Raw genomic sequence first — 72,089 nt, forward strand, 5'->3', positions numbered from 1 at the left:
ATATCAGAGGAGAGAGAGAGGACTGGAATAGAATTAGGAAAGGTGGGACCCGTAAGGGATTTGAGAGAGAGAGAGAGAATTGAAATTGAAGGGATAGAGAGATAGAGAGATAGAGAGATAGAGAGATAGAGAGATAGCGAGATAGAACCGTAGTAGATGAGAGAGAGATATTAGGGAGGAGAGAGAATTTAATCTAAATTATCAATTTGATCAAAATTCTCTTTTTGAGAATATCTTTACATCCTGACCCCGGATGGACCCAATCCGAGAATTAAAGTTGCTCCAATTAATATTCTGGATGATATGAGCCCAATATCGGATATCTTCTGAAAATTTTCCAATATTATAAAATTACGATTATGCCATTGGATCTTCAGTGAAACTTCTTCCCATCTCGCCCTTAATCACATGTGAGTCGATCCATGGGCAGACTGGTGCCTAGATTGTATCAAATCCTTCCTTGGTTCTAGGCTCGAGCTTGCATTTTAACTCACTTTTTTACTCAAAAAGAATAATCACATGTATGGGCTTCAAAACTGATGCGTACTTTTAATGCAACACGTCCATCTTGCTCAAAATTCAACCCTCTTCGCAATCATGAAAAGAAACTGGACCACTTTACGTGTAAATTAGAATATAAGATGCCCAATAGTCCAAAATAGTATGAAATCGCATAAAATACCCATGTACCCTGAAAAAGATAGAAAATACTTAAGGTAGCTCCATTCTAAGCAGATAAAAATGTATAATTAAATGAAATAATTTCACACATAAATGTGCTCATCACCTGGCAATGAGCATTGGGATGCTCTGACAAGGCTCATGAGATACCTTAAGGGTACTCTATGATATTTTTTACACTATACTGGACATCCTCTAATTTTGGAAGGATATTCTGATGCATCATTGTACTCAGATTTGGGAGACGGTAAATCTACCAGTGGATATGTCTTTACACTGGGTGGAGTAACTGTTGCATGAAAATCCAAGAGACAGACTTGTAATGCTCTGTCATCTATAGAATCGAAATTTGTTGATCTAGCTTTCATAGGAGATGAAGCAAAGTGGATCAAAGATCTGATTATGGATATTCTATTGAGAAGTTTGAAGTTAAACTCTCTATCTATATTCTGTGATAATCAAGCTACGAAAAGGATAGTTAATAATTCACTATTTAATGGAAAGAGGAGGCATATCAGGCTGAAATAGGTCATGCTGAATTATCTGACAGAACATAGAATCATCACTTTAATCGATGTGTGATCGAAGGATAATATGGCAGATGCTTTTACAAAGGGACTGAACAAAGATCGAACATTCAAAACTGCAGGGGAAATGGATCAGGGGGAAGCATCAAAAATGGAAGTAGATGACGAAGGGGACAGCGATTACTACTGATGATCGCCATGAGGAGCATACAGAAGTAAAATGAATATGGTCAGAGAGAAAGGTCAGTCGATCAAGGATGAGCTCCATTAGTTCTGGTAGAAGCTCGGACCAACCAATTGTAGAAGCCATATATAACACAACAGCTCTAAGGAACTCAATGGAAGGAAACAATTAAGAGAGAAAGGGAAGAAAAATAAAGACGGATATGATATGATCAGAGATGGGCCCTGGGGAGAGATATATAATTAAGGAGAGGACGATATAGGATTTTGAGTTTCAAAAGGAGAGGATTATAGGATTTTAGAGTTTAAATTAGTAGTTAGAGAGAAACTAAGAAAGCGACCCATGATGGGTTAGTAAACCAGAAATACAGAGTTCGTGTTATAATGAGCTCAGCAACTCTATTCCTTGATATACCTAAATCTAGTAACCAAATGGCATCACGCCACATCATCGGTCAATAACGACCTCGTACGGCCAATGGCTCATCGGGTCATACCAGTACCTGCTCTAGTAAGGAGTTCAACTACAAAACGCCGCAATCTGCTACGTAGGAATGGATCAATCCACCCTTGATAGTGACTCACTCCCACAAGGAAACTACAAGAGTAGCACCCATGGTTCCTATCATTTAAGGATCACATTCCTAAAAGGACTCCACAAATGATTCTCCAACCAGAAGGAGGAAACTTACAAAATGGGACTCTTGATTCTCCTATCTACAACCCACAATATATATATACAACTATAACCCTTCATAGAGGTATCTTGAATACTATTTATCTTAACTGTTGCTAAGAGAGATCTAACTTAGGCATTGGAGAGTCCCCCGCTGGAGCAAATCGGCTCTCTTGTACTTATTCTATTCTTCTGTGTAAGCCATCTTGCAGGAAGACCCCTCTTGGCGGTTACTTTACTCAATAGTTTGGCGTCATGGGAACGGTTGCCTAGCATCCAAACCCACTTGATTTCTCTACCAATGGCAGGATCAAACTGCACCATCATCAATGTGCGAAGGAGCTCTTCCCCACCTGAAACCTCACGCAAAGTAGAGGAGCGAGCACACAGGGGGGAGAAATAACCACCGCGTCATGGTGGCAGAAATACTCATGGGTGTCCTCGCCGACAGGGTCTACCACAGGACTAAAGTCAACAAGTACCAGAAGCCAACCTATCAACAACAGTGGTTTCAAACCCTCGTACTGAAGAAGGGATCCCTATAGAGCAACTACCACCATCGTCGCCTCTGTCACGATCTCTCGACCCTAATGCACCAGCTACTAATGCTTAAGTAAGGGATTTGCAGCTTCAGATGTTGCAAACTAATGAAATGCTCAAAGGGTTTATTAGGCAGCAGATGGCGACCACCATACATACCCCGCAGCTTGCAACCGCATAACAGCAGCTAGCGTTGGTGCCAGTCCAAAACCTACAAGTGATACTACCTCCACCTCCTGTACCTATTGAAGAAAGGGTTGAAAGTCGAGCGAGGTCATCCCATCCTCGATGCCATGGGTCGACGCTTATCCCAGTGGCCAGAACTAAAGACTTGCCCACTAGAGTTCAAAGGAGAACACATGGCAGCCAGGGGCCTACTCGAGTCCCTTCTAGGGGCGAGAGAACCCAACATACTGTTAGGCGTAGTGATATTTTGCCTGAAGCTAGTTGCACTCATCGCTTGGAAAGAAGTGTAGCGTAAACACAACATGGTCCCCACCAAACGGGTAATCATGTAGAAGATGTAAATCGGGTTCAACGATTCGTAGATAACAAGCTTCCTCCAAGGTCGATCGGGGATCGAGTTCGACGATCCGCCAATCGGGGTGGCCCCTAGGTCTAGGTTGGGGATCAGGTTTGACGATTACCCAACCCGGTAAAAGTAGGCCGAGCAGTGGAAAATGACCTAGATAAGAATTTGAGAGAGATCGACAAAAAGTTGAAAAGTTTGGATCTTCGATCGCTCACTATAACACAATCCTCATTGAGCAGTTATCCGTACTCAACAGCTATCACTAACGTTGATCTCCCTGCAGCATTAAGGCCACCAAGTTGTAAGAGGTACGATGGGAAGACAGACTCGCATGACCACATCAACTATGTCAATTTGGTTATGTCATTGTACGGAGGTTCAGAAGAAGTAATCTGCCAAGCATTCATAAGTTCTTTCCATGGGAGCGACCACTGCTTGGTTCTCGAGCCTCAAGCCTGGATCTATCAATAGTCTTGTAGAATTATGCATGGCATTTGTTACATGCCTCCAGAATAGCATTAAGCAAAAGAAGTCGACTGCTAATTTGCTAGCAATAAAGTAGAGGAGAGATGAATCAATCCGTGATATTCTCACACGGTTCACCCTTGTATGGCAGTATCACAAATGATGACCTGGTAAAGTCCATGGCACTGGATCCCCCAGGCAACATGAAGGAGTTAATGGACCAGTGTAACCAGTTTGCCAATATGAGGGATGTCCTAAAGGCCAAAAAAGTGGCCGAACCCAAGACCCAGGAGAAGAAGAGATCGTCTAATGACAAAGACGATCGGAAGGAGAAAGACAAGAAGCAAAAAACAAAGAAACAACAAGAGATAGATCCAAGCCCGGAATACACTCCTCTAAATACCACCTGGACGAACATCCTGACGCACATCCATGATCGTGGTCTTGTTTGTTGTCCAAGGCCAATGTTTTCCAAGCTAGAAGATCGAAACCAAAAGAAATACTGCAGGTTCCATAATGATACAAGGTATAACACAGAGGATTGCTACCAGTTGAAGAGAGAGATTAAGGACCTAATCAAAGATGGTTATCTGCACCGCTTCATGAAAGGTGAGTGAGGAGCAAACCAAAGGGAAGAACGCCCAGGGTGGAGAGAAGAGGACTAGCGCTGGAGGGATGACGCTAGGAGAGAAGAAAGACCACCTGCCCAGAATGATGATAGGCAGTAGCAAGATGAGCACTTAGTGGACCCCAAAAATAATCGAACGGCCAGAACTGCCATTCTGACAATATTTGGGGGACCCAATCAAGAATCAGGAAGGAAGGCCGAGGCCCACGCCTGGCTTGTTGCCATCGCTGAAGCAAGAGATAAGCAAGCCAATGTGACTCCTCCCATCTCCTTCTCCGACAAGGACATGGAAGATGAGTTGGCCCTAAGATGACACGAGTGTGATCAAAGCCATAGTGGGCGACCGGGAGTTACACAGAATCCTCGTTGACACTAGGGCATCAGTGGATATGCTATCCTATGATGCCTATAAACAGTTCGGGTTCCCAGATGTAAATTGCAATATGAAGGAACTTCCCTATACGGCTTCTCTGGGGTAGCAACGCCTATTGAAGGGTCGGTAAAGTTGGCTTCAATGGTAGGAAAGAGTCCATGCACAGCCACAGTATTGGTCAATTTCATGGTGGTGAAAGTAACATTTGTGTTCAATACCATTCTGGGCTGAACCAGCCTAAATGAGTTGGGCACTATAGTGTCCACAAAACACCTCACGATGAAGTTCCCTACAAAGAACGGAGTTAGGGAATGTCAAACGAAAAAGAGGAAATCATGCGAATGTCATGCCACCTTTGTCAAGCAAACAAGGGGCGACTGTAGAGGGATGACACTTGCAGTAGATGTTCCTGATAATAAGGACAAAACTAAATAGCGCAGGGGGGAAGCAGTTGAAGATTTGGTGAAAATCCCCCTCGATGAAAAAGACATCAGCCGAACGGTTCAGGTGGGAGCCCTACTAGACGAGGAGCAGAAGGAGAAAATATCCACCTTTTTGAGGAAAAATAAAGACGTGTTCGCCTGGTCGGTAGAAAATATGCCCAGGATCCCTAGACATATAGTTGAGCATGCCCTACATGTTGATCCAACGAGGCGGCCCATACAACAAAAGAGAAGGAACTTCACCCTTGACCAGCAAGAAGCAATCAAAAAGAGGAAGTGCAAAAGCTAAGCCATTCGGGCTTCATAAGGGAAGAAAGGTTTCCCACCTGGCTACCGAACATGATGATGGTTCCAAATTCGAACGACAAGTGGAGAATGTGTGTAGACTCCATAGACCTTAACAAGGCCTATCCCAAGGACGAGTACCCACCGCCTCATATTAACCTCCTGATAGATGCAACGGCAGGCCATGAGATGTTGAGTTTTATGGACATATATTCAGGCTACAACCAGATATTGATAAAGAAGGAAGATGAATCCTATATGGTGTTCAGGACCGATCAAGAGAACTATTGATACACAATGATGTCATTCGGGTTGAAGAGCTCAGGGGCCACTTACCAGAGAACGGTGAACAAGATGTTCAAGGGCCAAATAGGAAGAAACATGGAAGTCTACGTGGATGACATACTAGTCAAGAGCATCAAGGCCGAACACCACCTGGAAGATCTAAATGAAGTATTTGAAGTTCTTCGAGTGAACTAGATGAAGCTAAACCCATCAAAGTGTGCCTTTGGGTTTACCTCCAAAAAATTCTTCAGGTTCATGGTTTCAAAAAGAGGAATAGAAGCTAATCCATCAAAGATACAGGCAATCTGAGATATGGCTCTACCCCGCATGATAAGAGAAGTACAGATATTGAATGACAAAGTAGCTGCACTGACCAAGTTCATGTCTCATGCAAGAGACAAATGCCTGCCATTCTTCAAAATGCTGAAGAATATGAGGAATCCCAAGGACTTTGTCTGGACGGAGGAATGTCAACACATGTTCAAAGAATTGAAAATTTACTTAGAGAAATTGCCTCTCCTAGTGAGACCAGAGCCGAGCAATGAGCTGTTACTCTACCTAGTGGCATCCTCGGTGGCAGTCAATGCAGTCCTGCTGAAAGAGCACAATAAGCAGTAGAAGCCTATTTATTGTATCAATCACGTGCTACTTGACGCAGAGACCAGATACCCGAAGATCGAGAAGCTGGCATTCACCCTTGTAACCGCTGCCCGAAAGTTAAGGCCTTACTTCCAAGCATATGTTGTAACCATCCTGACTGAGCAACCTCTAAAGAAGGTACTCCACAAGCCAGATGTCTCCAGATGACTCGTGGCATGGGCAGTAGAACTCAATGAGTACAACATAGAGTTCAAACACCGAACAACTATCAAAGGTTAGGTGCTAGCATATTTCATTGTGTAGTGTACGCATTCAGAAAATATGCCAAACGACAACTAGGAAACATGGGGTTGCGATCGAGCCCCATGGACGATGTTCTTAGATGGATCGAGCTTTTTAGCATGAGGTGGGGCTAGGCTCATTCTGACCAACCCAGAAAGATTCAAAGTCCAATACACATTCAGGTTTAACTTCCCTACCTCGATCAATAAAGCAGAGTACGAGGCATTGTTGGCCAGCATACGAGTTTCCTGAGCAGTTCAGATTGAAAGAGGATCGTTGTTCGATGAGACTCAGCTAGTAGTGAACCAACTGAACGGAGAGTACGAGGTAAAAGACGAATGCATAGCAATATACCTCACTTAGGACAATGAGCTAATGAAGGGATTCACCAGCTTTGAAGTGTAGAGTACCATGCGCGGAGAATAAGGTAGTGGATACACTATCAAAGTTGTCCACGGCCGAGCTCTCACAATTAGACTGTGCAGTGTACCTCAAGACCTTGGACAAACCATCATACAAAGAAGAGATGGTAGCCCAGTTTGATAGATGGTGTGTTATATAAGAGGTCAGTCTCTGCCCCTCTACTAAGATGCCTTGGTCCTAAAGGAGCACAGTATGCATTGGCTGAGGCACACGAAGGAATCTGTGGAAGCCGCATGGGAGGAAGGGCACTAGCTTGTAAGGTGCTGCGACAAGGTTTTTATTGGCCCAGAATGCAAGAAGAGGCCATCAACTATGTTAAGACATGCGAATGCCAACTGTTCACCTCGATGCCCCATCAACTGGCAACACCACTAGTGTTAGTGCTCAGCCTCGTTCCTTTTGCAATGTGGGGGATGGACATCCTAGGGGATTTCGTGTCGACCTTAGGAAACAGAAAGTACGTAGTGGTAGCAATTGACTACTTCACCAAATGGGGAGAGGCTGAGCCCTTAGCGACTATAACAAAGAAACAGATGGAAAAGTTCTTCAGAGACAAGATCATCTATAGGTTTAGATTGCCACGCATCCTGGTCACAAACAACGACAAACAATTTGATAACCCTACCTTTGAAGAATTTTATAAAAAGTATCATATTGAGCACCGGATGGCAGCAGTGGCCTGCCCCCAGTCAAACGACCAAGTTGAAGTCACCAATAGAACCCTGCTCGGTGGTATAAAGAAAAGGCTCACAGAAGAAAAAGGAAGATGGGTATAAGAATTATTAAATGTTCTGTGGGCATACCGAAAGACCGTAAGAACACCGATAGGAGAAATCCCTTTCAGATTGGCGTACGGTACTGAAGCCCTAGCCCCAGTAGAAGTTATCGCATCATTGCACAGAGTACTCGCGTTTAATGAAAGGACCTATGAAGATGGTCTCAAGGCAAACTTATATGGACGAGGTGCGAGAAGATTCCCTTCTGTAGAACATCGCATATCAGCAACAAGCTGCTCAACACTACAACAAAAGGGTCAAAGAAAGGTTATTCCAATCGGGCGATTTAGTGCTCAAAAAGGCGAGCACCTCGCAACGATGAAAGAAGGCAAGCTTTCCCCAAACTAGAAAGGACCATACATAGTCTCCCAGTAAATTCACCCAAGGACGTATCACTTGAAGTCTCCAGGGGACAAACCATTTTTAATATCAAATACAAACCGTGTTTTATACTAGATATAAACTATACCAATTCGGTATGGTACCGGTATTGGAAATACCGTTTGTATTTAGTATGGTATATATAGTTTCGGCAACTGCTTTCTATCTTCTATACCGTATTGAATTCCCGATATTGTACCAACTGGCACCCTTAATTGCTTGCATACTGAAATCCAAACCTTACTTTAGAGAACTTTTCTATTAAAGCAAGGTTCTATTTAGTTGAACGTCTCGTAAGTTGGTTGCCTGGATCATCGTTTGTCGAGATTGTATAGAAAGGCTAATCAAGCTAGTTTTTCGTCAGTCGACTGGCCCTTTTTGTTAAGCCATAAACATGACTACTAATTTATATCTTGGGAGATTGTTTGACTACCTTTTTTTTTTGGATGGCTCATTATACATCTTAAATAACATCTACGTGACTGGAGTGATATAGAAGATTACAAATGATTATACAAGTAAAAGACTAATTCTATGGCACTTAAAAGCTTGATCTTGATTTCTTTATTCCATTAATCACCCCATTTAAAAGTTTATTTTTCTATACTTTTATTTCTCACTCAATCCACTTCACTTTGAACTATGTCTCATGAGATATTGCACCAAATGCGCCAATCAAAAGAGAAATCTGAGATCATGGAAATAAAGTTGGACCTCTCTAAAGCATATGATAAAGTACATAGAGTGGGTCTTCCTTGAACAAATTCTAAAACATATAGGTTTCGTTGATGTTTGGTTTGGTTAGATCATGGAATGTGTTTCGTCTATGACCTATCACATCAAATAAATGGCTAGATCATGGCCAAGTCTTACCCCCCATCATGGTCTTCAGATAGGTTGTCCCCTTAGTCCATATTTTTTATTATTTTCCAGGAAGCTTTTTCTACATACCTTGCCCAAGTGAAAGCATCTAATCAGATTCTTGGCATTAAAACTAGTAGGTATAGCCCCCGAGTCTCCCACCTCCTTTTCTTCGATGATTGTATGCTTTTTTCTAAAGCGGGTAAAAATGAGAGTGAAACTTTCATATCTCTCTTATAGGATTACTGTCATGCCTCTGGCCAAGAGGTCAACGTCTCAAAGTCTAGTGTCATTTTTAGCCCTAACAACCCTTCTCATATTAAGTCTGAGGTTTCTAATGCTACGTATTTCCCAATTGTAAATAATCATGGTAAATATATCGGCCTCCTAAGAGTTTGGATGCTCAAAAAGACATCTTTTTGCTAATATTATAGAACGTGTTTAAGAAAAACTTGAAGGTTGGAAGGACTCTCTTCTGTCAGCAGCTGGGAAAGGGATCCTAATAAAAGTTGTAGCGACTAGCATTCCCTCTTATGCTATACTCTTATGCTATGTCAGTGTTTCTTATCCCTTCGTCCACTACTCTTGATCTCACCAAGCTTCTTTGATGATTCTAGTGGAAGGACAATAGAGATAGGGGTATCTTTTGGCGCAAGTGGGAAGAACTTTGTATTAGTGAGCAACTAGGGGGTTTTGGAATTCAGGATCTTCAGAGTTTAAATCTTGCAATTTTGGCTCTTAAAGGATGGTGCATTATCTATAACCTAAACGCCCTTTGAGTTCAAGTCCTTAAGGGAAAATAATTTCCCCAAACTTCTTTCCTTTCAGTAGGTCCTCGTTCTAATTGTTCTTGGGATTGACATAGCATACTTTTTTTTTTTTTTTGGTAGAAGATAAATCTATTGATAATCACGGTTCAAACACAAGTCTTCTGTAACAATATCTACAGATAGACTAGGATCGGAATTGGGCCAAATAGTCCTACCCGTGACGGACTGAGCCCTCCTGGCCAGGGAGTCCGCTACAACATTAGCGTCCCTTGGAACAAAAGAAAACTATCAATCATCCAGATAAGAAGCCAAATGCCTAATATCCTCAATAATTGGGTGGATGGATATAGGCTAATGTTTAGAAACAACTTGCAAGTATAAAATAAGATCACGGTTATCACTTTCCACCAAAAGGTTGTAGGTCCCTTCCGAAATGGCTTGTAGGAGACCATCACGAATAGCAATTGCCTCTCCCTCCAGGATACTTGAGAACTTGTGTTGATCTGAGACTGCAAGTCGAGGCTACCCCAAGTGGTTACGCAAAAGGAAGCCCACACCCCCCCCCGGTCGCGACCTTGAACAAGACTTGCATCACAATTCAATTTGAAGTAGCCAATAGGAGGAGGAGTCCAAACTAGCTCGAGAAAGTTATGACATGCCATTCCAGAGTGGTGTCCTCCAGGTGGTGGTCCTTTACTTGAAAGAAATTCGTTGCAAGCCAGGCGAGCAGAAGTAATAATCTCAACAGGAGTGGGGATCTTCCTTCCAAAAAGCCTATCATTCCTCGCACACCAGATAGCCCAAGCAATGAAAGTGCATTGCGAAATCACCTCTCTAGATCTCTTTTTCCCAAGACTCGTCAGTGAGGACCAGTTCTGAATCTAGTGATGGATTTTTGTTATACCATCGGTTGGAATAAGACTCGCGAGGCTAGATCCAAACCAAACTGCCCTTGCAAAAGGGCAGTGGAGAAGGATATGCTCAACTGTTTCGGGTGTTGAACCGAAGCCAAGGCAGATATTATCCACTGGAATATGCCTAATGGTCAAGGCCGAAGCCGTGGCTAAACCATTCGAACATGCCCCCCAAAGAAGCTCTTCAGTTTAGGTATAGTGTCACAGCTCCAGATGGCTTTCCAAACCGATGTAGGAACCTTAGTCCAATGATTAGAAATCGGTTGAGTAGCTCTTCCCAGTTCTTTGATCGTCCATTGATTACAAAGAAAGTGGTAAGCACTTCTAACATAAAAAATGCCATATTTTGAAGGCCCCCAAACTTGCCGATCTGGGGTGGCAAAGAGACTAAGTTGGATTTTGTATATTGCCTGTCTATCTTCTGGGTAAAAATAGCGGTCAATAATGGTCATATTCTAGCAGCGGTTCTGTTGATCAATTAAATCAAAGACATGAGTAAAGGGGCAATCCTCCATCGGTTGGTGTTGTAGCTTATAGTTTGGGGAGCTAGGCAGCCAATTATCAGCCCAAATATTGATACTTTCCCACGTTCCAACCTTCCACAGCAAACCCTCCTTCAGGACTTGTCAACCTTCCATAATGCTCCTCCATGCCCATGATGGGTTTGAACCCATGTTAGCCTCCAGAAAATTACAGTTGGGAAAATAAATATCCTTCAAGAATTTAGCCCAAAAGGAGTTTGGTTCACTCCAAAGTTTCCATGCAACCTTTGACAATAAGGCCCTATTATGTAATGCAGGTTCACGGAAGCCAAGTCCACCCCATTCCTTGAATTGGCACAAGCGAAGCTATGAAATCCAATGAATCTTGTGCTTATCTGATCCGTCTCCCTAGAAGAAGTTTGAGGCTGCTCTTCTAATATGGCTATGACGTGATGCAGGTAATTTAAAATGTGGGGCAGCATAGTTGGCTAAAGAGAAACCCACTGATTTCAATAAGACTTCTTTGCCTGCATGTGATAAGAGTCTATTTTTCCACCCATTAAAGCGCTTCCCTGCCTTATCAGTAATATCCTGAAATAAATCAGCCTTAGAGGTGCCAAAGATTGTGCGTAAGCCAAGGTACTTACTAGGACCTCGTCCGGAGGGTACTTTAAGGATGCATGAGAACCAATACCTGAACTACAAATGAACATTTGGGCTGTAGGATAGTGATGACTTCTTCAGGTTAATAGCTTGTCCGCTGGCTTTACAATAAACCTCCAGACACTGCTTCAAGTGACAAACCTCCTCAAGTCTCAGCTGAGAGAATAACAAACAATCATCTACGAACAGCAGATGTGTAATCGGGGTAGTGCGCCTGCGAACCCGAATGCCTCTAATCAGGCCAGCCTCCTCTGAATGTGAGATTACACTGCTCAATGCTTGGGAACATAAACTAAATAGGGCAGGAGAGAGTGGGTCACCCTGTCGAATACCCCTTGAAGGAGTAACACTGCCACGAACAGCTCCATTGAGAACCAGCTTGTAGGTCACCGATCGCAGACAGGACATCACCATATGCAACCAATGAATGGAGAAACTGAATCGGAGTAGTAGCCTTTCCAGGAATTCCCACTCCACCCGATCGTGGACCTTCCACATGTCGAGCTTCAATGCCAGATACTTCTACTTTCCTTTCTTTTTTCGATTAATATAATTGAAGACTTCATGTGCCACAAAAATATTATCAGAAATTGAGCGTCCTGGAATGAACGTCGATTGGGCCTATGAGATCAAAGTCTCCAGGGCATCTTTCAATCTGTTTGCCATTATCTTAGTAATAATCTTAACTGCCACAGCGCACAGACTGGTTGGCCTATATTGATCTGCACTTTCTGGATTAGGGCATTTGGGAACAAGACACAAAAAAGTTTCATTGCAGTGTAATGGAAGAGTGCCAGAGTGGAAAAAAATACATACAAAAGAGTAGACATCGGCGTGAGTGAACTCCCAGAATTTCTGGAAGAATGCAAGTGGTAAACTGTCAGGTCTAGGTGCCTTCAAAGGTGCCATGGCATTAAGGGCCGCTTGCATCTCCTCCAAGGATGGCATAGCATAGAGTGCCTCATTAATATTAGGAGAGATCCATGGTTGGACGGAGTCCAGAACATGCTGGAGTGCTTCCTGGTCGGCGCCTTCAGATTGAAAGATGTCACTATAATATTCCTGCATCAACTCGTAAATCTGATGATCAGATTGAGTCCAACCTCCATCGTCCCTTTGCAACCGAAGGATCCTATTTTGCCCTTTGCATTGAATGGTGGATAAGTGAAAAAACCTTGTATTTCTGTCTCCTTGATTCAGCCAGGTAACTCTGGACTTCTGTTTCCAAAGTTCTTCTTCCCTGTCCAACTCTTCATTCAAACGTGCCAAAATTTCTTGCTCCTTAGCATGGCATCCGTCAAACAAAGGCCCAGCTTGTAGAATCTCCAGCTCAGCTTTCAACTTTTGAATATTTGTTTGAACGAGCCCAAACACCTCCTTATTCCAATGTCTGAAAACGAGTTTACAATTGTGCATCTTCTTGAAAAGAACAGGAGAATCATCACTGTCAGGCACAGGGGCCTAAGCGGTCATAGCTGTTTGTTTGCACTCAGGGTGCCGAAACCAGATGGACTCAAATCTAAATGGTCACTGTCCCTTGAATTTGCCTCCTTCCAAATCAATAATTAAAGGACAATGATCTGAGTTCATAGCCGTATAAACCAGAACTACCGCATCAGGAAAGGTAGATCGCCAAGCATGATTAGCTAGGGCCCTATCAAGTTTGATTCTAATATTGGCATCACCCTGTCTCTTATTACTCCATATGAATTGAGGGCCATGTGTGGTAAGATCAAGGAGTTCACAGGACTCAACCATGTCTCTAAAAGGATTAAGCTCTGTAGTAGTGGGCCGGTTACCGCCTTCTTTCTCTCTCCATGAAAGAAAGGAATTAAAGTCCCAATGGCAAATCCAATCTGTGCGTCTTCACACCCCAAGCCGGGTAATTTCCTCCCAGATTTGTTGCCTTCTCTCTTTAACAGGATCTTCGTAGACCGAAGTCAAAAAAAACTCAATCCCATTATCAAGCTTAACAATGGAATTCACATAATGCTGGCTGAAGTGAAGGATATCAATTCTGATATAATGCTGCTAGAACAATGCTAAGCCGCCTAAAGCACCACGAGAATCAATTGAGAAGCAGGAGTGCATACCCAGTTGACGACGGATTCAATCAATCTTGTGCTGTCCACATTTTGTCTCAATCAAAAAAATAATATCAGGTCTTTCCTTGTGGGAGAGATGTAGCAGTGATCGAATTGTCGGGCTCCTCCCCAAACCATGACAATTCCAACTGAGAATCTTCATTTGTCCCCGTGGAGCTACCTGTCCCCAGCTTCCACGGGTTTGGAGTCTAAAAAAGACACCGAAGATGCAGATGAAGAGCTCCTTTGACCATGGTGATCCATGTCGCATGGTTCCAATCTTGGTCTCTTCTGAGTTTCCTTAGGCGAAGGAAGGGTGGCTGAAGGAGTGGAGGTTTCAGAGATATCCATGTGAGCCGTTTATTGAGGTGGCAACAAAAATGGTGGAACTGGTGGTGTAGTTAGCACAGGTGATGGTGATGAGAAGGTGGGGGCCGTGTGGGCCAGAGGAGGATGGAGTGGAGTGGTGGATTGGTGGTGGGAGGTAAGATTGATTCCAGAAAGATGGGGAAGAAGAGCCACAAGGAGATTAGTGACGTTGGGGTTTTGGATGAGGGATGTCATATCCAGAGAGGAGGGTGGCAAAATGTTAGGGGGATGGTTAGGAGGGAGGGCAATGCTATGGGTATGGATGCGTTGTGGTGGGTTGTGTGTAGTGGGGTTGAGATGGAGAGAAAGTGGGTTACCTGATTGTGGTAGTGGAGCGCTAGGTGAGCTTATAGTTATGCCTGGTGTAGCAACCGCCAATTAGAGGGCATTGCCAGGCTGCCGATGGACACTGCCGGCGCTGGCCACGGAATGGATCAGATACCTCTACATTGATCTAGGAGACTAGTTCTGCTGGCCTGTAGGGGTAGAACCACAAGGGATACCTCCGGGAGGGATTACCATACCTTGTATCTTCTCTAACTGTCGCTGGTCCGGCACAACTCCACGCACATCAGGGCCATAACGATGGGCTGGGAACTCAGGGCAGTTAGAAGCTAGTGTGCAACCATGAACTCTACAATGAAGTAACTCAGCGTCAAATAGCGCCATTCAATGCTTGATTTCATGATCCACCATACCACAGTGATAGCAGAAAATTTTGCAGCCGCTCATACTTCACCATAATCTTACATTGAGGCCCAACCTTCCTCTTGACTTTGACAGAGCTTCGCAGTGGCTTGGTAATATCAACACTAATGCGGCAACCCAAGAACTATATCCTAGTTCCAAACTGGGTCCCTTGAAATATCATCGCTTCTAGGGGAGTACCCACTTTGGCAGCCAGGTGTGATGCAATCTCTAGGGTCATCAGCTCAGTGGGACATTATGGAATTGAACCCAGAATTCCACATGTTGGAAAGACCAATCTTCTGAAGAGTTCCAGCGTTCCAATACGATTAGGTAACCTCCTATCGACCATGGCCCCTCACTTAGGATATTAGTGACATCAATAGGATGCTAGAACTGGAGCAGGAATCTGTTCCCATGAAGTGGAACAACACTCACCGGATAACGTAGGTTCCATGCATTTAGAAGTGCCTCCGTAACCACCTGTCGGCGATACGGTTTTCCTGCTAACACTTGACCGACCAAATTGAATTCCCTGTTGCGGTTCAAGTGATCATGCAACGTATCATCTAGAAGGAGAGGGTCATCCTCCTCATCAGAGCCAATATCTAAAGGGGTAGAGGGTTGTGGCCTGAAAGGGACATGAGGTGGTAGCGGTGGAAGTGGTGATGGTTCAGAGGGGCAAGACGGGTTTGGAGTATTGGAGGAACAGCGGTGAGGATCTGGGGGAGGATTTGCCATGGTAGAACTGCCTTCCATGGTAGGTGCAAGCAGACGGGGAGTAAGAGAGACACGGCAAACACCGGAGAAAAGAAGCACGCACAAGGCGGAGAAAAAAGTAGTTAGTTATTGTTAATGGGTTCCCCATAGCATACTTAAGGGAAGAGATTTGCTAGTTAAAGGTCTGTGGTGAAAGGTAGGAAATGGTCTCTCTACAGATGCCTTTTTGGACCCTTGGGTTCCTACTCTGGGAGAATTCTTAGCTGCCCGATTGGTACCCACCCTATGCTATCCACATCCTCTATTTCCACTATATGTACTTCCATCCTACTTCCCTCGCTTCTCAGCCTGCCACCAGTCTTTTTGAGCATCCAACGACTGGGATTCAATTAATTCAAAACTTTTTAAATTTCACTCCTTATCTGAACCACTATAAACCCACTCAAACCAACCCAACCCAACCGGTTCTTATCGATCAAACCAAACCAAAGTCCATTGAAGAAGAAGAGACAAAAATGGAGGGATTGAAGATGAGACTCTTCACCGCTGTGATCCTCATGGTCTTGGCCGTCTCGGTGGTTCAGAATGTAACAGCAGCTGAAGCTCCGGCACCAGCTCCTACTTTTGACGCGGCCGTCTTTGTTCCTACCATATTTGCTTCTCTAACTGCTCTCGCCTTCGAATTATTCTTCTAACTCTTTCTCATAGGAATAGAGGAGGATGGATCTCGTGACATAGATAGAAAGATTTTTTCTATCTCTCTCTCTCGCTTCCGATCTCGGTCACTTTCTACTACGCTCCAGATATCTACTCCGAGATTTAGAATTGGGATTGAGGCTTTGAGTCTTTTGACCTATTTTTCTTTCATTTGTTTGGTTTTCATTGTTAATTATTATCTACTTGATTGTTATATAATGTATTAAAATTGTTGAAGAAGGATTTGTATGGGTGTGATTCGAGATTGTAATTTGAGATTTCTTTGACCTATATTGTATATCTCTCGATTTTTTTTTCTTATTCGGATGAGACGAGAAGGGAGAAGAAGGTGGTTTAGGGCAATAAAGTGATGAACAGAGTGGAAGGAAGGAAAGGGAAGAAGAGGTGTGATTAACATATTTTTTTTCTGTTTGGAATTTCGATTGATGTCATCGTTGTCTTAGCAACAATAAATTTGTTTTCCTTTTCTTCAAATTTTAGATTTCATTATTTGAATGCTTTTGATTTGTTCCTGATTCCTGAAGATGTGTGGTAGCAGTAAGCAAAGTGGCTGGCAACCCAACTCCCTAATTTCACTTGAGCCCCATTCGATGTTTGTTGCTTTTGAGTTTGTTGGAAGAAGAAGAGGAACAAGAAGAAGGGTCTGAGAGTAGAGCAACGGCGGTTTGTGTTGGATTTGGGAAGAAAGGTTGTTCAAAACTCACCTTCTTCCCCATTGATCTTCTAGGTTCATGGAACGGCAGTTTGATGGGAGAAGAGAGCAGCAACGATGGTTCTTCTCTTCGTTTGTGAAGAAGGGTTTGAACTTGAACAAAACGATGTAGATGATTTTAAGTTAGGATTTTAAAAATGGACTTTGGTTTGGTTTGATCGATAAGAATTGGTTGTGTTGGGTTGGGTTGGGTTGAGTGGGGTTTATAGTGGTTTAGATAGGGCTAAAGTGAAGTTCAAAAAATTTGGAATTCATTGAATCCCAGTCGTTGGATGCTCAAAAAAATAGGTGGCGGGCTGAGAAGCAAGGGAAGTAGGATGGAAGTACATATAGTGGAAGTAGAGGATGTATAGTGGAAGTAAAGGATGTGGATCCATGCTTATCTCGAATGGGACCTAAACACACTTAGACGGCTTTTCTCTTTACCATAAGTTTTTTGCCATCATAAAGTTGCCCCTCCCCATTGGAAATAGCCTCGATTTTTTGCTTTGAGGTTTTTCAAAAAACAACCAATTTAGCATTAAATATGCTTACCACCTTGCTTCTAGTGGTTCTTCAAATTCTCCATCAATTTTTGGTGATCCTCTTTGGCCTTTTATTTGGAAACTCCCCTTACTTCCAAAAATCAAACTCTTTATTTGGAGGTGGTGCTCGGAATCTATAGCTATTAGACTCTTGTTTTTCTAGGAATCTAGCTCCCTCCCCTTGCTACCCTATCTGTCTTAATCAGGGGGAATCAATCATCCATCCCTTGTTTTCTATCTGTTTGCCGTTGAATGTTGGTGTGCTTCCCCGCTTTGCCTTGATGTGCAACTTTTCCGAGGCTCCCATTTTAAAGAATGGGTTTGTTTTCTTAATGAAACTTTCAAAAACATTCCCAATAGACATGATTTTGACATCCAATGGGTTGCCCTTCCGTGGAAAATTTGGAAAATGAGAAACAATATGTGATTTTTAATCATTTTATCCTTGATTTATGTTCATTTTTTGCTTCTTTTTATCTACTTATTGATGAATGTCACATTGGGCTTACGCAGGTCCCAAGTCCTATCGCCTGTTGCGCCACACCTTCTAGGTTTGATATATCGTCCGCTTCTTAGTTCTACTTTGCTATTTCTGATGGTGCTTGGGATGCAGCATCTGGTAGTTGTGGCAAGGGAGTCGTCTTGCCGAACTCGCATGGTTCGTTTGTAGCTACCAAGTGAAAATCTGACTTAGCGTTTTCTATTTGTTCTGTTGAGGCATATATTGTTCGTGATGCTATCATTTTAGCTCATAGCCTCCAACAACAACAATCATAACCTTATCCCAACTAAATGGGGTTAGCTACATGGATCCAATATAGGCTATGACAATAATAGAAATAAGAGAAGGAAAAAGAATTAAGAGGACTAAAAGGAAGTAAAATGGAAAATAAGTAAATGAAGAGGTCCAAGCAGTAGTAAAAGCAGCATCCCATGAACATTCCCCTAAAAGGGGTCGGCTACACATGTCTTTGTCCTCCAAATAACTCTATATGCGGTCATACTAGGATCTAGCCCTACCACATCCATACCCTTTCTTACCACTTTTCCAATAGTCAATTTAGGCTGCCCCTACCTCTTTTAGCTCCATCAAACTGAATCTGGTCACTCTTCTTTACCGGTGCATCCATAGGTCTCTGTTGTACATGACCATACCACCTTAAGTTGCTCTCACAAAGCTTCTCTTGGATTGGTGCACCTCCCAGTTTAGTTCTAATACAATCATTCCTTAGTCTCTCTCTCCTGGTCTTGCCACACATCCTTCTCAACATCCTCATCTCTGCTACACTCATCTTATCTATATTACTCTTCTTAACTGCCCAACATTCCGCCCCATAAGTCATGGCTAGTCTTATTACTGTCCTGTAGAATTTTCCCTTAAGCTTAATAGGCATGTGTTTGTCACATAACACTCCTGAAGCACCTCTCCACTTCAGCCATCCTACTTTAATTTTGTGAGAAACATCATCTTCTGTAGCACCCTCTTTGTTAATGGTTGATCCCAGGTGTCTAAAGCATTCGCTTTGTGGTAACTCTCACTCAAGTTTCACCACTTCATCACATTTTAGCTCATAGCCTACATATCTCCCATTGGGTGATCTCGTCAGTTTGTCTCCCTATGGTGCTAGCTCTTCAACGGTTGGATTACAATCTTGATTGGAGCTCTAGGACCTTTGCTGATGATGTTTGATACACATATCTACCAATACATACATGACACATGGCTCGAACAATTCCTAAATCACCACGACACGTTAAGTCACCTTGTCATATGAAAATTAAGTTGCCATATCAGAACTCTTCTCAAGATCCGCACCATATCAGGACTTTCCTCTTATCATAATCATCCTAATAGGACTCTCCAACTTTCCTCTAGGATCCTCCTTCCATTCCGGTCTCCCACAAGGATTCAGTTTCCTTCGAGAGACACGTACCTTAGTTGGACTCTCACCATCGCCTCTTGACGACTCCAAGCTATAAGTACATGAGCAATCATACAAGTAACGGGAATTCACTGCACTCAAGTTTTCTACATTATTTTTCTACCTATTCGTATTGTTGCTTGAGAAACTAACTTCGGCATCGGAAAGTTCCCCCCGGAGTCACTCCAGACCTCTTTTGTGTCTTTTACCTTGTTTTTGTAGGCAAGCATAGCACATAGATTGGACGAATCCAGTTTCCGTGGCAACAATGTTCTTTTTCTTTGTAGTTTGCTCTCTATTGTTCATTTTTTTTATGTTCCCCATGACTCTGTTAGGGAGGCTCACCTCTAGCTAAAGGTGCCTCCAAATTTACTTTGTCTCAAGTTTGGTGGTTACGCCCAATTGCCCAACCCCAATCTTTGTGTCCTCTTTTTCTGGTTGTTGGAGTTTCTCATGTGCCAATTTTTCTTGATAAAGTTGTAGTGTTCTGGAAGAAAAAAAAGGGGCAATTTAGGTGTGCCTCTTTATAGTTTGGTCCAATTACAAGCAACTCCCATTGTTTGAACAATTACATGTACCTCCCCTGGACTATGGTGAGGCCTACAAATAACCTCAGTCCATTAAGTTGAAACCGTTAGTTGAAAAAAAAAATCTTAAATGACCACATTACCCTTCATTAGTGTAGTTTTACACTTTTACCTTCACATTAGAAAAGCCAAAACCCATCTCCTCAACCTGCCATCGTTCCAACCTCATCTTCCATCTCACCTCTTTCTTCTCTTGCAATCTACGAAGCTCCTCTCCAATCTGGCGATAGCACTGTTCATCCATTGAAATGGGTTCGATGATGGAGTGCAAGGACGTGTTCTTTGAAGGAACAATTACAGTTGCCGAAGGTGGGTTTCAGCTCTATCCCTCCATCATCAAATCCATTTCAGCTCAAGGTCTTGAAATGTGCTCCCATAAGAAGGGTCTCCACATTGGTTTTTTCAATCCAATGGTTTAGATTGCCCATAGTCATGCCATGTAGCAAAATCCTGGTGATAAAATTACACTTCTATATTTTTGGGTTTGCATCGTTGTTGCTGCAAATAGGATCTTATCACCTCAGAGGAATGAATTCAGATCCCCATGAGAATTAAGGAAAATTCTTGGTTTTGTAGCCAGAAATTGCAGGATCTACTCTCTAAGGTGTGATACTTAGGCACGGTAGCAACTGTGCCACCACCCTAACAACGAATTTATTTATGTGAACTTTTTTAAAACTACTGATACCGTTACTGCAATCCATTACATACATCTCCATTGCGGTCTACAAGGAACAACAGTTGAACTGCAACAACTCATGCATTTCATCAAATAAAATTTTGCAGGGAAGAGGTTGCAGCCTAGCATTAGGAAGAAGAAGAAGAAGAAAGGGGTTGCACTTGGAGTTTAATAATGGTGGAACAGGTCAAACAGCAGAAATGTACTATTCTTAATGTGGTTTGCATCACAGGTTACTTCCTATGGCAGGCTAGGGACCAAGTGATTTTCTAAGGAATCAAAGTTGACCCCCTAACCATTGTCAAAAACATCCAAAAATGGAAAAGGGACCTGAATATTTGCAACAGTCACCACTGTCAAAGGGATGACACAACAGAACTTGACCAAGTTGAAAGACAACCAATGCTAGATTTTTACAAGAAGTTACCAACTGCCAATAAATGTATTGTTATCACGGATGGTAGCAATGATGAAAATTCATCCATCGGGGGATGGGCAGCGGCTCTATTTTCTAACCATCAACTTATTTCTGCAACAATGGATTTTGGATGCATAGGTTCAGCACAGGAAGTAGAAGCCAAAGGAATTGAACAGGGAATCAAAAATGCAATTTCATTGGGAAGAAGGAGAATAGAAATCTGGACAGATTCGATAAACTTAGTTCAGTGGATTTCAAACCAGGCGAACCATCCTTGGCCTTGGCAACTATTTACACTTTTATTTGATATCAAAACTGCCTTATTGAAGTTTGATGATGTCTGTATTTTTAAGAAACCTAGTCATGATGTTTATATTGTCCACCAACTAGCATGATCAGCATGCATTCACTGCAACCAGGGTGATGTAAGTGATGACATTTCAGTTTTTCTTTAATAGAATTTTCTTTTTCCATAAAAAAAAAGTATAATGGTGGAACCGGCAACAGGAGGTGGGGGCAGGGATGAAAGGTGGGACCGGCAGCAAGGGTGGGGGTGGAGTTGCAAGAGAAGGAAGAAAAAGAAGAAGAGAGAAGAAGAGAGAAGAAAAAAGAAGAAAGAAGAAACAAAGGGCAAAACTGTCTTTTATATCTCAAAACTAACACCTCACTAACACTGTCAACCTTCATGGGTATGGATGTAATTGTTCAAACAACAAGGGTTTCTTGTAATTGGGCCAAACTACAGGAAGGTTCATGTAAATTGCTCAAAAAAAAACAACTATAAAGCCTTTGACGAGGAGTTGAGTATGAAAGAGGCTTAAATGAAATTAGCCAGCTGATCATTGGTTCCAAGTGATGGCTATGATGGGGACACCAGATTTTGTTGCTAATACATTATTGAGACCTTTTTATCAAAATAAAAAATTAAAAAAACACACATTATTGAGATCTGCGAGTGTCTGTATCCCTATATGGAGAATACGTAGAGAATCCAACTTCTGTGTTGCACATTGTGAAGAACAAAGTGTGGGGACCGTGGTACTTAATTTGTCCTCCATGAATAGAGCATTTCCTTTTAGCTTTGATGTGTCACAAGCCCTTCCATACCATAAGAATCGTAGCCGTAGTTTTTTTTAAGGGTCTTCTTCAATAGAGAACTTTTTGTTTTTTCTAAGAAATCAAAATTTTAGTTTACTTAAAATCCAATCTAATCCTACTTGGCTAAAGTAATTATCCTAAAATTGTGGGATCTTCAATGCTAACAATCCAATAGCTGTCTTATGATAATTTTCAAAGGATTAAATTTGGCTAAATTTTGGACAAAATCTATTGTTTGGATTAAGTTGATAAACAAAATTTCATTTCATGATTTATCAAAATATTCCAAAATTTTCAACGGATTTTTAAAATTTAATGTTAAAATGAGCTCAATATTTTAATTTATGTAAATATTAGTTTTTTTTTTATTTTATTTAGTTCAACTTCATACACAACTTATACTATGAAGAGAGCAATGGAAAATGTGTTATTATCAAACTGTATAATGTACAATGATCATGTAATATATTGATATATATGGGGTTTAACAGGCATAAAATACGTAGGCAAAACCATGCAGAAAGTTGATGTCAATATAAGACTATGTGGAAAGAATAGACATTCATAAATTTAAAATTAAACTAAAAAATTCGTTGGGGGCTGAGAAGTAATTTCATGTAGTCCTGTGTCAATGATCATTTAATATATTTATGTGGGGTTTAATGGGCACAAAATGCGTAGGCAAAAAACCATGTACAAAGTCGATGTCAAAATAAGACTATGTGGAAAGAATAAACATTCATAAGTTTAAAATTGTCATAATGAAACCTAGTTCATGATGTTATGGCTAAAAGCCATTTCTTGTGAAAATTTTATTTTGTTCATTGTTAGTTTCCTTACTGGGCATGAGAACTCTAATTTGTGGTGTAGGGCCTGCACCAGATGGGGGGGGGCAATAAGAGTGTGTAGGAGCATTTAAGTGAATGAGATTTTTTTAATTCCTTGAGGTCTGAGCGGTAATTTCATACAGTCCTGTGTCCAGGTGCAGGAATCACGTGATTGATAAGCGTTCTTTTTCCCTTACTTGGGTTTCCCTATTAAAATATTTGCACCTAAGTTATCTTCAAAGTACAGTTTAAGCCAGGTTTTGTCTTAAGAGATGTCTTTGTTAGGTCATATAATTAACATTAGATAGAGACACTTGTCTTGATTACTCCAAGTTTACATTTTCAATAAATTCACCATACAAAGCTAGATCATAGTTGGAAAACCAAGTTTTTTTATTAGGCTGTCTTTTTCAAAACCTAGAGACTCAGGCGAGTCATGCTTTTTCTTTTTTTCTTTTTTAATATATTCTTTCTTTTCCTTCTCCGAGTGAAGAGGGACTAAAGGTATTGTTACTCACAGATAATAAAAAAAAAGGACTAATATTGAAAACAATGAATAAAAATTCTAGGGTTTTATTTAGTTGTAGGCCAAATTTATGGTCTATGAATAGTATATATGGTCCATAAAAAAAATCAGACTCAGGCAATTAAACACCGAGTCAATGGAAACTCGGACTAATTCACTAGTTTGGTCATTTCTTAAATTTGGGCTAGTCTTCATGACTCCTGTCTATAGTTTCATTGTTTTTTTTACTTGACTCTAGTGACTCATCCCACTAAAAACTTGGTTTTCAAACTATGCAATAAACTACAATTTATTTTGTGGTGTAATAATGTAAAACTAAGTTCTTCAAATTAATTTACAAAATTTAGCAAATAAAGGGGGATACTTAAACGTGACAAATTAACTAACTTCTTCAACTCAAAGGATCCATGCCATGAATTGTGTTGCTACAAAAAACTAGATTTGCTTGATGTGGTGCTACGTTAGGTTGCAAGGACAAGATGTGGGACATAAGAGAGGACCGGAGGTGACTCTGGGGGGATTCTCCGATGCTTAAGTCAATGTCTCCATCAACAGTAGTATGAACGAATCCAACAATAGTGTAGAAAACTAACCAGTAGTGAATTTGATCCATACCTATGGGATTACCTCTGTATTTATATCTTGAAGTGGCTGTAGTGAAAGCCTAGTTAAGATAAGTGTCTCCAAAAGGAAATTGAATCTCTGTGGGAGAACAGAATGAAAAGCGGATCGCCATGAGAGTCCTAATGTGGAAGGTTTCCTCAAATTGTTTGGTCATAAAGTTGGTCTCCAAGTTAGAGAATAGAGTACTTCGAATAGAAGGATATTGTAAGTGGGAAATCTTAATTTGGAAAGTTTGGATATAGTGTGGGAACCCCATGGAGTAGGAGGAGAGTTCTGATCTTATAGGGAGGGAGACTTGGCGTTGCTCGTGATTTAGGGGCTATGCAGGCCACGTGTGATGCACGCATTTGTGGATAATACTTGTGCGTATCAAACTGAATGACAAGTTGTTTAATAGAATCAAGTAATTAATTAGATAGAATCATATGATGTCAAGTTAGGAATAATTAAATTGAATTACAAACATAGCTAATATAAGCTCGGAATTGAGCTCATGGACTTAAAATAAAAGTTCAAAACCTTATTGCTATAAGAGCCATACGAAAATAAGATTTTTAACGTCTAACAAGTTGTTCATGGAAAGGCATGTTTTAACCAAAAAAACAAAAACATGGAGAGACATGTTATTGTGACCCATGAGAGGATGACAATTTCATCTTGCAAACTTTTCAAACAACATATGGTTGACAAAGTTAATGGTGTCAAATGGTAGGTTGTTTCAGTTTGATCCGGTCTGATTGTTTTTTAGCATATATCGAGCCAAACTGAAATTGGACCGACCGAAACCAATAGCCGGTTTCAATCCTCTATCGTTTCTCTTAATGGTCTCTTATCGGTCCCTTATATATCTATTATCAATCCAATATCGCTTTTTCATATATGAAAAGGAATTATAAGAATAGCTATTTACCAGTTTTTTATTCAGTGGTCTGATTGGTCTAATTGGTTCATATCAAAACTGAATCGAATTGAATCGAGAGTTTTTCCTGAAATCAAAGCTGTGATAGCATGGATGAAGAGTTTGGTCCGGTCAGACTTTTCGGTCCGCCCGGCTTCTAATTGACATCCCTAAGCAAAGTTGTTAAAATAACGGGAAAATCCACAAAGTTGAGAAAATTATAGTTTTTTTTTTTTGGGAAGCAGTTTTCTATACGGGAGTGTGGCCTATGCCAGCACTCCCATGAGTCTATCTCTCTCCTCCTTAAAACAAGGTGGCAGAGGTGTCTTTTCACATGGGAAGGAGAGAGATAGACTCATGGGAGTACTAGCATAGGCCACACTCCCAGACAGAGATCTTTTTCCCTTTTTTTTTTTTTTCTCTTTTCTTGTCAAAGTTGTTGTGTAGACACCAGCCTTTTAATTTTTGGGTGATAGTAGATCTCACTTTCACCATGAAAATGCTATTGGGAAAAAGATCTCTGTCCGGGAGTGTGGCCTACGCCAGCACTCCCATGAGTCTATCTCTCTTCTCCCCATGTGAAAAGACATCTTTGCCCCCTTATTTTAAGGAGGAGAGAGATAGACACATGGGAGTGCTGGCGTAGGCCACACTCCCATACAGAAAACTGCTTCCCCAAAAAAAAAACTGATTTTTATTTGGAGGAGGGTTATGAGACATTGACATAGGAGATTATACGAATTTTTTTTTTGTGATAAAAAGGAGGTTATGGTATTATACCAATGATGAATGATGAAACTATTTTGTACCTAGGGGCAAAAAGGTTATTTCATGTGAAGAGAGATATATAGAACCGAATGGTGTCAGTGTACCCTCCATTGTTGAATTAGAGATCGTTTTTTCTTTCCATCCCCCATATTATAGGGTCCTGAAGCGAAGGATCTTATATGATGTGTTTGTATTAGTGAGTAACCTACCTTACAGATTCTCTGCGGTGATCAATGCCCATACACATCTCATCATTCCAAACATGGGGTGGATGGAAATGAATTATTTGGCTATATCTCTTTGTTTGTGGGTTTTTTTAATCTTCTTTGATGGAATTGAAAATTAAGCAAACCTTTAATCAATTTGCAATGACAAAAATGAAAATCTTAAATATAAGTGGGTGATAAAACAATTGCTAGCACAATTGATTGAGGTTACTACAATTGAGTCTAGCCCTAAGAGGTTTTGAGTTTGAGACCTCATATTCCTCATCTAGTCTAAGAATCCTTTACACCCCACCCAAACATACAAGTGGGTGAGGTCCCCCTACTTTTTTGTTATGTCAAAGCACCAAATGTGAAGTGGCCCAAATTGTAGTGACAAATAGCTCCAAATTCCAAATTCCCTACTTTATATACCTTGCTCAAATCCAATCCAACTATACCACATGTGAAAAGTATAGTACATACAATGTTGAACGCACATAAACTATATAAAATGGTGAACACACAAAAACTTTAAAATAATTAAGTATAGATTGTTGGTAAAAAAAAAAAAAAAAACTACAAGAGAAATGTGTGAACACAATCTCAAATTTCAAATCCTGACCACTAAATGATGTTCTCTTTCCACTCAAAATGTTCAGATTTATATAAATAAGAGCATTGTTTGATGAAAATCAAGATGCAATATCTCCAAACTTGCATCCTTTTTGCCAAATTTTTTGTATAGTGGTTATCTTCTTTTTGTTTTGGGTAATCTTGCATATAGTTGTCAAATTTGTATTTTAGATAATTGGTAGCTCAACATGTATAATATGTGGTATTGTGCGTGTCAACATCATCACATAAGCATGGAGAAAGCATTCCCCTCCAAATTTTGTTTTGATGGTGGCAATTGTTGACATCATCACATAAGCATGGAGAAAGCATTCCCCTCGAAATTTTTTTTTGATGGTGGCAATTGTCGACATCATCACATAGACATGGAGAAAGCATTCTCCTAATTTTTTTCCATTTGGGGTCTAATTATTTATTGCTGTAGAAAATGGACCAGGCTAATGTGGACAAACACTCTAGCAAGGCTAGGAAACAGAGGACAAAAGAGAGCATCAAAGCGCATTCTAGGGGGGTGACTCTCCAATGCTTAAGTTAGTTTCCCAAGCAATTAATATGAACTTGAAGATTAATTGCGTAAGAGTGTGAAGATTAATCGATCCCCTTACATGGGTGCTGACCTTTGTATTTGTAGGGTGGAGCTACGTTGCTACATCAGAAGTCCGTGGTGAGAGTCCAATATCGGTAGGTATTCTCCCCCAAGGAAGTTGAATCCTTGTAGGATTCTGATATGAGAAGGAATTATCACAGAGTCTTGGGGGTGAGGTCTTGATATGGTGGAACTACTCAGCAAGGAGGAAGAAGAATCTCGATATAATAGAGAAATCAACTTATCTAGGAAATCAAGGGAGATACCGGACACATGTTCTACGCCACATGTCACTCGTTCACGAGTGGGTGATATTTACCTGTATCACTATCTAACATGTCCCATGAGACTTTAACTACAACTACTAGAGAGTGCCTTAAGCAATAATGCGAACAAAAAAGAGTTGAACCCATAACCTATACTCTATTAGCAAGACATCAACCAACTATGCTATCCATTTTCTTCCATTCCCCTCATATTTGAATCAAGTTATTTTCAGGTTTATTAAAAGGAAAAGCACACCCATCAAGGGCTATAAATATTTTACCCGTACAACATTGAAGTCAATAATACCTTTTATTGTTTCTCTATATCCTATGCACACTAAATTCATCAATTCCCTTCTATGGTTAGGGAGAATTCATTCTACAAAAAAATGAAAAATCTCATCCTAATGTTTATTTTTTTTTGATGGCAAGCAAAAATTTTATAGCTAAGTAACATAATTACATCCTAGGAGCTGGGAGGAAGTATCAGTTTTATACATTTGACAAGTTAGACCGTTTAAATGGTCAGTGATATCCAAAAAACCTAAGCAAAAAGGGTAGATGATGAGTTCGTGAAATGTAGGATCCTATATGAAAATCTCATCCTAATTGGTCATGTTAAAGTTGAGTCTTTGAGCTACCTTTTGGGAATCCAAGGAATGACATGATGAAATACATAATAACAATTTGGATTCTCTACTGTCGTCTGTCCATTCTGTGCATACACAGAAAGATGTGCAATTATTGCCTTACCCCTGCCCAAGAACCTTGCTCAAGTGGGGATAAAACGGTAATTGCATGCCTTGCTGTGTCTACACCGCGCAGGACAGGTAGGTGGCAGTAGAGGATCTAGATCCACACAATAAACCCCCTTTCAAAATCAGTAGCGGATCTCCTTCGCTAACTAATTAATTAATTACATAAAACTAGAGGCAAGAAAGGAAAAAAAAAATACCAATATACAATGAGAATTCCCGTGTATAAAAATGCTCAGAATCTTGGCGACCCTGGCGACTTGGTACCTTTGCAGAGGACTAGAGGAGCGTTCGTTCGCCAGCAGAAGAGCAATGATGATCAATTAAAAGTATGAAGAAAACCCAAACCATATGGTTGAGTCAGTTTTGAGTTTTGTCTTTGGTTTTTCCAGATTTCTCACAATTTCCTTTCTCTCTTTCTCTATCGGAAACCCTAAGTTCCAGCAAGAAATAGGGTATAATCGTCGGGAATAAAGCATCGAATTTCCGACGAAGGAGAGAGCGATGTCGACACCAGCGAGAAAGAGGTTGATGAGGGATTTCAAGAGGTTGCAGCAAGATCCACCTGCGGGGATCAGTGGAGCTCCTCAGGATAATAACATTATGTTATGGAATGCTGTGATTTTTGGGTATTTCATTTTCTCTAACTATTATATAGCTCTTATTCATCTGTTTCTTCTATTTATTATTCTGCCAAATTTATTTGATTGGAACTGGAATTATGTGCTTTGGTTTTGACTTGCAGACCTGATGATACACCTTGGGATGGAGGTGAGTGATTATTGTTCTCCCTTGAATTTTATTTTATTTTATTTTTTAATATAGTTTCTCTAAAATTCGGTTCTCTAGACTAGATTGAAGACCTGTTTGCGCTCATAACGTTACAATTGTGAGTTTTATGGTTTCAACCTTGGATGAGACTTTTTTGGTTTTCCATGTTGTTGGTCATGGATGTGCTTATGATTTGTTTGTCAGTTTTCCTGTGTTCTCTGGCTGCTTATGACATACGAGGTCTTGGTGTTAATATTTTACTGTTTTTCTTTATTGTGTAGAAAGTGAATTTTACTTTCTGATTGTTTATGATTGTTAATGTGAGGACCTCAACTTACAGAAAGATACGTTGCTTCCTGAACTCTGGGGGAACAGGGGTTCGGTGTCTGTATACTCTATTTCTTACCTTCCTTGATTAGGTCTTTGTTGTTCAAAAGGGGCATTTTACGCAGTATAGAATTATGGGCTGTGTTTTTATTGCTATTATTTAGTATCATCAATTAATACATGTAATAGATTCCCCAATGATTTGTTAACAACTTCAGTCTGTCCATCTGTCTGAGGGTGAAATACGATACTAAATTGGAGTGTAGTACCAATACCTCGCCACAATTATCTCAAAAAATGTTTAAGAAACTTAGAATCCCGATCAGACGTGATCGTCTTAGGAACTCCAGCTTTGGATTTGATGACAAACGTGAACTCTTGCAAATTTCAGCCCATTTTGCACGTCGCGAGTTAAGTTTCTGTTGACTTGAAATATACTTCAACTCCTCATGGTCAGTATACAAAATAAACTCACAACGTATGAGGTACTACCACCAATGGCCAAGTGTACGATAGAGAGCATAAAACTCCAATTCGTAGGTGCTGTAACGTTGCTTCGCACTTGCAAGTTTCTCACTGAAATATGCAACAGGGCGTCCAGCTGGACTTAGGATTGCTCCAATACCCGTTCCTGATGCATCACAATGGACTTCAAACAAGAGATCAAAGTTGTCAGTGCTATTACAGGGGTTGTACTCAATTTCTCCTTGAGCTGTTCAAAGCTCCATTGGGCTGCTTCAGTCCACTCGAACACACCTTTCTTCATGCATGCAGTGAGAGATGCTGAATCACTTTGATCTTTGCATCGTCTACTGAGATGCCATCATCAGATACATTGAACCCTAAGAATAGGATTTGCTTCTTCATGAAGTAGCACTTGCTAGGTGTTGCAAATAAATACTCCTGGCGTAATACAAGTAAAACATCTCGGTGCTGCAGATGCTCGTCAGTAGATTTGCTAAAAGTCAAAATATTCATCAAAATATACAACAATGCACTTGCCAAGAAAAGTTGCAAAACTTGTGTCATAAAGTGTATGAAAATAGAGGGTGTGTTAGATAATCCAAATGGCATAACCAGCCGCTCAAACAGTACATCATGGGTCTTAAATGCCATCTTCCACACATCTCTAGACTTAATTCGAATTTGATGATAGCCACTTTTTAGATCTAGCTTCAAAAAGATAGTAGCACCTGAAAGCTGGTCCAATAATCATCGAGCCTCGGAATAGGGAAGCAATACTTGAATGTGATTTTGTTTATCGCTCTACTATTGATGCACATTCTCCGCGTGCCATTCTTCTTCGATACAAGTAATGCGGGTCCGACACAAGGACTTAGGCTTTCTCGAATGAAACCCTTATCCATCAACTCCGATACTTCTCTGTGTAACTAATCATGCTCAGTGTGCGCATATGGTAATGAGCCAGATTCGGTAATGAAGCTCTAGGTACCAGATCAATCTGATGTTGAATTTCCCTCATGTGAGGAAGTCCATGTGGAAGGTCAGAAGGCAACACATCATTAAATTTGGTCAACAGTGGCTTTACTTTCTCAGTTATTTTGGACTCAACATGCTTGTCGTCAGCTTTGTTTAGTAGACGTATACAATGTCCACTTCACCTTATTTTTGTTTTTAGTTCCACATCTGCCCCTCTCCACATTGGACATGACCTTTCCCTTTTGTTCTTTTTCTTCTGGTTAAACTAACATATATTTACGGGATTGCCATTACACATATCAATTGAGTTATTCATTAGTTGGGTGGGTGCAGAAGCAACCCAATAAGGGTTATTCCAACCTAGGTTTGCACCAAATTGGTATATGTAGGAGCTGTTCCATGGGCGGGCCAAACCCGTTTGGGAACCCAGACCAAGATGAACTGGGTCCAATCTTGTTCTGGTTTAGTGGGATATTTAGGATTTATTTTATTTGGGAAAGATATGTAATCTTTTATTTTGGGTAGCTATTATACATGTAGAGAATTTCCAATTTGAGTTTTATTGAGTTTCTATTTTTATTAGTTTTAAGTTTTAGTAAGTGAATTCTTTTTTGTTTGGTCGAATTAGTAAATGAATTCTGAGTCTTTATTTTCTTGGTTTTATAAATAGCTGTTTAACCAACAATTGAAGCAGATCGAAAAGATGAATTGAAAACTTAGTTTGGCTGTGCCTGTGTGGCGTGAGGTGTTTGTGTGAGCTTCCTTCCCCCCTCCCCCTTCTTCCTGCAATCTCCCTCTCTTATCCCTTCTTCTTCTCATCCCTCACAGCGAGACCCCTTCCCCCTCGTCTTCTTATTCTTCTATTCTCCCTTCTGCCTTTCTTTTCCACTGGCTTTGTATTCTTCACTGTGGGGTGACAATACCAAAAGAAACCCATTGCTAACCCTTTATCCCCAATCGATTGGCTCTGAGTTTTGGGCTGTTGAATCATCACCTAAGGCGATTCACACGTTAGAGACTCATGCCCTGAAGCTTACCTTGCTGTGAAAATCGAGCACTTGTAGAAACCCGCAACTGTGAAGTTCTTCAGGTTTGATTTCAGGGATTCAATACATCTTCGTAAGTTGATAATGGAAACTGTGATGGGTTGGATTCGATATAGATTTGAGTCACATCCCTTCGCCTGAAATCTCAGGCCCAACTGACAGGGGGATTGAAGGAGTTATCTTCTTCTAGAATAATTCTGGTTCTCTGCCTCTTGTCTTGGCTGGAGGTGGAAGACAACTCCCCTGCCCATGATTTCTTCTAGTCCCTTTTATTTTTCTAGTCTCCCTTAATACCCCTACCTTTCTCCCATATTCTCCTTTGTCCTTATTTTGTTTTTAGTTCCAAATCTGCCCCTCTCCACATTTGATGTTACCTTTCACTTTTGTTCTCTCTCTTATGGTTAAACAACTTAAACTTCCATCTATTTATGGGATTGCCATTACACACATCAATTGAGGGATACATTAGTTGGGTGGGTCCACAAGCAACCCAATAAGGGCCCGGGTTTGCACCAAATTGGTATCAGAGCATACCTGGCTGATGGATCTAACTCTCTTATTGGAGATCCGTCAACAAATTCAACTTATACGAGAGAAGCTCAACGAGACTCTATGACCATGCAAGGATACTTAGCAACAATGCATGGAGACTCAACAACATTGTAGGGAAATCAAGAACCAATTACTGGTTACAACTGATCGTGTGGACTCTTCTTTCAACAACTTGATCTCAATCGTTGAGCACAGGGTGGAAGAGCCAGAAGATGAGCCTCCAATGATGGGAGACGAGATGGTGCCGATGGTCGTTTAATATCAACTTGTATAATAAACTGGTTGCTCCCTTGAGTGAACCGATCGAATCTATATTTCCAAGTCACTACTTCAACAACAAACTTCGCGTCACGGTTTTCATAACGTTGGATTGTGTGTTAATTGATGATTTCATATAGTCAAGGTGGATGTCAATCGATTGGTGCTGATTCTCCCATTTTACAAAACTCGTAGACAAATTTTTCTCAACACCGGGGGAATTGTTGCAGCAGCTGTTCCATGGGCCGGGTGGAACCCGTTTGAGAACCCAGACCAAGATGAACCGTGCCTCAATCTTGTTCTGGTTTAGTGGGATATTTAGGATTTATTTTATTTGGGAAAGATATGTAATCTTTTATTTTGGGTAGCTATTAGACATGTAGGGAAATTTCCAATTTGAGTTTTATTGGGTTTCTATTTTTATTAGTTTTAAGTTTTAGCAAGTAATTAGGAGTTTTTATTTTCTGGGTTCTATAAGTAAATGTGTAACCAACGATTGAAGTAGATTGAAAATATGAATTGAAAACCGAGTTTGGCTATGCCTATGTGGCGTGTGGTGTTTGTGTGAGCTTCCTTGCCCCCCCCCCTTCTTCCAGTGATCTACCTCTCTCTCGTATCCCTTCTTCTCATCCCTCACAGCGAGAAGAAGAAAGTTTAACAAAACTACCAACCAAGACTTTAATAAGACTACCTACCAAGACTTTGACAAAACTCACACTTACTCATCAAAGCTGTGCTATAACGCATAAGGTAGGCTACTTGTTGGTGGCTTTTTCTTGCTCTATAATTTTCCAAAATTAAAAGGTGGAAAACATTGGTTCTCCCAAAAGTTCAAATGATGGAAAATATTGCTTCTCCCAAAGGTCCAAGTTGTGGAAATTCCCTTGGTGGACTTTCCAATTCAGAATGTGAAAGCAACATCTCCATAACAAGTGATCGTGTCGGAGATCTTCTAAAAGACTAAGTCAGCCTCCTCCATGCAGGAGGTAGGAGGTCTGGGCTTTGGCGCAGATTGGCAAGGTGGACTTTGGCTCGGACTGCTGTGTAGGTCCAGCTCCAGTCTTGTTGGTGCAGTCCTTATCCTTGCTGACCTTTTAAGGGCCTTAGGATGTGCAAGTTGGGCTTTAATGGTGTCTGCAACTAGGTCCGGGCCTACATCATAGCTGCTATGGAAACCTCGTTTTATATCAATGAAAAACTAGGTTCTTCTTTGGTTGTTTTATCTACTACCTGTTGCTGGATTTTCATGAACGTTTTTATCTACAAGAGTTGATTTCTATCCATATAAGGGATGTCGCCTTTCTTTCTTTCAATGGTTCTCCATCGTGGCAGCATTAAGATCCATTGGTATATTGCATCAAGCCAGCAACTTTCCCTAACTTTTTAGGGATTTATTTATACTATTGATAAGCACATTTGACTCTGATTTGGAGTTGATTAGAGTTACTGATTCTCTACATTCAGTTTTCTCCATCTGCAAGGTGCAATACTTTGTTTCTTCAGGATTTTTTTTTTGTTTTAAGTTCGATATCTACAATTGTTTCTAAACTGATCAGCAGGTCTTTCTAAGATTTTGGGGATTGTTGCCCCTACCTAGAAGGACATTCAATCCTAATTTGGGGTCCATCTAACCCCCAGATCTTATACTATTGCAAATATCCCATTTTATGGGTTTTGCTAGCTTTAGATTTGAGTTTTTTTGGCTGTAGTATGAGCCATAGCCCTATACTCAGCTTCAACACTAGATATACCCACTATTGTTTCCTTTTTACTTTTCCATGTGACAAGGTTGCCATCAATTAATGTACAATAACTTGTGGTAGACCTCTTATCATGTCAGCACCAGCACAGTTTGCATCAGAATATCCAACCAAATCAACACGCTTATGAGGTCGATAAATAAGCCACTTTCTTGGAGCTCCCTTCAAATACCTTAAGATTCTACATGCTGCCTCCCAATGACTCTTTTTAGGTGACTCCATAAAGACTCTTCGGCAGTTTGTCATTGCTAATGTTACCTTTTTAGAAAATACCCCATACTGCAGCATATCACAACCTCATTTGGTACTATTGCTTTAACCGTGTCTTGTTCAGCGTTAGAATTAGAGTGATGGTATTGGTTGTGTATGTTAATGACATTATCATATCTGGGATGTATGTTAATGACATTATCATATCTGGGGATGGTGCATTTGGGATTACAGAAGTGAAGTCATATTTACATCAGCATTTTCAGATGAAAGACTTGGGTGCTTTTAGTTATTTTCTTGGTATTGAAGTGCTTTGTTGTTTGAAAGGAATTATTCTATATTAGAGGACATATGTGTTAGATCTCTTGTTTGAGATTGGTATGCTTGCTTTTAAACCAACTGATGTTCTTATGGATCCATACCAGAAGTTTGGACAAGTGATGGTGAAGACTTTGATGGATAAGCATCGATATGGGAGATTAGTTGGGAAATTCATTTATCTTACTGTTACAAAACTTTACATTTCCTTTGTTGTTGGCGTTATCAGCCAGTTGATGGAGTCACCTAAAAAGACTCACTAGGAGGGATTATGTAGAATATTCAGATATCTGAAGGGAGTTCAGGAATAGGGCTTATTTATCAATCTCATCAACATGTTTATTTGGTTGGATATTTTGATGCAAATTGGGCTGATGCTGACGATGATAGGTCTACCACAGTTACTATACATTTATTGGTGGCAACCTTATCACATGGAGATTTAAAAAGAAACAATTGTGGCTAGATCTAGTGCTGAAGCTAAGTATAGGGCTATGACTCATACTACAGCCGAGTTGATGTGGTTAAAGTCACTGCTTCAACGGTTGGGTTTCTCAAGTACTAAACCTATGAAGATGTTTTCTGATAATCAAGCTGCTATCTACATTGCCAATAAACCCATGTTTCATGACCGAGCATATTGGAATTGACTATCACTTTTTGAGGAATGCTGTTTTGAAGAAGCTGATTGTTACTCAATTTGTTTCATCTTTAGATCAGTTGGGTGATATGTTTACCAAGTCTCTGTTTAGTCCTGCCTTTCGGAATGGCTATTCCAAACTATGCATGGGTGATTTGTGTGCTCAAGCTTGAGGGGGAGTGTTAGGTTGTGTGTGTAATTCCGTCGGGGTATTATTGTCAAGCCCTTGCGGTAGTGTAGTGTAGGCTTAGTTTTAATCCTGCGGTAGGAGTAAGTTGAGTTCTGTTTTAACTGTTACTTGGTAGGTTAGTAGTTCTTCTATTTCTTCTCTACCTCTATTAGAGATCTTCTATTCATATTGTTATTCATGCAATTCACACTTTTGTGGTGTGGCCCACCGCGAAGGTAAACCACGGAGAGTGTAGTCTCCACGGTTTGTGGGGCTAGCTCTCCCTATAATCCCACCGTGCATTTACTTAGATATCTTCAACAACTCCTTGTAGTTACAAAGCTGCCCCGTATATTTAAAATTTTCCCCTTAATTTGGTGCTCCATATCCTGATCTTATTGCCCCAGGGTGTTTCTTGTAGTGGGGGCTGCAACTGACCTGGTCTTTAAATTGGCTTGCAATACTGCCACTGATACTGGGGCTTTAAAATCTTGATTTGAATGGAATCTTTATGGGAGAAGGCATAAATCATAAATCCAATCCCCTTGAATTGGGAAAATATTTATACCATAGAGAGCAAGGAGAAGAAATAGAAGAATTTATAATTACTGGATGTGAAATCGGGAAAATAATAAAATTGGGATTATGGAGTTATGGTTAGATTTTTTCATCTCTTAGTTCGGTGGCACTCTCATAATTTTCAATGAACTGTCTGGTTTTTTTGGGTAATTTTTTTTTATGAGCTTTGTTGGTTTACAAAGATAGTCCATTCTGAGCAGAGGTTGAAGTCTAGATCAAAAAATGAGATTCCAGACCCTGGATGTGGTGAATATTTGTTGCTGATTCCATTTATCCTCTTGATATTAGGGCTGTCAAAAAGCTGGCCGACACCGGGCCATTTTTAAATTTCCGTTCCACTGCATGATCTAGGAGATATTTTCGATCTCCCTTTGGATATAGCTTCTATTTTTGGGGAAGAGAATCTGTCCTTCTAGACCGACCGGTTGGTAAATGGCCCAGTGTCGGGCCTAGACTGATTAATATTCAGTCGGAAGCGGTCTTTGGTAGTAGTCTGATGGCTGCCGAGTGCCGACCTGGATCAGTAATCGACGGTTATAGCCTGACCAGCCCGTTTATTGTTTAATCAATCCATTTATGGCCCAATTAGCCCTTTTGTAGTTTGGTTGTCCCAATTAGCCTGTTTATAGCCCGATTAACATGAGCTTGATTATGGACCGGTAACTGATTAACTGAATATAAATGTGTCTATGTCTGGCCTTGAATTGGTGGGGATCAAATAGGCCTGATCAAAACCAACCAGGCCAAACTGGTTGACACCTCTACTTGATTAATTCTTCAGGATTGATGTCTATTGTTCACGGTTTCTAAGCAAGTAGTCTTGGAAAGAACTATAGAATCTTTGATTTTTGTTCACTGGTGGAACCCTAGAACAGTGCCATGGAATTGTTTCTGGAAACATAGCTGCAGTCATATGCACTGCACCAGGCTGGTTTTTTGGTGCTCTGAGTGTAGAGCTTTTATGAGTCCAAAACTTCTCTTTATTCTTCACCCTTGTGCACAAACATGGACTCAGGGGAATCTCAAATGTGATTTAAATATATCAAGTTTTGTAGTCCCCTTCATGATGGCTAGCTGCCAGTTGATCCTACAGCTCAAGTTTTATTATTTATATATATTTGAACTGGCATTTATTCTGCCACATCAGGTCTTACTGAATATTATAGGATCAAGAGGCTCATTAATTCCCATTTAGTGGGAGTGTGAAATCTGTGACAGTTTTATAGTATGAATGTATCTTTTACTTTTTGTTTTATTTTTAGCCCTGTATAATACTATTGCTACGTCAGTGACACCAAGTTGTATGGTGTATTGACGTTCAAGTTTGAAGGGATAGGATTTCCCATAGATCAATACCTGACTCAGCTGCTATGGTGATGTTTGTTTTGGTAACTGTTTATTTTACTCTTTTTTTTTGTGATCCACATGGTTGATCTTTCTTTTGTCTCCCACCAATTTTAGTTCATCTAAGTCCTCTTTTGAGTTTCTTCAGGTACATTTAAATTGACGCTGCAGTTCTCTGAGGATTACCCTAATAAGCCTCCAACAGTTCGATTTGTTTCACGGATGTTTCATCCAAACAGTATGTGAAAATCTTGAGCTGAAGTGTTCTATTGTTTATTTGTTTTGCTTCTTGTTGCCCGAATATATTAACTGCTAACAAACTGCCTTTCCACATAGAAGCTTTTCTGGCCTTGGGCCGGCATGTGGTTTATCTGAAATGGAGTACTTCTCTGGCCTCTAACAATTTATTTATGGATTTGACCAGTTTATGCAGATGGAAGTATTTGCTTGGATATTTTGCAGAATCAGTGGAGTCCTATTTATGATGTTGCAGCCATATTGACTTCTATTCAGGTGCGACTTATAGACAATGTATATTGAATTTAAGGAACGACTATGGATTTGATTAAACACTTATTGTCCTGAGTGGGAACTGAACAGTCATTAGGAATTTGAGAACTTCTTTAGAATTGGTTCATCATTGCTCTGAGTGAGATATAGTTTTTATACATCAAATGAAAATTAAATTCAAAATTCACCTTGAAGTTTACATATATATATATATATATATATATATATATTTGATGATAAAAGTTTACATATATTTGTAACACATTTCATTCTAATCATATTTTTATAAGAGGATTTTTTGTGCAATTTATGCATTGTGGTCTGCTTAGAGGATTTTGCCTTTACCAAATGTGATGCTAAAATGGTGCTTGGGCAATCACAAATTAAATGTCACATAGTGAATCTTCTTAGTTAATACTCCTGGTTGGAATCTAAGCATTTAAAGAATCACATACTGGAAAAATGCATTTCCTGGTTAAACTCAATTCCTTACGCCTTTCCAACTATGCTGCTTAACGACTCTGTTATCTCATACGTATTCGTGTCTTTCCTCACCATTTAACCCAGTTCCCAGTCATTCTCCTGTCCTTTAAATACATGCATTCAATGTCTTTGTTGCACGTCTGTATCATCTTAAAATTATTATCTCATTGAAAAATGCAGGCTCCGTCGAAGCATTACTTCATTACCTAGTCAGGAATATTCATTGATTACAGGAGAAATAAGTTTGTAAAGTGATCCAAATGTATACCCGATTCAGACTTACAGTGGTTTGAACTTGGGCAATGAAAAGTTCCAGTTGGGAGTACAAATGGTTGACATGTCTTTGTGTCTTCCTTTATGGGCTGGGCCTCCTGCTTAGTCCTGAGTTTTGATGAATTGCACCCCTATTTTCCATGGAGATGCTCACACTAATTAGACAGGCTAGATCTCTCTTCCAAAGCTGGAGCATTGTTTTTCGATGGAGGTCTAAGTGTAGCGGTGGTATATAGCCATTAACTGTTTCCTTGCCCTATCATGTAGCCAGGACATATTGCCTTAACGTTGCCTTAAGTTTGTACCATATTTGTTGTTATACTAGTGCCTATAATGGGGTTGTAATTTGCATGCTTCAAATTTTCATGAATAAAGTTTCTATCCATCAAAGGGGGAAATTAAGAAAAAAAATCACTTGCGTCCAGTAGTTGTCTCGTCTATGTGTGACTTTGTACATTTCTCCAGTTCTCTTTGCAATATCATTTGTTATTCACATAGTTATTTTTTCATATAATACCTGTGCCCTGGATCTTTTAAACCCAAAAAAGTTCTCTGGTTCTGAATCCAAATATGCAGAAAAAAATATTTATCTATACCTAATGCTTAATATGCATATAAAATTGGCATATTCCTGTGTCCTACATGTACTTCATATATGGGCTCAGGTTTTGTGGTTGCCCGCCTAGGAAGAGGCCTTTTGTGTGGCCCCATTATCTGCCATGTGGCTGATCAGGTGGGCCCCCAAATTTTATGGGCAAGTAGTTGGTGGGGGGGGTGTAGGTAGGGAAAACCCTCCCAGAGGATCCCAAGTCAAAATCCCACTCAGAAACCCGAAAATTGACTGAAACTCAAAACATCTTAGAATGACACCAAAACAATAGTTAATAGGAATGATAAAACCCCCTCAAAAGATGGGAATGATCCGATGAACGGTTTGGGAGTAATTTGGGTAAGGATCTCAGGAACAGTAAAACTCAAATTAAATTCAATCCACCCAACTGATTTGTCTGAAATTCAGGAGAGACCTCAAGTTCAATGGTTTGAACAAAAGCCCCAAGGTTCCAATGCAAAACAAAGGCTGGGTTAAAAGTAATTTTGAAAACCCAAAATTTTGAAATAGAGAAAACTGGGAAAAAGTGAACTTTAGTTAACTCACAAACCACTTATCAAAACAGCACCAAAGTTGGGTCGAGTCAGGCTCTAGGGTAGGCCTTTAATTCCCCACAGTATCACAGCAAACAACTCAAGGGTTTGGGTTCAATCGAAGATCAACTATATGCTGAAAGTAGACCAAAAACAGAGCATACACAGGAGGTATAAAACTGAAATTAAACTCAGAATACTAATTACCTGTTATTGGGAATTGTTTGGGTAGTTGAAGGACGATGTTCCTTGCTGAAATCAGGTACCAGATCTTCCGAATAAGTACTTGATGTTGAGCAGCAACCCAAACAGTAGGTAGTTGGTGGTAGAACAGAGAAAGAAGAAGAAGAAAACCTATCTCAGGGCTAGGGTATCCCACCCACTCTGTCTATCACAGATTCTTAAGGCTAAACAGTATTCAATAACTTTAATTCATTCAATCGTGGTTATCAAGGAGTCCGGGCGCCTTAGGCGCCTTGCTACCTTGATTTTAGACCCTCTCCAACGCCATGGTCGCCTTGCCGCCTTGATAACTATGCATTCAATCATCAATGATTCAGCAGCCTTACTTTGTTTTATAGAATAAAAATAAAACTACTAATCTAACTGGGAAAACTGAAAGCAAACTCCTACTATGAATAGGAGTACTAAAAAGCTATTACAACTTCGTTGAAATTAAAAAAAAACAACTAATAACTAACTATTCCTACTTGCACTAGGAGTGAAAATAAGCTACTATTAAGCCTAATCCCATATGCCTACCCTTATACCCACATTCTAGACCCATTAAAGTGGCCCATTACAAATAAAACACAGAGCATCAAAGTCCCAATGGATACATAACCCAACCCAAGGCTTATTTCCACTAAAATATGCCCTCTAGGTGACTTATCTACACCAGGTAGGGCCGAGGGTCCCCTGCTTAGATTCCAATTTTCAGCCCAAATGGAGATGGTCATCTGGTAAAATAAAGCTATAAAAACCAGTTGTTGGAAAAGGAACCTTTTGTAAAATGTCTGAAGAGATTCTATAAAAAAAAGTTGAGGGATCTGAGAGTAGCCGCAGTAGAAGATGAGTGTGTGTCTTTTGATGTGCTGTGGACATTTGCAGTGGATTCCTTTGGGTGCAGTTGTAAGAGGAGTGAAATGATACACATTAGAGAGATTAAGACCCAGGTGTAGGCCAAAGGTGATTTAGGAAGTAGTAGTAAGAAAATAAATGAATAGCCTGGGCTTGACAACTAACATGACCTTCAATAGAGTTGAAGGGTAGAACAAAATTCATGTAGCCAACTCCATTTAGTTGAGAAAAGGTTAGATGAGTTGTGTGTGAATAAACTATTATGGATTCAAAATTTTTAGCCGTCTTTTTGGCATAAAGTCCAAGTATTTTACCAGTCGAGAAAACTCAACCTCATACAAATTGGTGATTGTCACAACAGTTTGTTGCATCTTAATTTCCTATATGGTCATCCTAATTTATATTGTCCAATGTATTTTACCCGTCAAGAAAACTCAACTTCATACAAAGTGGTGATTGTCACAACAGTTTGTTGCATCTTAATTTCCTATTTGGTCATCCTAATGTATATTATTCTCTCCTTATTTAGTTACTCTTATCATGTTTGTCATTATTTGTGAAGGCTAAGCTAATTTGATTTTGGCTGGAGAGATGATTTTTATGTAAAAGCTCATAGTTCTGTCCATGACACCTATCTTATCCAATTTGTGTCGTCATCCATTTGGAAAACCAAATGCCTCCTTTTCTGGAGTTGCAGTTGCAGAGACACCACTTGTTATTTTTTTCCCTAGTCAGATCCTTTCCTCCTTTTCTGGAGTTGCATTTGCAGAGACACCACTTGTTATTTTTCCCCCATTCAGGTCCTTTCCTCCGGTCTCTTCCTTTGCATCCTTTCTTCTACTTTCAGGTTTCTTCCTTTCCCCATGGTTTTCTAGATGCTGTGACAGAATCATTTCCAGATGTGCAAGTGCACACCTGGGGAAAAGACTAAAAAAGACAGTCCCCATGCATCATACTTCATACATAGGATTAGGTTTCATAGGGTAGGTTTTGAGTTGAAGGATTTACATAATGAACCATGGGGTTTGAACCACCTCTGAAAGGAACTTGTTCCGAACCGTTCAAGGGTTGATCTAATGAGATGAGAGACTGGAAGACTTGCTGGATTGTAATTGAAGAGGATGGTGAGAGTCTTCCTATTGTAGTGGAAGTCATTTTATTGGAAGACTTTGGTGATTAAATTTTAGGTGCTTGGCTTCCTGGTCTGTCTTGCTGTTACATATTATTTATTTGCCTCGAGTTAATTTGGTGATCATTTTTCTCACTTCTTGTATCTATTGCAGTACGCCTTGGATTCATTCACTTATGCATTTTTTGTCAATTTGTGGAAGGAACACTGTCGCAGAAAACCAAATTGTTTCCATAACCTGACCATGCAGGCATTCAGAAAGGATTGCATGGAACGGTCAAAAAGCTAATACCTGCTATCATATCTAAAAACTTAAGGATACTCTCTGTTCCTGTATTGCTGTGATACAATATGAAAAGTAGTACTGGAGTGTGGTATGGTACTTGCTAATTGCCAAACAATGTTCACATTTCTCACTGTGCTGCTCCTTTGGTTGTTTACTTTCCGCAATTCCTTTATCTGTTTTCTCCAAAACTATAAGTTAATACTGCCGGAAAAACTATTGTAAGAATGTTAATGAATACATTTTTTCCCCTTTTCTTACCTTCTCTCTTTCTGAATACAGTTCACTTATGAGTGCTAACAAATAATTTTGTTTATGGTTTCTCAGTCCCTGCTGTGTGACCCAAACCCAAACTCGCCTGCAAATTCTGAGGCAGCTCGGATGTTCAGTGAGAACAAGCGGGAATACAACAGAAGAGTGCGTGAAATTGTGGAGCAGAGCTGGACAGCAGACTAGAAGGCAAAGGAACAACCACTCACCTCTGTTATATATATATAAAAAAAAAAAGACTTATGTTGGGGGTGTGGGTTTGCAGTGGAACTAGTGGTTGGCTAGATTTCAATCATATGGTCACATATGACCTACTTAATATGCATGCTTAAATTGTTCTTGGAAGACTATTGTTTTCGAATCTCCTGCCTTTAGATTATACTTTGCTGGAATTATTTTGAGATTCCCCTGTTTTCTCCTGATTCTCTCCTTTGTGGTTCATGTAATATTAATCTTTGATGTATGTCCCTGTAGCTTGTGTACATTAAAATAGGTTTTGTTATTGCTTTGATGTCATAGGCGAACCTTTCCCAGTGGGTTAGCAAGCTAGTTCTGTGAGAATTAGGGAAGAGCTCTTATAGTGTAACATGCTGAGCATTCCAAACAACTGTTACTGTTTAAGAGCCCGTTGTTTGTTAAATAGTGGTGTGCTTTGCCTCTTTGTTTATTATGGATTTATGGTGATATTATTTGTATTACGTTACTACGCTGATATATCTGTTTTTCTTTGCTGGTTTGGTTTCTCTTATGGCTGTTTTGGGTTAGACCTTGACCCACGAGTACTTTTGGTTGTGATTGATAAACAGATAAGAGAACAGGTGCTCTTTACTGTTGAGTAGTATCGGTGTTGAAGTGGGAACTGGTTTATTTCAGCACCTGCTGCCATCTTGGGTTGGGTACTGCTCCCTTATGGTATCATTGATGTGAATATTTGAAGACCCTCAGCCATTGAACCCGAGATGATTTATTTGTGCAGCATTAGCGTGTCAATGATCTGATAATGGAGTTGCAATGTGCTCAGCACCATCCACCTTGTTTCCAGAGTCTAATTGTGGTTGCGAAAGACTTGTGGACAGATTCAACCCAGATAATGTGTTTGAAGTGATCTTGCTTCTTTTTGCTCAAAATATAATTTGGTGTCTTTTGCTACTAGTAGGGTATCACGAATTTAAAAATAACGCATGTGAGTATTAAATTGCTTAGGGCGTGTTTGGTTGCAAGGGAAATGGGAAAGGGAAGTGAAGGGAATTTTTTTTTTCCTTTTAAGTCGTTTGGTTGCAAAGGAAGTCAAGTGAAATTAATTTTGCTAAGTCGTTTGGTTGTTTCTGAAATTGATGTAAAATCAATGTAAATTGTTTTAAAATTTGTAATCCAACGTACTTTATTAACTTCACTTATTAAGGCTCTTTCTTAATAATTTATGAAAAAGGAACGCTAACCGGTGCTACAGCGCAGTGTGTACTTGCACTGTGCAAAATGGCCGGTGCACCCCCTGGAAAGGCAGAAAGGACTAGGGGTGTGTTGGTCATTTGAAACTTTTGTAATATATAACAAAATTTTAATGAATTTGAATACACATCGTATCCACCCCATTGAGATCCATAACATTTACATGCAAATGTGCATGGGCAATTAGAGAGTCTCTAAAATCTAACAATTTGGATGGTCAGATTGCAATGTCAAGTTCCTAATTGAAGTTTTCCAATTACGATGTGAGCACTGTATACAAGGGCAAGGATAGGGTTACAAGAAAAGAATATGTAGACGGAATAGAAACTAGGATCAAATACTATATTCAAAGACCAAAATTAAGCTTTATAGGAAACACCAATGAAACTCAACGAGTGAGCCAAACATTATAAATCCAAAGTGCAAACAGTTCCATACAACTATGTCATATCTTATGCTAACTCAGCTGTAGGTTCACAACCCCACACCAATGTTTTTGCCAAAGTCAGATCTGAATCCATCCTTAGCCTTAAGCTGCGTTTGGTAGCGGTTTGAACAAAGAACGCCCGTTCTTGACTAGAAACGTTTTTTTGCATTTCTTGTTTGGAACGGCGTTCTGAGACTGAAAATGACCGTTTGGTAATGGTCTCAAGAACGCCGTTTAGAACGAAAATGGTGTTTGGTAAAACCTATTCTTCCCTATTTGATATTAATTACAATAATGCCATTTTTTTTTGTTAATTTTACTAAAAAAAGACTTGTAAAATCCTTCTCTTACCAACCTTAGTATAAAATTAAAATATGTCATTAACATAACCAAAGTAAATATAAAAATATGTAAAATTTCAAAAATGTCATTAAAATTGGATTCTTGTGTGGATTAGTGGCATAACTGACTATGCTATGAACAATTGAATAAAGAGGACCTTGGTGGACTCGAACCACCATCCTCTTGGAACATGCTTATGTTCCAAGTGCTCTACCAATTTGAGCTAAAGACCCATCAAGTAGTATTCAATCAGTGGAGACAAAAGGGTATTTCTCCCTATTGAAGCAATACAATCAGGTAAAAACAACAGCAAGTAAACTCATTTTCACCTTTAACACACTTTTTCCACCCGCCAAACATCACACAACAGGTCTGTAATTCATGACTGAAACTTTGAATTGCCTCAATCTCAATGAAGACCAATGGAAATGGGGAAGATAAATAGGAGGAAGGGAACCTCATGCTATTCTGTCATTATACCAGCAGTAATGATGTCAATATGGTAAGAATTGAACATTAATTCTTAATTAGTTTCTCCAAGAAATGGGACAGTTCAAACAAGAATTAAGTGAAGACATAAGAGGACTGATGAGTTTATATGAAGCTTCACACCTTGGAATGGAAGGTGAAGACGAAGAAGACAAACTACTTGATGAAGCCAACTACTTCTCTCAGTTTTAGCTAATCCATTCTGCTTAGTTCTATCCATTAACAGAGGAATCCCCTGTTTCTGTGGTTAATGTTTATTTAGGCCTCCTATGAAGGTTCTATATACTCACAGGATGTCCATTCAAATAAAGGTAAAGAGTATTTCAAGGTTAGTGTCTTAGTGATGTATGGAATAGTTTAAAAATCCAATGTTCATCAGGGGAAAAGGGTTGTTGTCCAAGCTAAGAAGTAAACTAGCTAAAGTTATCATCAATCAAGGATATTTCTTACAACTTGGGAGTCCAATCATTTCAGATTCCTAATTATCAAAGATTTATATCTAAAGAAAGGAATAGACAAAATTCAGGTCATTTTCCCAAGAATTAAGCAAGAAATGAGGCTCATAAAATGCAACACTTCTTAGTTACGTGGGTTCTCTCCCTCTATAGTGTCTATCTATGCCCAAAGACATCTCTCCCATTTCTTCAAACCAGATCACCCATTTTCAGTCCCAAATATTCAACAAATATAAGAAAAAAACTCTCTTTCACTCAAAATGGAAACCCACCCCAAGGCTGAAAAAAGGCTAAACAGATCAATCCATTACGAGAACGTTGGCATCACCTCATAAAAGCAACTAGAAAGAATGCAACCACCACTCCATCAACACAAACACATGAACCCTCCCTTTTAAACCCATTTAAACATTATTTAGAAAATTAATCTTAGAAGAAAAATAAAACCACAGGTTTGGAATTGGAATAATAGATTTCATTCTCTTTCTGTAATACCCATTTTCTATCCATTTTTTCACCTATTCCTCTTTTTCTGTGGTAGTGAACAATATTTATTGTTCCACTTAATTTGTTTCTCATACCTCTTCAGAAGGCTAACTTCCATGCATAATTATACTATACATGAGTTTTTCGGTCACTGTTTGATGCTTTATACTTATGCGTTAGTTCATGATAATGAATTTTTGAGTGTGAAATATGTGGAGAGAAGTGTCGAAAGTGGCTACAGGTGGCAGGTCCTAATCAGTATGAACTTGACTAGATGGTCAAAACCATTTGACACTGTTTAAACTACTTACTGAAATTTTTTATTTTGAAATGGACGAAGGGTGAAACTATAAAGCATAGAAGTGACACTGAATGCATTCCCTGGAACCTAGTGTTAACACCAATTGGTAAGATGAAGGAAGTTGACTAAGATGGTTCAGTGCTGTGTAAGTAAAGTCCAAGTGCTGCATGAGAAGCATGACTAGAATAAAATTGGATCTTTAAAAAGGAAGTGGGTGAAACCAAAAGAATTCAGGTTATATATAGTCAGATAACCTGAATACTTATAACCTGAACACTTATAATTCAACTATGCAACAATGGCACTTCTATTTTTCATTGGCTGGGCATGTGTCAAACATCCACACAGATATTTCGTGTATTTTTTCTTTTCTTAAAAATAATTGGGAGAGAGAGGGATGGATAGGTTGCTTGTAAAAGCAAAACATATCACACATAGTGGACACGAATAAAAAACATAATTATATTCAAATTGAACATTAAAGTGATCACCCATAGGAGGAATACAACTATTATATACTGTTTTTTTTTGGTAAGAACTACTATATACTGTTCAATTCCATCATATACATATAGAGATGTGTCCACGGATCAATTTTCTAGCAATGTAGGTATGGTAGGCTGGAAAACAACAGTACCACACTTACAGAAAATCAGGATCGCAGTGAACAAAAACTCAAAATCTGTGGACAGAATGAGACAATAGCAATAGCTCCTGATCTAGCTGTTGGATGAGGTTGTTATTGCAGTTGAAGGAAGGCCTCATGGGGCTAGACTTATGCTTAAATTTTAGGCTCATCCGATGAGGGAATTGGGAGATAAGACAGAATAAGAAAATAGAAAGTTATAGATTCAGAAATAGAAGGTAACAAAATATTATTGCCATTTTCAACTCACCACTCAGATGAAGTCTAGATTTGGATCGGAGGGGCTAGGGAAGGCATATCAGAGTATCAATGTAAACTAATGATCAGATCTTCTGAAATTAAGGTCTGAACATCGATCTATGATGTTGATAAACAGCCCTCTCGCAGGCACTAACAGTGTAATACAATGATCATACATGAATAGAAATTTTAATACTACTGGGAATTAAATAGAACAGAGAAGCAAAGAAATAGGAAAAAGGATATGTTCAAGTCTCCCACTTGAACTGCAGAGCAGGCCTCCCACCTAACTCCAACCTAGTCTCCCACTAGGGTTTCTGCATCGCACAGATTTGCCTTACAGTTACAGCAAAAAGCTGAGACAAAATGGGTAACAAAGGGGTGCTGATCCATACCTTTTCGGTTGAGAGGTGTTGATTAATGGGGTACTACAAAATTACAGAATATTCAGAAAATTGACACCAATAGATGTACTTGAGAGAGAACCATGAAACAGCAGTCCAAAATTGCATAGACTAGCCAAGATATAAAGAAAATTCTAATGTCTTTAGCAAATATTCCTTCCTTGTCTACCCACTGGATGGAGACCCCTCTTCCCTGATCTGTTGTCTTATTATAGACCACAAGACTCCTGAAGAAATCAGATGCCAAAATGCTTTGGAGGATTATTGGATTAAGATTACTAGTTAGAGACAGGAAATGGACTACTGGAGGAGACCCGTCATAGTTCAAAGATGTAAAGAGATTGGTTTTGGGAATTTTTCATTCTGAAGGCAAAGGCTATTATTAGAAGTAAATTAAAAAAAAAACTGGGATCATAGGAAGGCATGCGTTTTTTTTAATAGGAGAAAATCGAAAACTGGTCAGGAGAAGGAAAGATTTTAGAAGATGACAAGACCCAATTATGATCAAATTCAAGGAAACATATCAGTGGACTGTGGATATGCAAACTAAGAAAAAAAAAATCTCATCACAGAAAAACAGGAAGATTGCAATAAGGATCAAAGTCGAGAAGAATAAGAAACCATACATTCAAATTCTGAAACAGAAATCTAGGTTTCTGATAGCGCAGAATGTAGACTACAAAAGAGGATGGAATGGGAAAAAAAATCTCATCACAGCAAAACCTAACATCTCGATCTATTACTGGACATTTATCTCTATTTCTTCTCTCTTTCTAGATCTCATACTAGAAATCGCCTTGTGAACAAAACCAGAGAAGAGGAAGAAGGATATGAGAGTACCTTCGTTCAGAGAGATGAGAGCTTCGGAGCTTCTCAAAGAGACAACCACCACCGCTTGCTCGAGCTTCTAAGCCTTCTTAGAGAGACTGAACCAGCACTAGAGACGTTAGGGCTTTTGAGCTTCTCAAACGTTTTTAGAGATTCTTCAACCCTTTCAATCGACGAAACAACGCACAAAGCAAGGCTCGAAGTCGATTATTCTCGGGTTTTCAATTTACTTGCGTTTTTTGTTGAAAAACAAAAATTACAATCTTACCCCAAAAGTGAAATTTATTTTTCATGGGAAAAGCAATTCCCTGACAACCAAACACCTAAATTTATTATCCTTAGAAAAATTCACTTTACATCAAAAATTTACATTCCCCTTGTAACCGAACAAACCCTAGGGAGTGCACAAAGTGTGAAACTAACTGATTTATAAAAAGCATACACAAGGGCTTTTGTTTAGACTTACCGTTATTGGGAAAGATCTATATGCAGATTAATTGTGGGAATCTGGATTCAAGGAGCCATCAGGAAGATTAGAAAGGAATCACCTTACATGTTTAAACTTTCAAACTTTGATTGAGACATAGCTTCATTTGAGCAAGTTTTAATGGGAATGACAATAATAGCTGGCAAACTCTTATTAGGTTAAAAAAAAGCAAAAAACTCTTATTTTAGGTGCCATAGAATAATAATTTTTTTTTTTTTTTTTTTTGGTGGTAAATAGAGGTCTATTGATGAAAGAAGTGTGTAGTAGTTAAGGTTTCATTTACACACAAATCATGAAGCCAAGAAGTGGGATTAGGCCAAATAGTCATAGGGCCTTCATAGTAAAGGAATAAGTTTATACCATTTGCTCTCCTTGGAGAGAAAAGAAAAATTTTATCATCCCTTGGAAAGAAAAGAAAAGAAAAATTATTGTTACTAAAAATAAAGGAAAGATATCTAAAGTCTTCAAGAAGTGGATCGATCTTGAGGGTACAAGGACGACCTTGATTTGTAATCTAGCACCATTCAATTTGTACTTGAACCTGCAAAAGACCTTCCACCACCATTGCCTTGAGCGCCGCCCTTACTCAAAGAGCCTCTCCAAACCAACAAGATAATTGCTCTGAAACTGTCAATATCTGTTCCCCAAAGCAGTCCATGTTAATAAAACCAACTCCACCAATACCCTCATCCCAAGCGAGGGAAGCATGAGTATCAATTTTTAACATACCAGATGGTGGCAGTTTCCAATTGATCCATCAGAAGCCAATGGTATAAAGGCTGAAGATGTTATAGGCGAACAATTTGCTACTCTAACTTCTCCATTGGCTGCTTGATATGCATTAACATAGGACTCCCTATGATGTGCATTAAAGTTTGAAATCTCATAATGGGCATTAACGTTAGGAACCCCTAGATTTGCATTTATTTTGTATTAAAGGTTGAAATCAATGATGAGTTGTAAACGCTTGAAGGTCAAGACCCACTTGATGAGCTTTGGGGCTAGGGTTAATGAGAGAAGTTTATAAAACCTGGAAAACATTACAATTGGATAAATGAGGGTTAATGAGAGAGGTTAATAAAGCTTGGAAACCGTTAAGAGATTGGATGGCAATAGAGTGAGGTAAGTTATGAAAGAGGTCATGGATTAGTTAAAGAAGGGGTAGACATTCAGTTATGGGTAACGGTTCCATGAAGAGATAAAGATGGGTTGACTTGGAAACTGTTAAAAGACTGTATTTGTGGATTGGAAAGGTAAATTAAATGGACTAATTGGGATGTTTAAAGATTGATCATTGGTCATTGAAGAAGAGAGAGAGATTGCATTGTAAGTAACGGTTCTAGGAAGAGTGGATGGTGGACTGATCTAGGAAGTATCGTAGTGTGTTGGACCGACTCATCACACAGGGGTGTTGCAATCATGGACCGTTGAAGTCGCCTCCTCTTTGGCTAGTCGGCAGCTGGCACATTGCACTGTCGGTAAGGACCAACTACTTCATCGTTGAATGAACTCCATTACCACCTTCAGCCAAGGTTAGAACGGTAAAGCTTAGTATATTTTCTAACTACTAAGCATCAGGAATACTAGCACGAAGGTCGGAACTAAAACGCATCTTCGGTCCATAACGACAGTTTGATGTTGCTGAACTTTGATACAACTCCTTACATCACGCTTCCTCATATCCCAAAATGCCACAAGAAGAATAGAATCTAGGCAAACACTCATACTTAATCGAGAGATCCATTCACATCCTAGACCACCATTGGATTTGAATGGACGGCCTCAGACGGTTACTGATGTCAAAGACAATACGATAAAGAATGTACTGAATTCGACCTCCCATTTGCATTTCTTGAACAAGCACGAGCTACCTTGTGAGGGGTACCCATGGTTTCTACCAACTGAAATGCAAACTCCGGAGATAAGAGTTCCTGTGGTATATGATGAAGTTTTTGTTGGGTAACCTAAAGGGGGTGAATAGGTTATCATTAGTGGGTTTTGCCTATTTTTCAATTATTCACACAATTAAGTGAATTATGAATTAATTGATTTTCGAATAGAAATCATAAGTAAATGAGGCACAAAGTTTATAGTAGTTCAACTTCAAGAGTCTACGTCCACTCCTCTCAATATTTGAGAGAATTCTACTAATATTTTCCTTTCAATGCAATAGGTGGGGAAATAACACATTTACAATTCTTTTTCAAGGATAAGAGGATCCTTACAATCTTCTGAGGATAAGATGATTTTTTTTTAACAATAATCTAAATACGGTCTAGATTAATGCAATACTTGTTCTATATTAGGTTCAACAACTCAAGAGCTAATAAGGAAAATGGTAAAGTTACTTAATAAGGAGTGTGACACTACTCCTTGTGCATGGAGGTGATGTGAGTTGGATGCACAATAAAAGCCTTCTTGATCACTCCTCTTGGTGTTGTAGCTTGGAGGTAGTGTGAAAATTTTGAATGCTTGAGTTTTCTCTTGAGAAAACTTTGTGTTGCAACTTGAACTCAATAACAAGAATGCACTTTGAAGGATGATCTTGTATGACTCAAAGGTACTCTTTTTTTAATGATAGTTGATTAGTGAAAGCCTTCTTCACTTTGGCTTTTATTTGCTTTTTCATAGTCAAAAAGTTGGAGTTGATTAGAGCTTCAACGGATACAAAATGACTCTATTTTTGTCATCCGGTTGATTTGTTTGACGAATTGGTCCGACCGGTATACTGGCCATTATAAGAAATATGATCATTGGGGAACTGGTAAAGCCAGTTGGACTTGTGGTTTCTTCCACTAACCAAAGTAACCTTGTCAGGCCGGTTGGTGCAGAAATGCCGAGTTTGGGATGTTTTTGCTCCGGTATTTTGGAGCATTCCACCATTGGTCCTTCCATTTATATTTTGACCATTTTATGAATCCTTGGGCACCTCCTGTAGTCCAATTAGGCTTTGACATAAATGAGTATGCATGTATGCAATGTAATAGGTGCAAGTGTTCTAATCTATGCACCCGAACACCTTTGCATTTTAGTCTTGGCTTTTGTCTTCCTTCTTTCACATTGTTAAATATCATCAAGTGTTAGCTATCATCAAAACTTGGTTGTGGCAACTTCGAAGAGTGGAATAATTGAGTCAACAATTTTCCAACTGCTTTACCCAAAACTCAACCTTTTGAATCTCCCATAAACTCTCTTTCCTCGATCTTTCGAGAACACAAAGGTTAACTGCAACACTCCAAGGGCCTTCATCTAACACATTCCTGAGGTCATTCCCATTAGAGAAACCTCTATCTCACACATAGTAATCCACATTGCTACAAGTGATTCTATCACTGTGATGAGGCTTTCCATAGGGTTTATAACCAACTAGGGTATTCTCCCATGCTTGGGCAATGCTATCTTCTATATCATTTCTATCCTCGAAAATATCATCAAGATCTAGTACTATACCTGCTACTTGCGGTTGACATTCGGTAAGAAATTCCACTGGTCTTTTGTTTTTGTCTTCGTTTTCACTCTCGCCTTCGCCTTCGCCTTCACCGCCTTCGCTTGGATGACTTCCAATAGTCATGGTGATTTCATTCACAAGGAGGAGAGAAAAAAAAAAAACATTCACAAAGGAGGAAAGAGCTAAATAACAGCCATTGTTACTACAAGGTAGTAGTGACGTTTTGTGTCAAATGGTCATTTCATACTCAGAAAAATTAAGCCAAGGGGGAAATCTTATTGTAAGTAGAAACTAGAAAAAGAATTTGTTATATTATAATTTGGACCGAGTTTTTCTACACCCACAGTGAATGGGAATCTACTGACCACATGGGGCGGGTGGGTTTTGCGAGGGTATTTTGGAGAAAATATTAAAACCATATAAGGGTAATTTAAGGATTCAAAATTAATTAATGCATTTAAAACCATTTGGTTTAAACTTTAAACATAAACAATTTACCCCTCTCTGGTAACTCGTGCATTTAGAACAATTGGTCTTGTTTTTTTTTCTTATGATAATGAATTGGCTTGGTTCATTACCACCAAAAAAAAAAAAAAATATTTGTTTTGGTTCAAATTTGTTTTGAACCAGTCACTCATCGCTGCTTGGTTGTGTAGCCCTGCCCTAGCATGGAGACATTGAGAGTGCGTGCAGTGGCATCAATACGAATGAGATTTTTTATTCCAGGAGGGATTGGGCAGTAATTTTGTGTGTTCATGTGTCCGAACGCAGAAGTCATGCGACTAAGTAGCATTCCTTTTTCCCAATTAATTTGAAATTATGATAATCTAGGAAAGGGTGTCGAAATGGAACCGAAACCGAATTTTGGAACCAGAACTGACCGTTTATGGTCGAACCAAATCGAACCACAAAGAAATGATCCGGTTATAATTTCATAGATTCCCTTCCCGGTTCGATTCTAGTTTTAGAACAAAAAACTGACGGTTAATCGAATAGAAACCGTATAAAACCCCTATTATAATTGATGGTTTTTTTAACAGAAATGATGTCATGGACACAATGAAGAATAAAATAGATAAATTGGAAGGGGGAAAAAAGGTATAGTTTAATTTTTTCTTAATTATTTAACATTCTGTTCCCCTTATCTCTAATCCTTACTATTAAGGATCATTATCAAATTCAAGTTTGAATTTCAGCAACGACAATATGAGTTGACCTGATCCAAGCAACTCATGCACGTCTCTAGTCGTCTCTCATTTTTATCTTGTTCCTATTATCTCTCCTGAATAAGTTGTGTAGAGTAGTTTTAGATAAACTCAAACTCAAACTTCTTTTTGATTTTCAAATTCTTTACGTAAAGATCAAATACACTATAAATACAAAGACCCAATATCAGAATGATATGCAGGTGAATTTAAATCCATTCTTATCTCTTTCATGGTATCATAGAGCCCTTGACAAACGTCACTCTTAACTATATCTGCTTCAGACGACTCCACCACCTCAACCACCTCCTCTCCTTCAACATTGATCTCTCCAACCAATATTGTGCAACTTCTATCGATCAAGCTAGATTGCAACAATTTCCTCCTTTGGAAATCACAATTTCTTCCATTACTTCATGTGCATGATCTCTTTGGTTATATGGACGGCAACGTCCCTTGTCCACCTAAAACTCTTTCACCAATTGTCGATTCCACCACATCCACTCCATCTCCAAATCCCGCCTATACTTTGTGGAAACGCCAAGATCAGATTATCCTTAGTTGGATAATCTCCTCACTCACAGAGCACTCTATGGCTCACATCATTAGCGTCTCTTCCTCTCATGGTGCATGGACAACACTGGAACGCACCTATGCCTCACACTCACAGGCACAAATAATGCAACTCAAATACCAACTAATGCAAATAAGAAAGGGCACCACTTCCATGGCCGACTACCTTTAAAAGGGGAAAGAATTGGTGGCTAACCTTGCTGCACTAGCTCATCCAGTTTCAGATTCGAATGTTGTTCTTAGCATCCTACGTGGATTAGGATCCAAATATGACTCGTTTGCAACATTAGTTACAATGCGGATTGATCCACTCCCTCTTGAAGATTTCACTGGCCTTCTCCTCAGCCAGGAAATCCTCACGAGCTGAGATCCCCAATCTTGGATCTTCCCACTACCAAGGCTAACATGGTTGCCAAGAATGTCATAACCCTTTCAACTGGTTCGACTACTTCCCATAACAACTACTCCAACCGTGGCCAAAACAACTATAATCGGCGTGGAAGAGGTCGAGCTCGCCAGAACAACATCTATCAACAACCAAATAGCTCGGCCCTATGCCAAATCTGCCAACGTGGGACTCATTCTACTCTTTCATGCTACAATCGGTTCAATCCGAATTTTCAAGCACCATCTAAATCCACTCAATCTACATTACCATATGCTCTTCTTGCCACACCCACAACATCCTTTGACTCTGCATGGTACCCCGACTCAGGTGCCTCACATCATCTTACATCTAATTTAAGCAATATGCATATTACCACTCCATATGGTGGTTATGATCAAGTCAAAATCGGTAACAATGCAGGTTTGGCCATCCATCATACTGGCCATTCTAGTTTTTCATCTTAAAGATGTGTTACATGTTCCTCAAAAATCTATTGTCTATAAGTAAGGTCACTGCTGACAATAATGTTATTTTAGAGTTTCACCCTTCTTGTTGTTTTGTGAAGGACCCTCGCATTGGGACTATTCTGCTCTGAGGAACAAATAAAGATGGCATCTACCGTCTTCCTCCAGTCGTGTCTCCTCCTTCCAACATCAATAATCAACCAAATGTGAACATTGGTGAAAGAGTTCCCAAATCAACTTAGCATGACCGTCTTGGTCACCCCCCCATAAAATGTTTGGAAAATGTCATTCAACATTCACATTTACGAATTTCTTGTTCTTCTGCTTCTCTTTCTATTTGTGCTTCTTGTCAAATGGGGAAATCTCATAAATTGTCATTTGCATTAAATAATTTCGTTGCATCTCATCCTTTCCAATTGGTTCATTCAGACATCTGGGGATCTGCTCCCATTTCTTCAGTCCAAGGGTATAATTACTATATTTGGTTTATTGATGACTTTAGTAGGTATACTGGATTTTCCCTTAAATGCACAGGTCTGAGGCATTAGTTGTGTTTGTTAACTTTCATACACATGTGGGTAACTTTTACAATTGCAAAATCAAAATGTTCCAATCTGATGGAGCCCACGAATATCAGTGTTTTGATAAAATTTTCAAGATACATGGCGCATAGTTCATAGGTATTCATGTCCTCACAACTCTGAACAAAATGGACGTGCAGAGCAGAAACATCGTCATGTGGTTGAAACTGGATTGTCTATGATGGCTCGTGCCTCTGTTCCGATGCAGTATTGGTTGTCAGCGTTTGAGGCTGCTACTTATCTCTTCAATAGGTTACCAACACAAAGGTTGAAAACTAAATCTCCATATCAAGTGTTGTTCAACACTGAACTTGATTACACCATGCTTAGGACTTTTGGTTATGCCTATTATCCATGGCTACGGCCTCATAACAACCACAAGCTAGAGTATCACTCGGCACAATGTGTCTTTGTTGGCTACAATGAATCACACAAGGGATACAGTGCCTCAACACAACCAATGGGAAGACTTACATCTCAATACATGTAATTTTTTTATGAAACTTCATTCCATGTAGCACCTCCCCCATGAGGACAAATGTAAACCCCCCCCCCCCTCCTATCTCTCCCTACCCCACTTTTATCAACACAAAAGTAATCTATCCTTGCCCCCTCCCACTAGTCGTAAACTCACAATAGGGCTGTAGTCTCCGCATCCCCACCCATTAATACATTTACACCCACCCCAGCTCAAACCGAGCCATCCTTTCCATAAACTACTTAAACAGAGCCACCCTTTCCATCATCGGACCCTATTGAGCCCAATCACCCACTTCATTACCTTTACCCAATCCTCCATTAGCTCGAACCGAGCAACCCCCTCCTATGCACCACAGTTCCACTCATCACATGGTAACTCGTTCAAAAGGTGGTATGACCAAACCAGTGGTTAAAGTAAACTTGCTTGCTACAAGGCATCCTCTACCACACGCCTTAGTATCCACCTTTTTCTCTAATGAAGAGGAACCTACATGCTATCGTTTGGCTGCCAAAGATTCCAAAATGGAGGGCGGCTATGAGCGATGAATTTGATGCTCTTTTACAAAATGGAACCTAGAAACTGATCCCACCCAATCCCTGCATCAAAGTTGGAAAAAAAATGGGTATTTTGAATCCAAAGAAATGCATATGGGATGGTTTCACGATATAAAGCCTGTCTTGTAGCTAATGGCTACAATCAACAGGAAGACATTGTTTTTAGACACCTTCAGCCCTATTGTAAAGCCCACTACAATAAGGACAGTCCTATCATTAGCAGTCTCCAAAGGTTGGGTTCTAAGGAAACTAGATGTCCAAAATGCCTTTTTTAATGGCACCCTAGAAGAACAAGTATACATGACTCAACTTCAAAATTTGTGGATCCTGCTTTTCCAAATCATATTTGTCATCTCAAACATGCATTATACGGCCTAAAGCAAGCACCATGAGCTTGGGCCCACAGACTTGGTTCATTCTTGGGCACACTTGGGTTCCATTCGTCTAAGTTTGATTCGATACTTTATGTTCACAATCATGGTGGTCAATTGGATATATTCTAATCTATGTCGACGATATTCTAATCATAGGAACCCAACCATCAACGGTTCAACATATTATCAGACGACTAGGCAACAAATTTGCTATTAAGGATCTAGGCAATCTAGCTCCATTATTTTCTTGGAATTGAGATTGTACGATCTTCTCAAGGATTGTACCTATCTCAAACAAAGTATTCACTAGACATTCTAAACAAGGCTAACATTGAGGCAGCCAAACCACTGCCCACACCCAACTCCACCACCCCTCTCTCACAAAGTAGTGGAGTAGCATTTTCGGATCCAACCCTATACAGAGGCACTATAGGCGCACTGCAATACTTAAAGTTAACTAGACCTAACATAGCTTATTCAGTCAACAAAGTTTGTCAATTCATGCATTCACTCACCATAGATCATTGGGCAGCTGTCAAAAGGAGCTTACATTTTATCAAGAACACTGTTGATCTTGGGATTCATCTTCGTATCTTACCATCCTTACAGCTCACTGCCTATATAGATGCCGGTTGGGCTAGCTACCCAAATGACCGTAGATCCACAAGTGGATATTGCATTTATCTAGGCGATAATTTGATATCATGGAGCTCTAAGAAGCAACGTGCAATTGCACGATCATCTATAGAATCAGAGTACAAGGGATTGGCCAATGCCTCAGCCGAATTATTATGGGTGTGTCAGTTACTAGTTCACCTTGGCATGTCAACACCAGTTCCATTGTTGTACTGTGCTAACATTGGAGCAACGTATCTGGTAGAATTTCCGTTATCCCATGAACGGACTAAACACATAGAGATTGACTATCATTTTGTTCTAGAATAGGTTGCAGCCAAGCGTCCATACGTATAGTTTATTTTGATTCAAGATCAACTTGCAGATATAATGACCAAAGGGATACCAGAACCAAGGTACCGTGCCATCACTATCTTTGAGCGGCTGTTTTGCTTGAGGGGCATATTAAGGATACGTTATCAAATTCAAATTCAAGTTTGAGTTTCAGCAACGGCAATATGAGTTGACCTGATCCAAGCAACTCTTGCACATCTCTAACCGTGATCTCATTTGTATCTTGTTCCTATTATCTCTCCTGTATAAGTTGTGTACAGTAGTTTTAGATAAACTCAAACTTTAACTTCGTTTTTATTTTAAAATCCTTTATGTAAAGATCACATACATGATAAATACAAAGACCCACTATCAGAATGATATGTGGGTGAACTCAAATCCATTCGTATCTTTTTCATTTACCTATATTTTAATCCCTTTCCATTACCATTATCATCCATAGTATATTCCCTGCCTATTGTTTAGTCTCTTCCGTATTTTAATATCTATCCATGGTTACCATCATCACTTGTACCATAGTGGATTACATCCTTAATGGTAACGTGGGTATAAAAAACTAACCCTAAAGTTAATTTCTATCACTTTCTACGGGCAGGCGGAAATAACTCTCTTCTCTATCTTTCCCTTTCCCAGATAACAAGGTAAAAAAAAAAAGAATTAAAGGGTACAAAAGTAAAATCGGATGTGAACCAGTGCTACAAACCACATGCAAACCAGTTGTTAATCGGATAATGAAAACCAAATAGAAACCGATAAAAACCGCACCGCATATAAAATGATTATGATTTTGGCATATTCTTATTCGATGCGATTTTGATTTCTATCTTGCAAAATGTACACCAAACCAAAATCGGACCGTATAACCAAAACTACACCATTTGACATCCTTAATCCAGGGTAAATGAGATTTTAAGAGATAGTGATAAAATATTTAAGAGGGGGAGGGGGAGAAAGGTAACTGAAGATAGGATCTAGGCAAAGATGTGAATATTGAAGACATTGTTAGTAAGAAAGAAAATATTTTAGGAATAAGAAAATTTTTGTGTGACTACAGATTTTATAATCAATTTTCTTTGTGGCCCTTGCCCACAAGACATATAATGTTTTAAAGTAAAGATAAGTTTGTAATTGAAAGCAAGAAAACAAGGTTAGTTATGTAACTTTTCATTGCATTGTGTTGAAGACCAACCTTCCAAAACAATCGAAGAGGAGGTCAATTGGTTAAAGAGATCGTTGTTTGGCCGTGCAACCCTGCACCAGTCCAGGGTCAATGAGAGCATGCGCAAGAGCATCAACATGAATGTAATTTTTTATTTGATAATTTCACATGCTCATATGTCCAGATGTAGAAGCCACATGGCCATCCATCGATCTTTGTCCCCTGACCTTTTTTGTACTTTTTTTTATTATCTATTTTAGGGTTATGGACATTGCACCTATATTATATATTTTCTCATTTGAAAATTAATACAAGCCATTAGATTTCATCTTTTGAGAATGTTCTCTATTAGAATGGCTCAGTCACTTTTCATTTGTAACTTAATCAAGACTTCAATTAAAGCCCATGGTTCAAGTTCTGTGGCATCCACAAGAGTTTGCTTAGGTTATGCTCCCATGCAGGTAAGAGTGTCAATATAGAAAAAAACCGAAATTGGTCGTATAAAATTGAAAGAAAACAAATCACTTTAGTTTTGATTTTAGAACCTAGAATCTTTTCTTAATTTGATTTGATTTCAATTTTATGATTAAAACCATCAAATCAAATCAAATTACTTAAATTCAAATCGAATAAGGAACCAAATAAATAATGGACAAAGTTCTCCTCCACCCATAGAGGACGGTTCACCCACCATCTTAGGGTTCACAAACCCCTCCTAGGGTTTTAGTATGTTCCAAAATACCCTCCCGATACCCATTTTCGCTCTCTCCCATATCTCGGTTAATGGGATCCCATTCAGCATGGGTGGAGGGGAACTCGGTCCATAAATAATAGTCTTTTTCAATGTTTTAAATTTTAATCGATGTGGATGATACATCTATACTCCTGTAATGTTAAGAAAAAGTTTATGGCCTTAACAAATAAAAGTTTTTTTCGTAAGATGTAAAAAATTGGTCCAAAACTCTCACCATTAGAGGTTATAGCTGTGCTACAGGATATTAAATCACTTTTATCATCCTTTCAATCCATTTCTTTTTTGTGTAATCTAAAGGCTGTGAATGTGTAGCAAATGTCCTGATTAGGAAGGTGTTGTACATCATGTGTAGGACAAAATGGTCGTATTCCATTCCTTGGTTCTCAAGACTTTGTACGTCTAAAGCTTTAGGCTGTACATATGATTATCCTATTCATTAAATTTCATCTTAACAAAAAAAATAGAAGTTGACCCAAAGACCTAAAATAGTCAAAATCGAACACAAATCGAGTCGAAGCTGAATATATAGTGAACTGAAAAATAAAACCGAATAAAAACCCAAACCAAAATGTTCTGATTAGAAAAATAGATCTTCTATTCGGTTTGGGTTTCCACCTATCGAATCTTGAAACGAACTAACAAATCAAAATCGAACCAGTAGACAACCTTACTTGCAGGTCAGATTCTTGTGGCACTGTTTCTCTCTCCCCCCGCCCCCCCCTCTTAGCTGTAGACTAAGGTGGGCCTTTTTTTACTTCCAATCCTTGACCTAAAAGATCTAACCATTAAAATAGAAATAAAAAAAAATCCAGAAAGAACATTCTTCAAAATTGAGTGCATTCAATACCGTGAGTTTGTAATTTAAATATTTCAATAAGATGTTAGTAAGAACAGCGTTAATTTTTTTGGGAGAGGGTTTCGTTTGATCATGTACTAAATTTGGGGCGAAGGAGAGTAAACAGGGGGTTTTGGGGAGAGACTAAACATATGGGGGCCCAATTTGTCTTGGCAATAGTGTGATATTAATTTTTTTTTAATGATAAAAAAAACAAAAATTAAGAAAAACCAAATGATTGAACAACAACTATTATATCTTGCTAATGTTAAATTAAATGTTCGGAGCAAAATCCCGGTCGCAAATCATACAGTGAATCTAGAATATGATGCAAAGAAACACAGAGAAGAGATTGGACGTATCTGATATTGTTTGCATGCTGGTGATGAATAATAAAGAGAACCCCTTTTGAATAATTAACGATCAAACCCTTGGTTTGGATCTTCCATAGTCTTCTTCTCTAATTAGCACCTCTTTTTCTTGATGGGTAGAATAGAGAATGAAACCACGAGACTACAGGGACCCTAACCATGTATATATAATATAATATAAAACTTGACCTAATCCTTGTCCACCCCATAATGGAAAGGAATGGAATACCCCCAACCTTAAAAGTGGTCCCAAACTAGGTTTATGCCCATGGACCCACACCAATAAATAAAGAATAATTAGTTAAGTCCACAAGAAATCCAACAGTCTCTCACTTAAGATACAATAATTATGAACATCTCCCTACTGGCTTGGCCAGTGATCCACACTGCAAATTACTACTTTGAATCCTTGATTTAGTCAACAAATCGATTTATGTTGAACAATAGCTAAAGAAATATGTAAATATGCAACGTACAACTTTTTGTCAGTTATAAACACAAGTCCACTTGTTAACTAGAATTGCATTGGGTTATTAACCGTGACAATCATCGTGTGATCACAAAAGAATTTGTCATACCCTTATGAGTCATTTTCTTTGATATTAACCAACTCTTGGGTAAACCGCCATAAATCTAGTTAATACCTAACCTTGACTTACCGCCTATCTTTGGTTAAATACCACCATTAGCTTTGGTAAATCGTCTTGAAACTTTGACATGTCAACCAACATATGTATACCAATGCTAAACCAAGCATAAACAAACACATTTACAAATAACCATTCTGAACAAACCAAGCATGAAATATCGCAGTTAAGCAAAATAAACAAGTTCCCATTGATTAATTAAAACAAACAATGTGTCACCACAAAACTTAAATAAAATAAATTGTTCAAATTGTCTGAACCCAAAACATTAACTTTTGGATAAAAGGAACTTCTAGATTACTGTTTTTCCCAATATTTGTCTTTCTTAATTTAGATGGCATTACCTTTGGGCAAATGTCACCAACTTTGCTATTAAAACAAAATCATAAAAGGTTAGGATGTTCCACTTTGGTAGATTCCACCCAACCCTTTCACGATTCCCATAACATACATCGTGCAGCTAATCATGTGCGGAAGCCTCTACTATATAAAACAAACAATCATAATATTAAGGGTGTCAATTGGGCGATTAAGTTTAGGTTCAGTTCGATTTTTTTTTTATTTCAATGTGAGTTTCAGGGAAACAAAAACCGAACCAATAAGGACTTTTTGGTTTCGGCTCGATTTCAATTTGGGTTGGACTCGGGTTTGGTTCAATTTATGATATCAATTTCAATTCGGTTCGATGCAGTTTGACAACCAGATAGAGACTGGTTTTGGGTAGGGATTAGGTAGAGTTTTTAGAGTTTGGGATCGGTTTTAGTGTTCAGTTCAGTCCTATCGGTCGAGTCAATCGGTGGCCCATCGGTTTAGCCCAAACCGAGCTGAAACCGAATGGTGCTCTAACCTGTAAACTAAAGCCGAATCAATAAGGCCTCGATTCGATTTGGATCAGGCTTGATTGGGTCGGGCCGATTTTGGTATGATAAAATAATTTAATAAATGTAAATTTAAACAAATTCACAACAATTTCTGATGCTTGTAAAGCATGCATATATAAACATGGAGAAAACGATATAAAAAATAGCACTCAAAGACATCCGTTGGTGGTCACATCAAATAACCATAACACTAGTCAATCAACAAACACTTGAGTGTGATATGCTGTCACGCCCCCATCCCAACAAGGAATAAAATACATTATAAAAGGTGACTAGGACGACGCCTGTCATCCTACTAAGATGCCAGGATCACTGACACAATGTCCCAACGTACAGTCATAATCAATATTAAAATAATATAATATCAGAGTGCGGAAAGTGGATTATTACATTTCAAAAGATCAATAGTTTTGCGGAAGCATATTAAATTAAATAGTTACAAGATGATCAAAGCCTAGATGATAAATACTGTAATTAATCCATTTTTCATTACCATCTAATAACTATCAACAAGGGTATAACAGTAAATGTTTATACATGGGCTTTAAGCCTTAAAATAATCAGAAAAGGGACCAAGTCCCAAGTATCCTCATGCCGTAGGCGCAATCGTCACAAGGACATCCGTTGCCATGTTCTTCTAATACAGCTTTCGGCTCCTCTGTATCTGCATCATAATCTAAAAAAAAGGTGTACACGAGGGGGTTAGCTCCACTGAGCCAGTGAGGGGATGGGGATGCACAAACACACAATTCACATAGTCCAATGATGCATGCATATATTAAATAAAATTTTCACCTAACATCACAACTAAGTCAGAGGTATATGCTACTGTGACAACTCGAAAAACACTGTGGGTCACTTAACTTATCGTCATAATGAACCTCAATTGTCACCAGAGGGCCTACACAGGTCAAAGCCACCAAAACCACCCAGGGGCAGACCCCGATAACCAATAGTACCATGATTGGCCTCTCCCACCTCCACAGAATCCGGCATACTGATTACCCAACACCTAAACCCCTGTTAGTAAGGGTCGTAGCATAAGAGTGCAAGTCCTAGCCACAGATATACTACATGCAATTTCTATCGTCCTGAGAGGTAATCCGGGCGCATCAACTTTTCATCTGATTTAGTGTCCGGTTACCAGCACGGCACGACGCATACAGTTCAATATGGCATTCAATCAAAATACTATATATAGTCTGGGGTTCCAACACCGGCATTCACCAACACCGTAACCCAATAAGGAAAAAGAAAATAACCACAACATCATCATATCATCATCATTATAAATATGCAAAATGCACAAGCATGCTTAATAATTATTCTACTAGCATGATACATGTATATTTAATGATAATAAGTCCAAACAAGACCAAACCCACTCACAGTATATGTTATGTCCTGATGTTACAAGTTGTCGCCGAGATTAAGTAACACGTCACAAGATGAGAATTTAAACTTAAAGAAAGAGTGGGAATAAGGTTAAATAAGTAAAGGGAAGGATCCCCAAAAGGTATCCCATAAATCATTTAAGTATAAGGTTTCAGAGGTAGGGTGGTTTTATGGGTGGTTTCATGCCCAATTTCTGCAACCACATGTAAATCCTAGCTAACCAGGGGCTTAGGAAGGTCTCTGCCAAGGGTGGTTTTACTGGTGATTTGTCGCAGAACATGAAACCACACATAAAATCGACTTTAACAGGGGCTTATTCAGGGGGTGGTTGCAAGGGTGGTTTCTCGTATGTCTTGAAACCATATGTAAAACCACATACCTGTAGAACCAAAAATTGAAAGGTTTCTCATAGGGGTTCCTTTCCCAAGGGGTTTAAAGGTAAAGAGGCTTCAAGAAAGTTTCCTCTTAGGTCGAATAGGGTTCTAAGACCTCACTAGGTCCATGTATCCCAAAGGATTCAAGAGGAAAACCAAGGAGAACCTAATCTATAGCTCAAATAGGGTAGAAACCCTAGGTTCCTCAAATAGAATGAGATTGAGAGCTTTAGAGCAAGTAATGGAGTGAAATAACTCCACAATAACTAAAGCTAAGAGTTCTAATCGATCTTTGGGTTTCAAGACAAACCCTATATCGAATCTCTCCCATTTCCCAAACCCCAAAACCCAAAATAGAAGAAGAGAAGTGGGATTTAATGGTTTACCTACCCCAAGGTAGAGGACCTCTATGTTAAGGGTTCCACAAGGTGAGGTTCCAAGCCTCCAGCCAAGCTTTTCCATTCTCCTTCCTTCTTTTCCTCTCCTTTCTTTCTTTTCTTTCCCTTCTTCCCACGTTTTTGGTTGGAGGAGAAGTAATGAGAATGAATGCTTCTCCCCCCCCCTTTTGTCTTATTTATAGAAAATGGGCCTTGGGTCCTTTAAGTTAAATGGGTCAAGAGCTAAATGGGTCGACCCATTGGTTTTAATTAGAAAAGAATCCAATAAGGATGGGTCCAATTGGTTGGACAAGAAATAAAATAAAACCCATATTTGATCCCACAAGTCAAATGGGTCAAATAGGTTGAATGGGTCGATCCAAGTTAAATGGATCACCAAGGTTGGATGGGTTATTAAGCCGAATGGGTTATTTTAAGTTAAATGGGTCAACCCATTAGCTTTAAATAGAAAATAAAATTATCAAAGAATGGGGTCCACATGGTATGGGGACACAAGTCCTTCACACGCTTCCCAAGATAAGTGGGACCCACAAATAAAATATCTTCTATCAACTAAAATAGCCCAGGCGGTTCAAACCTTAGCCCGCCCTTCGAGGGCATTGAGGAAAAGGATAAATAAATAAAATTAAAGGCTAGAACTTATTTCTTAGTCGTCATGGTTTGTCACCCATGACCCCGATAGTTTCCTCTACAGGCAAACCCGTACCATGGTCAATAATTTTATAGCTGGGTTTGACCATCATCAAGAACAGATCACCAGCATACATGACAGCGGTATCTACACGTCATGAGGGAGAAATAATAATTAATTATGATCCGAGGTGTGGGTATAACATATGCCCACACATAATGAACTGTGCTAGTAATTAAAACTAGCAAAGAGTTTCGACCGCACTATATTTTTTTAACTTTGTATAAAAAATGCACTAGTTCTCTCACTGCAACTACTGCGAGACAACAATGAAGTTAAAAAATCTCTCCACCTTTGGGTGATAAGAGCCCCTAATCCATGTTTCTCATGTTCTTGTGCATAAACTCTTTTAACCTTGACAATATCACCTTTGGGTGAATACTATCCACTTTGTTGCCACTGTAATATAATCATAGATCATTGAATTGCAAAATTTCATAATAGAATTAAGAATGCCACTTTGGTGGATCCTACTTAACTCCATCACGATATTTTACAATCCCAACCTTGCAACCAGATTGGGGACTCCATAAATTATATGCACAAATCTTTGACTTCGAAGTCACTTTGATACATTTAAGTATCCCACTTGATCAACATGATAGTTCAATTATGACTGAATTGGTTAACCGCATTATTCATCCAGGCACCACACATCATAGATATGTATGAAAGGTTGGTGTAGTGAAAGTTTAATAAGCCTTAAGAAAGATGAAAGTAGGCAAGATATAAGGCTCGGATGAAATCCCCATAGAAGTGTGGAAGGCCCTAGGATTGTATGGGGTATATTGGTTAACCAAGTTATGTAACAAGATCATGAGCACAAGGAAAATTTTAGATGATTGGAGGAGAAACATTGTTGTTCCAGTTTATAAAAAATAAGGATTATGTCTAGAGCTGCAATAACTATAGAAACATATAACTAATGAGTCATAATATGAAACTTTGGGAGAAGGTTATTGAAGTCCATCTGAGAAGAGAGACTCATATCTCAAAGAATCAATTTGGTTTTATGTCAGGTAGATCCACGACAGAAGTTATCTACCTACTAAGGAGGCTCATGGAATTATAGCTAGCAAGAAGCTAGGATCTCATATGGTCTTTATTGATTTGGAGAAAGCTTATGACAGAGTCTCTAGAGATTTACTCGTGCATGTTCTTGCGAAGAGAGGGGTATCGAATAAATATATAGAGGTAATTAAAGATATGTATGGGGATGTGTTACTAGTGTGAGATCTATGGGAGACCATTACCAGGAATTTCCAATTACGGTTGGGTTACATCAAGGATCAGCTCTAAGCGCTTATATATTTATGCTTATCATGGATGAGTTAACCAAGAACATCCAAGACGAGGTACCATAGTGTATGCTCTTCGCCGATAATATCGTTTTGGTGGACGAGACAAAAGCAAGGTTTAATGGTAAGTTAGAAATTTAGAGATTGACTTTCGAAAGAAGCAGCTTTAAGATTAGTACATCAAAGACAGAGTATATGATGTGTAACTTTAGTCACATTATGATGGATTATGATATGGTGAAAATTTAGGAGAGAGAGATACCGTCAAGTGACTATTTCAGATATCTGGGGTTTATCATACACAAAGAATGTGACATAGATGATGTTTCACAAAGAATTAAAGTAGGATGGATGCAATGGAGAGGTGCAACCAGAATACTATGTGACCAACACATTCCGTTATACTATGTATGGAACGAAATATTAGGCAAATTAAGAAGTGCCATATAGCGAAGCTGTGTTGCAGAGATGAGGATGTTAAGAGATGTGCAACAAAATTAGGAAGGATAAATTGAAGAACGAACATATTAGAGCTGATGTGGGAGTTGCCTCGATTAGCGACAAGTTCCGAGAATGTTGTCTGAGGTTGTTTGGCCATGTGCAATAGAGGCCTGGGGACGCCCCAGTAAGGAGGAGTGATCGATCTGATTCCGATTGAATGAGCTAAAAGAGCTAGGGGCAAGTCTAAAATGACCATAGGTGAGATTGTGAAGAATGACATGCATAGTCTCGATCTTGTGTCAAGTATGACCTCAGATAGAGCCTATTGGAGGGCAACGATCGACGTTGTCAACATCATGTAACTGAGATTTTCCTGATTTCCAAGGTTGTTCTCTTTCCTCTTACTTTCATTTCTCACTTTTCATATCTCATTTCATCATTTTTATTCTTCATTCCTCTTACTTTCCTTTCCGTTTGTGTGAATCTTAGTTTTTTCTACTTTGGTTTGAAAGGATCCATATATCCGACCCCATTTAGTTGGGAAAAGGCTAAGTTGTTGTTGTTTGACAACCAAAACAGCTAAACAAGTGAAACAACAACTGAGTATAAAAAGTTCTAAAACTCTCAAAGAACAATGGGAATTTGGATGTAAGCGCTTTCCCAAGAAATGGGTAAAAGAAATTCAAATACTTACAAAACTAAAAAAGGGATGTAAATGTTCCATATGCAATGAGGAAGGTCATATGTTAACATTGTTAGGAAAATGATAAAACTCTTAGAAGCAAATCATTTAGAAATTTGCTATGGAGAAGATATTTTGGACTCAGAAGAAATTTTATATGAAGTATATAGTGAAAGTGAGTCTGATAGTGACACAAAAATAATTTTCATGATGAATGATACCACATTATTATCTCCATCTGAAATGGTTTCACTAGGTCTACATTATTGTCTCCATCTGAAATGTTTTCACAAGGTCCACAAGACCAAACGATACATCTTGGTGATGTCATTAATGAAGAAATGACAATATAAGATTCGCAATTGAAAAAATTGAAATCTTTATAAAAAGAGGAAATCTATAAGATTTCTAAATTCAAGTTTTGGAGTGCTAGACACTTTGAGCTATTTTGTGGAAACACCACAACTCAGGCCATTGAAAATGGCAGTGTCGAAATAACAATCTTTGATAAAGCAAAGATAAGACGGTTAACGACGGTTAACAGCTAAGTATCTGTTAATTCGTTATACTCATATTGGAATCATGCAGGGATTCATCAATATTGGTCGTCGTTTTTGATAAAAGATTCAATGAACCAATTAAATCCTTAATAGGTGAGATTCAATCCAATCTTGTTACAGGACAAGTCATGTTTAAAATCAGACCAAATTACTTTGTTTCAGTAGAAGACCCAAATGTAAGTGATATAGTCAAACTGCGAATTCAGACCAAAGGAATTGGCGTGAAATCTGAAAGTAAAATTTGTCAAGTGAAAGCAATCCATGAGAAAATGGAGACACATCATGCATTTAGTGGAGAAAATATTTGTGCTGGACTGACGATACATACAGGGTATTTTCATCTCTGTGTATATATAATACAGAACTTAGCTCAGGACATTGATCTAAGGGAAAACTCTTTCCAGACGGTTATCTAGATCTGTCATTTACACAAACTAACCAACCCTCTTTGTGGAGAGATGACAATGATCAATTTCAGACCATACCTAGCAAAATGCTTTTAGAATGTCACTGTTGCTGTTATTGGAAAGCAAGCTCCCAGGCTGGAGGTTGGGAAGATGAAACTGGTGAGCCGTCACTGCTCTGAGAGTCTCCCTTCCATGAGTCTTGAACTTGAGCAGCAAACTGCATGTTCCATAGAACATCCTCAACAGAAGGTCTCTCAGTTGGTTCCTTGGACAAACACCTGATGCAGATTTCAATAACCGTCTTCAATGATTCATACAAGCATGCCTTGCGGACTTCTAGATCAATGATGCTCCTTTGATCCACATCATCAGCCATAATGCTTGCATTTAACTGCATTAAAAAAAAGAAAAACAAAAGAAGAAATTATCTGTGGGTGTATAGCCATGGGGCCTTCTTTTGCATGTAACTTTAAACCAGTATGAGTTTAAGGTACGGGAAGAATCAATTTAAAGTGGAAAAAATTGGGCTAGGTCTCATTATACAGGCTAATCAAGGAGTCAAATGCTCATCTAGATCTACTACATCCAGTTAAGAGCATAAATACACCTCACTAAGTTATTATTGAATTTCACAGAAGATGCTTCCACATATATTTGCAAATCCCCGGAACTTATTTTTCACATTAATAATGATTTATTTCATTTCAAGGTAGCAGCATAAGATAGCAGGGAATCTAGTGTAACTGCTAGGAGTATGAGGACAGGAGAGGTGTGGAAATACAGGAAGGGTACTAGACGCAAAGAAATTTAGGAGGAAAATAGGTGATAGAATATACAATGTATTTTTTTGTAAAAAGTAAAAAAATGAATGCCAGCCACAGCTCATCGATGGACCTCTCCTTTGAAGGACCAGACTTGAGGCATCCAATTTCACAACCTGACCAACGAACACCAAAAATTTCTCACCAAGTGAAAGAGAAGACAAGGATTTGACCATACCATCCCTGATTCTATGGTATTTACTTATTTAAAGAGTGGTGAAGGAAGATCTGAAAATGGAAAGAAGAAAATGGAGGTAATAGGGTAGTAAGAGACACCTACCTGATCTTTTAAAACATCCACTTCTTCTTGGGACATGATTGCTCTTCCCACAATGATTTCCAACAAGATTACCCCGAAATCATAAATATCAACCTTATCCCCATGTTTTGAGCTGCAAGCAAAGAACATCAGTGAAGCAGACTAGTGAGGAACATCAGTTTGACTAAAACACAATGGATCACAAATTATCTTTCAGGGAAACTTTTCTGGAAGGAGAAGGAAGCAAGAAAAAACTATGTGAAGGACGAGCCTATTTTGTTTGCAGGACGTTCAGAGAAGAGTACTATAATTTTGTCCTCTCTTCATGCTAGTAATAATGCAAGTATAGATGTATTTCTGTAGTTACATATTTAGGTAAATACATTTCTATTCTCTATCTCATCCACTATTTATATATTTATGGCAGAAAGATCATCCTTTATTGATCAGATAACATGAGGATTTGAAAGTTTTATTTCCTAAATTCATCAGTAAGAAACTGTATACCATTCTGTATAACCAAAATGATATTCCATATGTTGAGATAAAAAGAACACAATTACAAACCTTTCAGCAACACTAAGTTCTTTTGATCTACTAGGAGAAACTCCTGTTGGCTCCTGCAAGATTGAACAGATCAGAGTATTAATTGCTAGTATGATTTGAAAAACCCAAGAAAACTTTTTTGGGTAAAAGGGGAATATTTCTTTTTCACCTTCCCCATATTCTCTGCTAATAAAGGCAGGTTATAACTGCTAATTTTGGCAACGAGGTTCTGATCCAGCAGAACATCTGTTATTCTCAAATTATTCGCAAATACGCCAGGTACAATTCCTGTATGCAGGAACTGTATCCCCTTTGCTATTCCAATTGCAGCTCCAATCCTTTGTGTCCATGTGAGTCTTTGTCCTGCAAAACCCTCTGCACAGTGAACTGTGAGATAACAAAAAGAATACTCAAACATGGATTGGAGGATAGGAGGAAGGCTCCTTTTCCGTGTGTGCAGTTGATTTGGTTCCTGCATCTTGACCAGACTTTCTAATCAAAGGATCCAACCTTGGAGATCTTCAAGGAAGTGCAATGAAAATCAGGAGATACCGAGAACCTGATCTTCCATATCATTTAGATGATCAGGGTATATGAGGAATGGTCAAGAAATCAATCACAGAGGTCAACTTTTGATCTATAAGAAATATAATGGAATATACAAATGAATAGATTTAAAGTTTAAACCACCCCAGATGCTACAAGTAGCATTGAGGTATGTCAAAAAACAGCCTTCCCCAATCCCCTTTCCCAACTGAGTACTTGTCAGAAATATTTGACTGATAGAATTAGTAATACATGGAAGTCCTATTACCAGAGAGGCGGCTTCTCAGTGTCCCATTTGCTACATATTCAAATACGAGAAATATTCTGCTGACGCTTGAATCATCCAGGTAACACTCAAAGCAGTGTCCGAGAGAACTGACCAAATGCCGATGTCTGAGTTTTGAAATCAGTTCAATGTGGTGCATAAAGTGCTGAGTGCTGTATCTTCTTTTCAATTTCAAACATCTAATAG

General features: G+C 39.2%; 2 protein-coding genes across 5 annotated transcripts in view; one reads left to right on the forward strand and one right to left on the reverse strand.

Annotated features, from left to right (window-relative positions):
* The first annotated feature begins 28,589 nt into the window (after positions 1-28,589).
* LOC122652084 (ubiquitin-conjugating enzyme E2 2) lies at positions 28,590-43,155 on the forward strand. 2 transcript variants are annotated; one of them, XM_043845754.1, is made up of 6 exons: positions 28,590-28,705; positions 28,815-29,005; positions 29,122-29,147; positions 37,939-38,028; positions 38,215-38,303; positions 43,019-43,155. In XM_043845754.1, the coding sequence occupies exons 2-6, from the start codon at positions 28,881-28,883 to the stop codon at positions 43,145-43,147; spliced, it is 459 nt and encodes a 152-aa protein (XP_043701689.1). In that variant the 5' UTR covers positions 28,590-28,705; positions 28,815-28,880; the 3' UTR covers positions 43,148-43,155. The 2 variants fall into 2 exon arrangements, with proteins under 2 accessions (XP_043701689.1, XP_043701690.1); XM_043845755.1 differs by having other exon boundaries at positions 28,630-28,701; positions 28,805-29,005.
* A 26,175-nt stretch (positions 43,156-69,330) lies between these two features.
* The window catches only part of LOC122651895 (probable inactive leucine-rich repeat receptor-like protein kinase At3g03770), a 5,443-nt gene continuing 2,684 nt past the window's right edge, over positions 69,331-72,089 (reverse strand). The window contains exons 3-7 of one of the 3 annotated variants that reach the window (XM_043845458.1): positions 71,886-72,089; positions 71,241-71,434; positions 71,093-71,145; positions 70,547-70,658; positions 69,331-69,836 (exon numbers count right to left, since the gene is read on the reverse strand). The exon at positions 71,886-72,089 is cut by the window's right edge and continues 37 nt beyond it. In XM_043845458.1, the coding sequence (XP_043701393.1) occupies positions 69,558-69,836; positions 70,547-70,658; positions 71,093-71,145; positions 71,241-71,434; positions 71,886-72,089 (842 nt within the window). In that variant the 3' untranslated portion in view covers positions 69,331-69,557. Of the gene's footprint in view, positions 69,837-70,546; positions 70,659-71,092; positions 71,146-71,237; positions 71,447-71,885 lie in introns of all 3 variants that reach the window. The other 2 variants (XM_043845456.1, XM_043845457.1) reach the window with 2 other exon arrangements.

The sequence above is a fragment of the Telopea speciosissima genome, chromosome 2 (assembly GCF_018873765.1).
Source record: "Telopea speciosissima isolate NSW1024214 ecotype Mountain lineage chromosome 2, Tspe_v1, whole genome shotgun sequence".
NCBI classification, from domain to species: domain Eukaryota; kingdom Viridiplantae; phylum Streptophyta; class Magnoliopsida; order Proteales; family Proteaceae; genus Telopea; species Telopea speciosissima.

Excerpts from the sequence above, each read along its gene's own strand:
- LOC122652084 (XM_043845754.1), top strand. The coding sequence starts at position 28,881 with ATGTCGACACCAGCGAGAAAGAGGTTGATGAGGGATTTCAAGAGGTTG. Across the intron at positions 29,006-29,121 it reads TGGAATGCTGTGATTTTTGG|ACCTGATGATACACCTTGGG; the intron begins GTATTTCATTTT and ends TTTGACTTGCAG. Across the intron at positions 29,148-37,938 it reads TGATACACCTTGGGATGGAG|GTACATTTAAATTGACGCTG; the intron begins GTGAGTGATTAT and ends GAGTTTCTTCAG.